The sequence below is a fragment of the Physella acuta genome, unplaced genomic scaffold (genome assembly GCF_028476545.2).
Source record: "Physella acuta isolate Inbredline_101_S28 unplaced genomic scaffold, ASM2847654v3 ptg000852l, whole genome shotgun sequence".
Taxonomy (NCBI): Eukaryota; Metazoa; Mollusca; class Gastropoda; family Physidae; genus Physella; species Physella acuta.
Window position 1 is genome coordinate 170,175 of NW_026732369.1, and position 71,360 is coordinate 241,534.

Genomic DNA, 71,360 nt, shown 5'->3' on the forward strand with positions numbered 1-71,360 from the left:
ACCTAGGAGCATGCAAAACATTAGCCAGATATACTGAGCTTAAGTACCCTAAAGTCTGCGTTGAAATGACCCTCTGTTTTTCCCATAAAATACAAAGATTATATAGGGAAATACAACTGGTCAGTTTTGACCGCTTTACGAAGTTTTCCCAGATATGCCGAGTTTTTTGTGACACCCCTAGGTGTTCTCCTACCACCTCACAAAATATCAAGGGGGGTCGTCGGAGGAAAATTTTTTTCGTAATAGAGCTCATATAAAGAGAATTTCACTCGCGGTCACTTTTTAGCCCTCGTCGAGGGCTTTGAGTAAGACCGACAGGTCTGCCCTACGGTCAAGCCATTTACCTATAAACATGCCAAAAATTAGCCAGATGTAAACAGGGTAAGTGCCCTAAAATCCGTTTTGAAATGACCCTCTGTTTTTCCCATAAAATACAAAGATTATATAGGGAAATACGACTGGTCAGTTTTGACCCATTTCCCGATTTTTCCCGGACATGGCGAGTTTTTTGTGACACCCCAAGGTGTTCTCCTACCACCTCACAAAATTTCAAGGGGGGTCGTCGGGGGAAATTTTTTTTCGTAATATAGCCCATATAAGGCGCCGGTCAGTCGAGGTCAGTTTTGACCCCTTCTCCGTAGACTTTTCGGCCAACCGTCACCGGCCTTCGTGTTCTATTGCCCGAAGGCACCATCGTGCCAAATTTGACGCGCCTGCGGCGCCGGGAAGTGCCCTATCGGGCACTTGACCACTTTGCTTTATATATATAGACTAGACATACTGCCTAGCTTCGCTTAGGTTTTTAAAAAACATTTGAGAGTTTGAATAGTTAATTATTTAGCGATGGATTGGGTGTGGAGTGCTTTAATAAGTTTAATTTAAACAGTAATGCTAATTTTAGAAAATAATGTTTTTGTTCGTCATTTACACTAAGCTCTAGAAGAATTTCTGGAAAGTACGCAATGTATAACTAAAATGGAATTAGAACTACACAGGTTTCATGAACAGTATATCTCATAGTTTATATTACACTGCCTTTTGAAATTAATTAATTTATTTAATTAGGTTACTTATCTTAATTAACAACTCAATTTTGTACTAAAACAAATGCTATACTTCGTCATTTTCTGTTTCTGTTTAAAATAGCATACAATTATTTGAAAAAAAATAATTTCAAAAACGTTACCTCCCTTGAAAACTGAACGTATGACGTATGTCATTGTTTACTTATATTGTTTGCTTATATAAGAAATTACGTTATATGAACATATTTAACGACTATAATGGCTGTTTCCGACGGGAATAAAGTTTTTTTGTTACCCTCCATGGTCGGTCTACGACGTCACATAATATTAAGGGGATCGTTCGTCAATTTATTTATATATATATATCTCATATAAGGAGAATTTCACTCAAGATCATCTTTTAGCCCTCGTCGAGGGCTTTGAGTCTGACCAACAGTTTTTCCATACGGCCTAGTCATCTATATTAGTGTATGCAAAAACTTAGCATGATGTACAGACATTAAGTAACCTAAAAATTGTGTTAAAATTTCCCTGTTTTTCCCATAAAATACATAGATTATATAGGGAAATACAACTGGTCAGTTTTGACCGCTTTACGAAGTTTTCCCAGATATGCCGAGTTTTTTGTGACACCCCTAGGTGTTCTTCTACCACCTCACAAAATATCAAGGGGGGTCGTCGGAGGAAATTTTTTTTCGTAATAGAGCTCATATAAAGAGAATTTCACTCGCGGTCACTTTTTAGCCCTCGTCGAGGGTTTTGAGTGTAACCGACAGTTTTCCCTAAAGGTCAAGCCATTGACCTAGGAGCATGCAAAAAATTAGCCAGATATACTGAGCTTAAGTACCCTTAAGTCTGCGTTGAAATGACCCTCTGTTTCTCCCATAAAATACAAAGATTATATAGGGAAATACAACTGGTCAGTTTTGACCGCTTCACGAAGTTTTCCCAGATATGCCGAGTTTTTTGTGACACCCCTAGGTGTTCTTCTACCACCTCACAAAATATCAAGGGGGGTCGTCGGAGGAAATTTTTTTTCGTAATAGAGCTCATATAAAGAGAATTTCACTCGCGGTCACTTTTTAGCCCTCGTCGAGGGCTTTGAGTGTAACCGACAGTTTTCCCTAAAGGTCAAGCCATTGACCTAGGAGCATGCAAAACATTAGCCAGATATACTGAGCTTAAGTACCCTAAAGTCTGCGTTGAAATGACCCTCTGTTTTTCCCATAAAATACAAAGATTATATAGGGAAATACAACTGGTCAGTTTTGACCGCTTTACGAAGTTTTCCCAGATATGCCGAGTTTTTTGTGACACCCCTAGGTGTTCTCCTACCACCTCACAAAATATCAAGGGGGGTCGTCGGAGGAAAATTTTTTTCGTAATAGAGCTCATATAAAGAGAATTTCACTCGCGGTCACTTTTTAGCCCTCGTCGAGGGCTTTGAGTAAGACCGACAGGTCTGCCCTACGGTCAAGCCATTTACCTATAAACATGCCAAAAATTAGCCAGATGTAAACAGGGTAAGTGCCCTAAAATCCGTTTTGAAATGACCCTCTGTTTTTCCCATAAAATACAAAGATTATATAGGGAAATACGACTGGTCAGTTTTGACCCATTTCCCGATTTTTCCCGGACATGGCGAGTTTTTTGTGACACCCCAAGGTGTTCTCCTACCACCTCACAAAATATCAAGGGGGGTCGTCGGAGGAAATTTTTTTTCGTAATAGAGCTCATATAAAGAGAATTTCACTCGCGGTCACTTTTTAGCCCTCGTCGAGGGCTTTGAGTGAGACCGACAGGTCTGCCCTACGGTCAAGCCATTTACCTATAAACATGCCAAAAATTAGCCAGATGTAAACAGGGTAAGTGCCCTAAAATCCGTTTTGAAATGACCCTCTGTTTTTCCCATAAAATACAAAGATTATATAGGGAAATACGACTGGTCAGTTTTGACCCATTTCCCGATTTTTCCCGGACATGGCGAGTTTTTTGTGACACCCCAAGGTGTTCTCCTACCACCTCACAAAATATCAAGGGGGGTCGTCGGAGGAAATTTTTTTTCGTAATAGAGCTCATATAAAGAGAATTTCACTCGCGGTCACTTTTTAGCCCTCGTCGAGGGCTTTGAGTGAGACCGACAGGTCTGCCCTACGGCCAAGCCATTTACCTATAAACATGCCAAAAAAAAGCCAGACGTAAAGAGGGTAAGTGCCCTAAAATCCGTTTTGAAATGACCCTCTGTTTTTCCCATAAAATACATAGATTATATAGGGAAATACGACTGGTCAGTTTTGACCCATTTCCCGATTTTTCCCGGACATGGCGAGTTTTTTCTAACACCCCAAGGCGTTCTCCTACCACCTCACAAAATTTCAAGGGGGGTCGTCGGAGGAAATTTTTTTTTCGTAATATAGCCCATATAAGGCGCCGGTCAGTCGAGGTCAGTTTTGCCCCCCTCTCTTTGGACTTTTCGGCAAACTGTCACCGGCTCTCGTGTTCTATTGCCCCAAGGCACCATCGTGCCAAATTTGACGCGCCTGCGGCGCCGGGAAGTGCCCTATCGGGCACCTGACCACTTTGCTTTATATATATAGATATATATATATATATATATATATATATTTGTGTATTTGTATATATGTTACTGTCAAAGTGCGGTCAAAGCCCGCATTTGCCGGCCACACGTTGAGTTATAAGATTTAAGTATTAAACTTTAGGTTATACGCTGTAAACATAAACGAAATAAAATCACAGAAAATATCCTTATACAAGCCTTGATTGAAGTGCATTTACTCAAGTTCTATACATTTTGCTATGATACGTCCCCCCCCCCCCCCCACTTCCCATTTCCCGCAGAATCCCACACCCCCCTTCCCCCCACCTTCTATATTGATTTAGTTCAAAATCCAAAGTCAATTTTTTGCAGCTTTTGTTGGGTCTATTTTAACAGTTTATTTCGTCACGGATAGTTTTGACGTTACGCCTTTGTTATTAGATTTTTTTCATTAAGATAGTATCTAAACTTTTTTTTAGATTTTCCCTCTCTTTATTTAAATTTTCAAATTGTTCTTCACCTCGTGGTGTGTTTATAATTATTGCATGTAATTTACTCAACTTCGTATTTATCGACTCTGCCATATCCATATCTATTTCACTAGGCCTGTTTCAAACAGTGCATTAAAACAGTTTCTAATATCAGTTCTAAGTAGGTAACTTTGCTAAATTTACCTATTGGCGTATCGTTTTCATACACATAAACATAACAAAGCAGTAAATCACACGAATTAATGCGTAATTATTGTCAAAATTATTTTATTTCAGGCATCGTTTGACAAAGTATTTTAGGGAAAAAAATATTGTATTTTTATACAACTAATCATGAGAAATGTCATTCAGCTCATTATACTCTTGATGGCTCCCATGTCAGTTGGTGTAACGCAGGCCCATACATTTCAACTTATTATAAAGTGAACCAATCGTATTAAAAATGTAATTGTAACAGTGCCACAAAAACTCCCAGCTAAAGTAACTGGGTATGTTGTTTATCTGCGAATTACACTCGCTTATGAACTGGTTGACTAGTTGAAGTATCTCCATCCATTTCTGTTTTTCATTAGGTGGTACACCAGCTGCCGCTTCATTTACATCCAGGGTATCTTTTAAATCAACAAATTCGAACTTCTCTTCTCCCCTCGTTTCACAGGGACTTTCAACAACGTTATCATTTTCATTAACAACAACGACATTATCTTTTACATTAACAACGACAATATCATCTTCGTTAACAGCATCGAAATTGTCATTTTCATTAACAATCACATTATCTTTTTCATTAGCAACGACATTACCTTTTTCATTAACAACGACATTATCATTTTTATTAACAACGACGAAATGATCTTCATTCAAATTCAATATTCCACAGAGAATCTCAACGACATCTTTTATCAATATTAAACATTCTCTAAGATCCGATAAATATGCCACCGTATTCTCCGGTTGGTTTTGCTCTGTTTGCGAAGCTATGTGTATGTCTATTTGTGTCTTAATGTCACTAACATATGACATAATTAACGCATGAATTGAATATTCGAAACATTCGCGTGTGTATGGGTCAGACTTTAAACAACTGAGCGCTTCTTTTAGGTGATCTAATTGAGCAGTTCTAACAACTTTATCATTTGCTTTGTTGTTGAACACAACACACCTTTCACCACATTCTTCAAACAACTTTTTTATGTCACCCACTTGTTGTTTTCTCCACCCATCAAACTTTTGCTGAATCGTGCCACTCGAACCCTCGTCGTCATGGTCCAGCTGAAAAGAGTCCCCATACGTCATAACAATGACGCCCCATTTCTTAAAAACATCACGACCAAATATTTCTCTGATGACGGCAATAGTGTCCTTCTCCTGTTTGGTGAACCTGACACCGTACTGTAACACAAGTACCACAGCATCGAACCCGTCAGGGCAAAGGTCAAAGGCCTTGAACCCCGAGACAGCTAGCTTTAGAGCCAGGTACTTGTCAGACAAATCTTTGTCCCTCACACTGATGCCGTCTACAACTGTGATGCCAGTCCAACGGGAGGAAACACCATCAACAGAATTCTCTTCATCGGGTAAGCTGTAGTTTTTGGCTTTAAAAAAAGGTGAACCAAGAATAGAGTTGCCAGTGGAGCTTTTGCCTAGACCTTCTCTTCCAAGCAAGAGGATAGACTTTCTTTTCTCAAGATTTCTGTAGAAATAATAATTAGTACAGTTCCTCGTTCAGACCTTACGATTCATGGGGCAGATATAGTTCATGTTCATGGACATCGGCATATAAAGGAATGGTGTGGTCAGCACTATGCCCAGCCACCTTTACTGCTGTGGTCAGCACTATGCCCAGCCACCTTTACTGGTGTGGTCAGCATTATGCCCAGCCACCATTACTTTCCTTATCGTGAGTCAGGTACCAGTAGCGTACGCAGGGGGGGAGCAGGGGGAGCGGCCGCTCCCCCTCTGGCCATTTTCAGCAAAGTGGCGCCTTTTTGAAACTTTTTAAACTCTAAGTTTTAAACAATGATATTTGTTAAAAAATATTTTTGGTCGGCACATTTATGTAAATCACAAGCTTTCTTTTCATGCAGCAATTAAGCATTTTTGTACTAGTCTAGTAGTGTCTACGTTTACAACACGTATTAACAGCTGCATCAGTTTGCCATTCTAAAAATAACCATTAGGATGCATTGCAATGTTTAAAAAACCTTTACGGGTAGTACCACTTGGCAAGAGGGGTGTTAAGTTTAAGGCAACTGTATAATGTATTTTCTTACGAATAATTGAATTAGAAAATGTTATACATAAAACTTCACGCATAATTACTTTGTATATAGGCCTACAGTTTGAATCGTGTGATCAATTAAAAAAAAATTACAATACAGAAACAAATGCAACTGATGTGGCACCTCTATTTAAATTTACTTATGAGCAAACTGCGGAGTGGTGGGGAAATTTTGACAAGGTCAAAAACGTCATCACGATGAAGTAGTAGTATTCTTACAGTTTGGACGATAGTGATTACGATTATAAATTATATGAAACAGTTACAACCCCCCTCCCTATTTCTGTAATATGTATTTGTGTAATATATATTTGTGTAATATATATGTATGTTTAGAACAGTCATCTACAAACTGACGCTATGTTCACTCTGAGTTGGTTATCTCGGATATCTCCCCCCCCCCGCACACACCTCACCACCACAATTGTGTAGAGCGACATTAATGTCACACCTAGGTATACACTGGGTTGGATAATTGACCTAAAGTGACCGGACAGTGGTGAATGAAGTTGTTCCCCCCCCCCCCCAACCCACCCTGAACTGATCTGTTAAGTACATGTAGAAAAACGCGTAATGATGTACCAAAGTAACATGCCGCCAGAAAATTAGCTTTGTAAACGTAAAACTCTGTAAATATTGTTTTTGTAATTACCAGTAAAAAGGTGTGTGATCAATACAGTGATCTAACCCATACCTATCACCATGTTAAAAATGATCTTTAAAGAACAAAAAGAAGCGATAGTTAGTTAAAAATATATGATCTGAACTAAAAGACAAATTATTAGTTAAATGTAAGCTGTTATTCCGACCGTTTGTTTACTACATCGAAAAGTGTGGTTTTTATACCAACTCTGATTTTAAAAACTTTCATTATGCTGTAATACTTTAGCATTTATGATGACAATATATTAAATTATGATTATAGACAAAAACATTTTGTAAACACGAATAGTGTTAAACAATTTTATTATATTCTAAAGTAATTATTTATTTGTTTTGACATTTATAATTAAATTTGTAGATATATACATATTTATATTAAGAGAGTGATTATTTCCCCTATTTCACTTGTCTTAAATAATTTCTCAGGAATTATTATGTAAGAATTTTTTTTACAAGAATTACAAAACAGATTGTGATACGTTCATTGTTTTTGGTTGTAGTGTGTGCATATTTTATTTTTTAGATTGATACAATTTTTGTTTGTCGCCCTTCATTGTGTGTTTTTTCTTATTTCTTCAGAGTGCTACTTTCAATTTATTTTACATCATAGCAAAGTAATAACATACAGCTAGTAATTATATATATATATATATATATATATATATATACATATATATATATATATATATATATATATATATATATATATATATATATATATATATATATATATATATATATATATATATATATATATATAATACACGTATATAGAACGTGTTAAAAATTCGGCGCCTTTTTTTGCTCTTTTCGCTCCCCCTACAACGAAAACCTGGATACGCCTCTGTCAGGTACCCATCAGAGCTCGATGAACTCACCTATGTCCTGCATTCTCGAGCTCGGATCTGTATACAAACTTGAGACCTCTGTGCTAGCAATCCATCACTCTACCACCCGACTACACCGTCCAGTAAGAACAATAATTACGGTGTTAATATGTGTGTGAAAGTTGTCAAAACTCGAATAAACATCAGTAAGAGCTGCTGTAGGTGTACGATACCGTGAACACACAAGCTGATAGATTTTATATGGGTTAACTGTTGGTTCACTTCCCGTGCTAGGGCTGTTAGTAAAATAATGGTTGATCTAGTGGACCAACCACACATATTTACCACCTGTATTTATTATTTGTATTTGCTCAACCCCGCCCCCCCCCAACCCACTCTCCACTCTCCACCCTCAACTCTCAACCCCCCCCCCCCCCCCTAACCCCCACTCTTCCACACAACATAAACAAAATACCTTGAGGTCAATTCAGCTGACATGGTAATCAGTATGGTTATGGAAGACAGGCTAGAGATCCTCTTCTGGAACCAAGATGGGCGACTACTCTTGTCAACTTCTGTTCAGTGTGAAGTTCTTATTGGCACTACAGTCAATAAGTAGGCAGAAAGTTTCATCATTGTTTCGATAAAACCTATTGGTTAAACTTTTTTTTTCACAGAAAGGTGTTTTACAAAAAAATCGATTTTAAAAACAGATGCTTTACGCAATTTCTTTCAGACTTCTCTTTGGAGGCAACATATTCCCCTTCCCCGAATCGCAATTAACACTACCCCGCACCCCGCCCCTTCGAAAGGTTAAAGTGTCCGCCCTCTAGCAAAAAAATATGTCTGAAAGAAACACTGATTACAAAGCGTTGAATGCCTAAAAAAGAAAACAAACGTAGATATCTAGTTCTAATTATACTTAATTATAGAGTAACATATTTTTTTATATTATGGATGGCTAGCTGTCATGGTTAGTTACATTTGATCATTTATTTCTTTAAACAAGCTTAATCATTACTAAATCATTAACATTACAAACTTTACAAACGTTGCTTAGTTAATTACTTACTGGCTTGTAACATCAGTAGATTTCTATACCTTACAACATAACGATTCACTGCAACACGCCAGGCTTGTTGTTGAAATAACTAGGTCAATGATCATGCGCAGCTCGGTTGAAAGCTTTCTTTCTCAGAAAATATAATCTAAAAATAGATACCAAAACACGTAATGGAAAATGATTCATCTGAACGAGAGCTGGTTAACAGAATGTTGATAAATAAAAAGTTGGAGAAGATACCTAAATTATAAGCTAAAAATTTATTTCGTTTAGGTTCTATGTAGCCTATCAGTCTGTTTAAACTTTTAAAATTGTGTGCTCAAAATAGTTTCTTTATAATTAGATAAGGACAAAAACAGACACGGATAGACCCAGAGTTTTTTTTCCAGGCATCTCTTCGGGGGGGGGGGGGGGGGGCGCTCGTCTGACCCCCCCCCCCCCCCCCCCCCAGAAAAATTCTACCGCCCCCCCCCCCCCCCCCCGAACGAAATGAAATTTATATAATTTATGTAGAAAATATATACTTTTAACAGTGTCCGCCCCCCCCCCCAAGAAAGTCTACCGCCCCCCCCCCCGAAAATTTCAAGTGCCCCCCCCCCCCCGGAGAAAATAGTCTAAAAGAAACACTGGATAGACATAACGACAGACAAACAGTGAGAGAAACCGATGATAGACAGAAATAATGTTAGACAGACAAGCATACAGATGGACAGACAAAACAAAATGATTAGCAAGATAACAATGAACACGTTTTGATCACAGTAAACCCCTACCTCAGAATATCTAGCTGTTTGTATCTATTAATAGCACGTACACATGCTGATAGGGTCTGACACACAGTGTCCCAGTTTGGCTAGGTCACATGATCGTTGCATCCAACGTTTAGGGGGGGGGGTAAACTGTAAAGGTTATAACCCCAACCCCTACATGTAAACAAACCATCAAAGATTAACCTCTGGTACAGCCAGCTGGTTGGATGGCCTTGACATTATATGACCTAGATATAAAGTCTACTGCTGTAGTCGTTTAGCTCGACATTTATAAATACAGCGATGCTGCATAAGATCATTCATTTACCGTTTCTACAGTTTAAATCAATTAAGTTAAATTGACTTGTGAGACAGAAGAACACATTAAATGTAACTTAGACAAATGTTAGCGACGTTGATGTTGGTGTGTTATGCAGTGGCGTCACTAGATCGGGTGACTATTTGTACAGTAACTGAAGATGTTACCTCTCCCTCTGCAACAATTTTTTTTTATCTGTTTGGTGTCACCCTTCCTGTCTTCCATTTTATTATTTGAACTGGAAAGAAAAGGTTTTTTTTTTCGTCGAAAAATGTGCCAACTTTTCGATTTGGTGTCACCCACAGTCGTCCTTAAATACCTAAACTCTACTTCCGCTGCTTAACTTACATACTAGACTTGTTCCTCTAATCTGCCCACTACCATTTCCCACCCAGTAATCCTCTGCCCACTACCATTTCCCACCCAGTAATCCTCTGCCCACTACCATTTCCCACCCAGTAATCCTCTGCCCACTACCATTTCCCACCCAGTAATCCTCTGCCCACTACCATTTCCCACCCAGTAATCCTCTGCCCACTACCATTTCCCACCCAGTAATCCTCTGCCCTCTACCAACGCCTACGTAGAGGTCGAAAACTCGGGATTAGGGAGGTAATTGTTAGCGATATTTGAGGTTTTACACACCTTTACAGAAGCTCACCGGATTTCTTAGCATTTTAAGGCTGGGAATTATTTGTAAGCGGAGCAAACCAAGTGGAAAATATCCTGATAGAGATCTGTCGAAAGGGATCAGAGGCAGAACTGATGTGGGCGTGGGTGAATACAATATCTACCAATCAAATCAGATATAATAGAATTTAAAAATCAAAGAGATTCGACATGATTCTTAAGTAGACTATAAGAATTTCATTTATTCATAACAAGGAAACAAACAATGTTGTTAAAATTGTAATTTTTTTAATTTAAAAGGAATTTAAAATGTAAACTTTGACAACACATGTGTAGATATGATTTTTTTTTAAATGATACTACGCCAGTTTATTAATGAAAAATAGAAAGGTTGAATCGAATTAAATCAACTTCTTATCCGCTATCATAAAACAAAGACATAACTTGAGATTTACATATACATCAATTGTAATTGTAAATAATTTATTGATAAAGATTGATGACGATTTTCTCTAAACAGTTCACGTGAACATCCCATATCAGTTGTTCTAGGTGTATATGGCTATTGATATGCTGATTGGTGAAAGTGTGTGAGATGGGGTGTGTGTGTGTGTATTTGTGAAGGTGTGTGTATGAGTGTAGGTGTATGAGTTGGCGTAGAGATACGTGTGTTTGTTTAGTATAATATGGGTGTACGTCTGTTAATTGGTTTAGGTGTGGGTTGATATACACAAGTTTATATGCGAAGGTGTGTGAGTTGGTTAAGTGTGTGTGTGTGTGTGTGTGTGTGTGTGTGAGAAGGCTTGTATATTTGTATGTGCATTTATGAGTGTATGTGTGTGAGTTTGGTGTCGGTGTGCGGATTGATGTAGCTGTGTTTATGTGTAGGTTTGTGAGTTCGTGTAGTGGTATATGTAAATACACAAGTGTGTATAACATGTACCAACGTAACATGTCAGTCCATGTACTCCATTCTTCTCTCAAAAAACTGCTTAACTTTGTGTATTCTCCAAACATCATCAGGCACAACCTTGATGGTACAGATGTAGACATGCTGCAGAAAGTTTGTTACTGGTTTTCTAATCACACTGGGGCCATAGGGGTAGAGTACTAGAATGACGTAAGTCATGGAGTCGAGGGGAATGATGAAGCAAGTAGCAATTAAACTGTATGCTCTAGACATTACGTTTAACACACGTCTGGGAACTTTAGGCATTATGTTCAATAGACTTCTGTATGCTCTACACAGTATGTTCAACACAAATATTATTACAACAAATACTAATCCCTCATCATTCAAAGCTTTAATTCTTTTTTGCAGGTGCCGAATGTCCATCAGCTCGCTGTACAGACTTCTTGACGAACCGAATTCATGAATGATTTTTTCTTCTGCTTCATTTAACTGCTTTACAAATGTCACCAGTTGATCTTTAGTCGTGTCATGACGATCCAACGACCGTTTAATGTCGTCAATCAACTTCCTGACTACAACTTTAAACTCATCAATCTGGACTGACCTAATCATTTCATCGCGGGCAGGACCAGCCCTCTTGAAGTCCTCCCCGCTGTACGGCCGACCAGCCGGTAACTGTTTGACAAAAGACATCAACTTCTCTCTCTGTTCCCGTCTCCTGACCTCGTCTCTTGTCTTGTTGTCAAACAACACACACCTGTACTTCATCTCCTCCAACAAATGTTGTATATCCCCACGCTGTTCCTTCAACCAACTCTCAAAACTCAAATCAGAATCCTCAGCATCTAACTGAAAGTTATCCCCATACGTCATCACCATGACGCCCCAGTTTCTCAACACGTCTTGACCAAAGACTTTTTTCACCCTCTCCACGGCGTCCTTCTCTTGTTTGGTGAACCTGACCCCGTACTTCAGCACCAATACAAACATGTTTATCTTGTCTCCACAACTCTCCAGCGCCATCTCCCCGGAATCTTCTGTGGCCTTTATCCCCACAGCCATGTCGTCACCCGTGTCACCCACACACCAACAGTTGACAACATTAACCCCACCCCTGGTGCCATCCACAGCCGCAGCATCATTCACCCCCAGGTTACTCCTAACGTTAAAGACATTCTCTCCCAGAATAGAATTACCCGTTGACCTCTTGCCGTTGCCAGTTCTTCCCAGTAGAACAAGATTCACCATTTCCGCAATTTTCTACTGAAATTTTTAAAAAATGCCATTGTTAGTCTACACCACCACTTAGATGTCTAAGACTGGTATTAAGAACACTAAGTGGACAATCCACTCGATACTATGATTTGTGAAAAGAAAATATCGAACCTTTTAAAACGGTAAATTATATCACTATATTAGCTGGCGTATAAGTCGACTAGGCATATAAAACAATACCAAATATTTAGTTAAAAATATGAAACACAAATTGTCGTATCTTTAGATTGATGGACGAGACCAGGTGTTTACGTGACCCTTATGACGACACCAGGTGTTTACGTGACCCTTATGACGACACCAGGTGTTTACGTGACCCTTATGACGACACCAGGTGTTTACGTGACCTTATGACGACACCAGGTGTTTACGTGACCCTTATGACGACACCAGGTGTTTACGTGACCCTTATGACGACACCAGGTGTTTACGTGACCCTTACAATTCGGAAGATTTTTGGGGTTCGGCGTGGTCGAGTCGGTAAAGCTCATGATTGCTAAACCGAAAAGTCTCGAGTTCGAACCCTCGGGCAGATGAGGCTCGTTAGCTGGGGACAGCCACTCTTCTAGGAGAGACAACTCCAAAATTAAACAACTGCTGCCTTGTAGTTTGTTCTTGGTTGGACAAAGGCTATGGAAGCAAATCCAAAAAAAGAAAAGCAGGCTGAAATCGGAGTCAATGGCCTCAATGGCGCATAACCAGTTGACACGTAACGCTTAATTGTGTTGGAGGCGTGGTCGAGTCGGCAAAAAGCTCATGGTTGATAAATTCGAACAAAGTCTCGAGTTCAAACCCACTGGCAGATAAATCTCGATCCCCTTCAACACTAATAATTAAGAACGAAGAAGAAGAAGAAGAAGGAAGATTTTTCTGGTTAGCAAGTCACCTTATACGCCGGAGAACACGATAAATGTAATTAATGGCTTTTTTAGATAATACACATACAGATACTTATATTTTAACTTTGTTGCGGAAGGGGGTGTTTAAAAAAGCACGCGGTCAAAACGTTAAAAATAATTTTTTTATAGTTTTGGAAACAGTACACCATCAATTTTACTTAGTTATATACATTGTACCCTAGTTCATTTTTCAAAATAATTAGTTGTGTGTATTGGGCTTTATTTACATCAAACAAATAATACTCTGTGAGTCCACATGCGGCCTACAGTTTGACTTGCAAACAAACACACGTTTAAAGATTGTATGCAGAGTTTCTTTCGGGCATCTCTTCGGATTTTTACCGCCCCCCCCCCCACCCCGAACGAAATGAAATGTATATAATTTATATAGAAATTATATACTTTTAACAGTGCCGCCCCCCCCCCCCCCCCGAAGAAAGTCTACCGCACCCCCCCCCCCCCGAAAAATTCAAGTGCCCACCCCCGGAGAAAAAAGTCTGGAAGAAACACTGATTGTATGTATAAATCCACAAATTTATCTAAATACAGGCACGCTTTTAAAACTTCGCAGGGATTAATGTACGGATCAGAAAAGAACTTACAGTAATATCTTTTAAAATATAGTTTCAAATTATTCTGTATACCTATATATCACAGCGTCGTCATACCGCACACAAATGTATTGAATACAGCGAGTGGACGAGGAATGCCGAAACCACACGTATAATCAATATCACATCCATAGATATAACAAAACCATCGCTTGGTATAACAAGCATACCACTAACATCAACGAATGGTCGCGTATGACCAACGAGCTGTTAAACTAGCACTCAAAATTTAGCATGAATAACCCCAGTTTAATTTCTAACGAAACAACAAACTGTAAACATAGAGCAATATATGTTAACGTATTTACCTACCGTAACAATGTAGTGAGGAGATATTCACGTACACAAAGCCGGCACAACTCTGAAAGGAGTGAAAGATGCAAGTTTTGTAAGTGAACTTTAACCCGCGTCTAACTGGGTCAGGTTTTCTAGGAAATCCCGATTTTACTTTTATTAGAATTAGATCCAGTTCTAGGTTGACGGAAGAAAGTTAGGTTAAAAATGTGTCCTTTTGTTTATTTCATTACGTGCGTATCAAAATAAAAACGATTTAAACATAATTGTTAGAATTTTATTGACAAAATATTAATAAACCCTACTTTTTACACAAAATATATTATCTGACAATAGAAATTTATAAAATATTTGAGAAAATAATTGAACCTTATAATGCACACAAACCTTTAAACGAAACAATTTTGCCTAAACTACCCCTTCCCCACCCATTATTTAACAGACCTAAACCCTCTTATGACTAACATACTTACCACCACCGCCTGCAATATTCTGTCCCCACCCACCCGTATTTTTCCCCAGCAAATACTGTTATCCCATCCTTATTTCCCAACCCACACTTTTTCTAATCAACAGGTTATCACCCTAATCTTTCTTTCTTTCTTTCCCCACCCCGACCCCACCTTTACTTCACTAAAGCCTCTGTAATCCCACCCTTATTCCCCAAACCCCACTTTTTCTTACCAACCCCTTATCACCCTCATCTTTCTTTCCTTATCATCCCACCCCACATTTATTTTACTATAACTCCTGTAAACCCACCTCTCTTTACCACCCCCACCTATATTTTACTAGAACTCCTGTAAAACCACCTCATTCCCCGCCACCCCACTGAAACCCCTGTAATCTCCCCTTAGCAACATTCTCCGCACTCCCCCGCTATGTTCCCTGTGTTAACTCTTCTGCTTTAAAAACCCCTGTACACACTTTGCTATCAGCAGTGTATTTGCTGATCGATTTTCTACCTCTAGATATGATACATTTCATTACACCAATCAGATTTGACTCTTGTTTTATTCAAATGCTTGTAGAAGAATAAATAATTACTTAACAATTAACACACACATTTATATTTAAAGGCTACATTAAAATTACCATTGCTTAGTTTTCTAGTAATTTATCAAAAAAAGTTTTTACTATAAGACCGAAACTCTTAAAAGTAGTAACATTTGATGCCATTTTTTCAGTAATTTGTTTTTCACGTAAACTGATGGCGTATAGTTGTTGTTGTATAAAATCACTGTCTTGATCTTCGCTCAAATATTGATCTCTGTAATCTGATAGTTCTTTCAAAAGTGTTTCAAACGTTTCTTGTACTACAGCTCTGCTTATATCTACATCCATTTTATCCAACATCTCTCGGGTCTGACGTTCCAGCTTTAATCTGTTTTCTCTCCCACAAAGCTCGTTCCTTCCACTTTCAGACTTTACAAAATCATTTTCGCAATATACGTTTGGTAACTTGGACAAAATATCCTTAAAGTGTTCAATAATATAAATCAATTTCGTGTTTTTCACTTCATTGATCTGATGTTTTCTCACTAAAGTATTGTCAACAAGAACAACCCTCTGGTTTATCTCTTCAAACAAAGCCTTGATGTTGCCAGTTTGCTTACCACACCAATCATCAAACGACAACTCCTCTTCCTCCTTATCAAAATTATCTCCACACGTCATGACAACCACACCAAAATCTCTCATCACATTATCACCAAACAAGCACTTCACCATCCGCACTGCGTCCTGTTCCTGTGTGGTAAACCTCACACCAAACTTCAACACCACAACAAACGCATCGATTCTGTTTTCACACGGTTTAAAAACATCGCTGGCGGAGTCCACGATCGTTTCGATTGGATAATTCAAATCTTGCACAGAATCTCCAATACACTCACATTCAACCAGAGTTACTTTTTCCTTGCCCAGTTCTCCTTCATAGACCAAAACATTGTTAGCACCGTTAGACCGTGTGTGTTTTATCTCTGTGTCACCCAGCAAAGTTCTGATCGTGGAAGTTTTGCCGTTTCCAGTCCGTCCTAGTACTACGATGTTCTTCTTGTCACCTGGAGAATAGCATATTTTGGGGGTCATCCATAAATGACGTCACACTCGTAGGGGGGAGGGGGTCCGTAATTTTGTGACGATGTGTGATGAGGGGAGGGGGAGGGGGGGGGGGGGGGGTCAGAAAATGCGACGTCACATTTTTGCATTATAAAAAAGCAATGTTAGAAAACGATTTTTAGACGTTATTTCGCGTTTTAGATAACTGTTTTAATAAATTGTAATAGTTTAGACAAGATTTTAGAAAAATATCGATGTTTTAAAAAAATTCAACTGCAATTTTGAGGGAGGTTGTAGGTTGAGGTGTGACGTCATTTTAGGGGGGGGGGTGGCTTTTTGTGACGACGTGTGACGGAGGGGAGGGGGGGGAGGTAAAAATCGTCAAAAAAAGCTTGACGTCATTTATGGATGACCCCTTAACTAAAAAGGTTCCAAGAAAAATGCGCACGCGGAATTTGCACGACAGAAAACTTCACTAACAGAAAAATGAGCATTACAAATTAATTATACTACTACAATTTTGTCGTATTTCATGAAAAAAAATGTTTTATTAAGCTACAATGTACATGTTTTCATTCTTTGCTAATGTTTATGAATTCTCTATTTTAGTAAACAAAAATGCCCTTGTGTTAAAGAGCTCAAATTTCCATTGCGCAGTTTTCGTTTCGTATTTTCCGGTCACCCCTTTTTTTACATACCTTTAATATGTGGACATTAAAATTACAATTCAATATTTCTAGAATTTTTGACACTTCATACAAAATTACTAGAATGACCAATAAATTTCCTTACTGTTCCCTCTTGAACGGTTGAATGACGTATATAAGGCTGATTTTATAGAATCTTACTAATGCACTTATGAACACAAGCAATGAACATGTTGAAGTGAATTTAAACTAGATCTAGTTATGTACCTATTTATTAAGGCTGGACTGAATCTAAAATGTTGCATTTAATACAGAAACATCAAAATGCAATTTGTCATATATATTGTGTCCTGTTATAATACTAACACATATTTGTCACCGTGACATCTCTTGCTATAATACACACACATGTATTTGTCACTATAACATTTCTCGTTATAACATATATTTGTCACTATAACATTTCTCGTTATAACATATATTTGTCACTATAACATTTCTCGTTATAATTTAATAAAACACATATTTTCCCCTTTGAATCTATCAGCTTACCTAAAGGTCTCTGTCCACTGGCGGCCATTTTGAAATACTTGGTCAATCTTGTTTATCTAACACATCAGTCGTATCTGTTAGATTAGGATATGTACATGTGAAGAGTAGGGGAAATAACTGTTCATATGCACTGGTTAACTTTACCTTTACTTTAAAATGCATTGGTTGAATATCTTTACTTTTCGTAACAGATAATATTTTAATTTTGGAAATTTCTTCAACTCCAATGGTAGAAATGTTATATTTGGTGGATCATTTTAATATTTAAGCTAGTTTTATATGCTACGGTTCAAGATCATTTTGTACAATTGTAACTGAATATTCAGAGGGTCTCTTACTTACTGGGGCAGTCCATTAATAAACACTTCTTCTTCTTCGATCTTAATTTTAGTGTAGAAAGGGATTCCCTCCAACACTATAAAATATACGTGTCAACTTGTTACGCGTCATATAGGCCGTTGACTCCGATTTCAGCCTTCTTTTCTTTTGGGATTTGCTTCCATAGCCTTTGTCCAACCAAGAACAAACTACAAGACAGCAGTTTTTTGTTTTGTTTTGGAGTTGTCTCTCCTAGAAGAGTGGCTGTCCCCAGCTATAGAGCATCATCTGCCCGAGGGTTCGATCTCGAGACTTTTCGGTTTAACAACCATGAACTTTACCGACTCGACCACACCGACCCCAAAACTAATTTTAGGTGAATTTTAGTTTTGAAATTTTATTTTAGGAAGGAGGTTATAAACAATTTGATTTAAATTTAGTCTAATGTTGTAATGCAGTCACCAATCTACACATCAACTCTCATTATATTGTGCATTTTGTTTCGTGTGCCAAAAGTTTGGATTTTTCATTCCTGTTAATTGAATCCTATTTCCAGATACTTAAACCTTATTAATTTTGTTCAACTATTCTAGCTTTATACTTTATTGTATCCACGGTATAAAGAAAATATTCTAACAGTGCTATAAAACTAAAAGAAATTTCAATAGTTTTCGCCGTTTTACACCTCCCTTATAAAGAATGCAATGTAATCGTGAAAGAATCTAAACACGTTACCTTCTACACACGTTACCATCTACACATGTGACCATATACACACGTTATCATCTACACATGTTACCATCTACACATGTTACCATCTACACACGTTACCATCTACACATGTTACCATCTACACATGTTACCATCTACACATGTCACCATCTATTCTACATACAAAAACATCTACATATGTCACCATCTACACATGTTACCATCTACACACGTTACCATCTACATACAAACACATCTACATACCAATATATGATTAATCTACATTAAGTCAAAGTTACACGTACAGTGGAGTGCTGCTTACCCATGACTTAACGTTAACGAAAGGATTAATGGATAGTTGCAGAAAATAAGGCCTTAATGATGCTCTACTCTATAACTGCCAGTTTACTTTTATTTTTTAAAGCCCTACCTTCATATAATTATCCAAATGCATCAGTTTAGGATATGGTCGCTAAACATAAATAATGTTATCGGGTTTTACGTGTGTAGAATTTTTCCAAGGGCCTACACGGCTTATCTCCCTCTACCTAGCCCCACATAGTCTAATGCTGGTTCACATCTCCTACGGTGAAGTCATTAAACGTTTTATCGAGGTTTCGCTTTTTACGCCATTTTAAACTATTTATAGTATATACACAATTCTGAAATCATCTAGTTTTTCCAATTGTGTTAATAGGACTTGGACAAAACAAATATGTCTTAACAAATTATATTTTAAAATTGATTTTAATATTTTTTTAATTAGTTAAAAAATTTTAAAATGGTTCTTTGATATATGAGTAGATAGACATCTATAAAGTACATTTTCCCTTTAAGTTATTTCAGGGGGGGAGGAGGTGCGTTCTTTAAAGCTGGCATATATTTGAATTTTCTCTGCCCACAGCTACACAATGAAAGGTGAATACGGGAATTTGTTTTTCAAAGTGAGGTGTAGTAACATAATTAAACACAAAGTTATGTGTAGTAACATAATTAAATAAACAGCTAGCTGGGATTAGAAGGCAATAAATAGACCATCCAATTTAAACAATTTACTTGCAGGTTCTAGTCTGATGTTCTTGGTTCACGAAATGACGCCATGAATACACACAAGTGGCGTAGGCAAGGGGGGGGGGTAATAACACTTCACATGGACTCACACCCTTATATATATATATATAATAATATATATATATATATATATATATATATATATATATATATATATATATATGACTTTGTACATATGGAGAAATATTTGAACCCCTCCCATGACCAATTCCTGGCTACGCCACTGAAACAAAAGATTTCTGATATTTCATGAGCACACATCTGCCCAAGTTTATGAGGAGTCAAAAATATTTCAATCTCAATGATTTTCAATACATCGTTAGGCTGAAGACAGCTGTTACTTGAAAATGTTGGTTTTCCATTTTCTTGGAAAAAATATCATGACGTAATGGTACATTCTTCATGAGTGTGAAAATAGAGAACGGTACATTAACCTTGGAAAAAAATCTTGAAAATCACATTGAGAACCCTGATTACCATGATCATGTTTTTGGAAGGCTAGGTGTGCCGTCATTTTAGGAGGTTGGGGTTCTAGTTTTTGGTGACGATGTGTGACGGAGAGGAGGTAAAGATCGTCAAAGAAAAAGCGGGTCGGCGTGGTCGAGTCGGTAAAGCTCATGGTTGCTAAACCGAAAACTCTCGAGTTCGAACCCTCGGGCAGATGAGGCTCGTTAGCTGGGGACAGCCACTCTTCTAGGAGAGACAACTCCAAAATTAAACAACTGCTGCCTTGTAGTTTGTTCTTGGTTGGACAAAGGCTATGGAAGCAAATCCAAAAAGAAAAGCAGGCTGAAATCGGAGTCAATGGCCTCAATGGCGCATAACCAGTTGACACGTAACGCTTAATTGTGTTGGAAGAGTGGTCGAGTCGGCAAACAGCTCATGGTTGAACAAAAGTCTCGAGTTCAAACCCACTGGCAGATAAATCTCGATCCCCTCCAACACTAATAATTAAGAACGAAGAAGAAGAAGAAGAAAAGAAAAAGCATGGTGACACCTTAATTATATTTTTTAAATTTACTTTCTTTTTGATCTGGGTGGAGCGTAGAAATGCCATCTATCCTACGAAGTATGGGCCATTAACTGCAGTTCTACATTGATCTGTTACTGCCTAGCCCAGCTGATTCCATATACAGCCTTCTTGTGATTCGCACTTTACACCAGAAACATTTTTTGACTTCCTCATTCTCGACTACCTTGAGGGTCCCATTCAGATCCTGCCTGAAGTTACTAGAAGATTTACACAGCGTCTGATCCAACAATCCAATCTTCGCATTTTTTGCTCAACCAAAAGTTGGAAGTTTGATCGGCTCCCTTCTGTAACTTTTTAAAAAATTTGCTACAAATAAACACAGAAAACTAAAATCTCACGCTAGTACAAATTGTTTATTCATCAACTTGCTTTTAACCCAACAAAAATAATCAACATGAGGGTGTTGAAAGATGATTAGGTATATTGTACTGTTAAAAATGTGAACACTTGCATTCTATAACGACAGTGTACTTGTATCATTCTACCAATCCCTATTGTATTCTGTAAAATATTTATTATGATAACAGTTGTAAAGTTTAAATCATTTGTTTTGTAAATAAAGAAATAGAAACATGAAAGTATATTTTTTTACAATCTCATTGTAATACACTATAGAGCTAAACTAACACCAAATATAATTTACAAACAACACATGCAGGGTTTTCGTTATCAATATAATGTAAGCTACTGTGAGCTGAGGTGACCTAATGGGATCTATGTGAGCTGAGGTGACCTACTGTGATCTATGTGAGCTGAGGTGACCTACTGTGATCTATGTGAGCTGAGGTGACCTAATGTGATCTATGTGAGCTGAGGTGACCTACTGTGATCTATGTGAGCTGAGGTGACCTACTGTGATCTATGTGAGCTGAGGTGACCTACTGTGATCTATGTGAGCTGAGGTGACCTAATGTGATCTATGTGAGCTGAGGTGACCTAATGTGATCTATGTGAGCTGGTGTGACCTACTGTAACCTAAGGTGACCTAATGGGATCTATGTGAGCTGAGGTGACCTACTGGGATCTATATGAGCTGAGGTGACCTATTTGCCTCTATTATGTGAGCTGAGGTGACCTATTTGCCTCTATTATGTGAGCTGAGGTAACCTATTTGCCTCTATTATGTGATAGCTCCAGATTAGTCTAGCTAGACGAAGAATCAAATATTCAGGCAAAGAAAGGAAAAATATAAAAATCTGTAGATTTAAAGTAGTATGAGCAAACAGAGGCAGCAACCCAGCCATAGATGAAACAAGCTGTTTTACTGGTGGCTAGAGATAGCAAGTAGTACAACCATGAATTTTGACTCAGTTTTTTCTTTAGTTTTTTCACTATCTGTAGTTTATATTCTTGAGAAGCTAATCCTAACTCTCTGATTTTATCTTCCACTTTTTCTAAAGCATTCAAAGCTTGTTTAACTTCAATGTCATCCATTCCTCTCTTGAAATTTTCTTCAATGGTTTCAATTTCAAAGTCAAATTTTGGAGCATTGGTATACATTACCAGATACTTGTTTAAAATTGTCCTCATATTCTCCAGATCTAGCAGCCTCAAATCTTCAGGGCTTGTGATTCTTTTTGTAACAACTTCTATCTGTTCCAAATTTGTATTTTTAACTTCAAAAGCCAATTTATCTAACTTTAGAGGCATATTATTAACTTCAAAATCCAAATTTTGGATCATGAAAGATATGACTAGTTCATTTCTCACATGTTTGGCGTCAATAAAATCTGACTCAGTATAAGGCACTTTAATCTGTTTTACAAAATTCATTAACACATTTACTTGATTGCTTTTCTTGTGAGCATCTTTTGTCCTGTTATCAAACAAAACAATGCGGTATTTGCAATCTTCAAACAGTTTTTTTATGTCCCCTGACTGCTCCATGCTCCAAGTTTTAAAAGCTGTCTCAACACCATCACCAATGGGAGTAAAATTATCCCCATAGGTCATGACAACGACACCACACTTTTTGAACACATCCTCCCCAAAAAATGATTTAATGATCTCCACTGCATCTTTCTCCTGTTTGGTGAACCTGACGCCATACTTCAAGACAACAACGATGGCTGAATAAAACTTTACTGATTCAAAAGTCTGGCTAATTTGTTGTTCTAGGTCCAGCATGTTCCCTGTGAAGTCAGCGACATTGTCCCCCAGTCCAGACACTTTGACAACAGTTAGCTTCACATTATCTGGAGTCTCCACTGTCTCGACATGGGTTAGTACTGTCAATGCATCGCAAGAGTCAACCTCAAATGAACTGTTACCAAGAATTGAATTGCCTGTTGAGCTCTTGCCATTTCCAGTTCTACCAACTAACAATATATTGACTTCCTTGCTTGACATTCTCCTGAGTGGGGAAAATTCAAAATTGATTGTTATATATATGTAATGTCTACTCATAAAATAGGAGTAACATGAGAATTACTGATAACAATAATGCTTCACCAATTAAAGTAGCCTGCCAAACTTGATGGTCCATGGAGCAAGTGAATTAGAGTTCACCTATTTAAGTGCCCTCTACATATGAAAGGATAGTATGGTCAGCACCATGCCCAGCCACCTTTACTTTCCTAAGGTGAGTCATGTACCCATCAGGGCTGGGTGGACTCAGGGACGTTCTATGAACTAACTAACTAGTAGAAAAACAAAAACAAGAGCAGTACAGTCTAATTAGTACAGTACTAATTGCTAGAGACCAGTAAAAGTGGAAATAGCTTTCTGTGGCAACCCCATGTGTCCTCTGCACAAAAGGAAAAAGATGCTGAAAACAATATGTATTAGTTTATATAGTAATTACAACCTCATTTTTTACTCACCACAAATAACCATGTATTGTGACACACCAATAGCACCAAAAACATTGTAACTATAGGCTTACCATGAAATATTCAATTAAATATTTTGAATTGTGTAGGCACTCTCTGCCTTCTGCTGCCGTGCAGGCAACTTTCACGAGATTATTTTGAATTTTTGATGAATATTTTTTAACAATCCTCGATGTACTGAGGCCGTGGTGTTACTCACCTTCATAAGTTTGTCCTACAACCTGAATTCGCTCAACCTGTTGAAGTATGACGTGCCAAAACCAGACTTGTTATAATCTGCAAATACTGCAGAAGAAAACTTTTTTTAATGAAATGCCACACAATCTATAAACAACTACCCGTTACACAAGAATTATAGGCCATATCTTTTTAATGTTATTCATGTTTGAGAAAAATATTTTATAAAATAGTTATTGGTCAAAACGCAATGTGCTTTACTACACGTTGAACAATATTAGTGACAAAGCAAAGAAATAACTAAATAGCTAAAAATCTGACACATTTAAAATAATAGGCTACCAACACCTATTAGAAAAATTAAAACCAAATTATATACATTATTAGTTGACAGAACACCATATAAATTACACACACTGATTAAGAGACTTAAATGATTCTATTAAAAACCCAACTATTCATTGGTCATTATGTTTATTAAAGTAATTTGTATTAGTTTGACCGAGAAAATTGTATACATTTCATAGCGTACATCTTGATATGTACATTTATAGAAACCAGATCTTAATCAAATCTTTATAATCTAAAAATGGAAGATGACACCATTAGTGTTGTGTTCTTTTGTGGTTTAAACATGCAGCATGTGATGTCATTATATATTGCGTTCTCATCATAAACATAAACACTTTTCCAGTTGACTAATTAAAAATGTGTTTCTACATGCCTTTACTTTTATTTTTCTTCTTTAAATTAAATTTAGTTTATACATTTAAAACATCAAACATATTATTTTCAACAAAAGTCTGTATCAAGTTATCCAAATATAGCTCAAGATACTGATATCATAGCCTCTGAAAATATTTTGCGGACAGAAAGAGTGAGAGAGAGAGAGAAGTGTGCACATGGGCTTTTGTATATTAGGATTATAAATCATTAAATCAATGAAACACAGCTCAGTCTGTCAATAAAATGACCTCTTTGAAAGATCACTTTATAGAAAGTAGAACTATATTTTATATAGTCATCTGGGGGTGGGGGGGGGGGGGGGGGGGGGGGAAGATAGTTCAATGACTGATGAGGGGGCTCAGAAAGTGTGACAGGATGAATTTGCCTTTTTAACCCATTCAGGACCACAAAGATTTCAAATATCTATGCATACATTTAATGTAAAATGACAAGTAGATTTTTAAAATGTTAACATTTTTCCAATATCTTTGATAGTTTTTGAGATACTGCAAGGTCCGGAAGGGAAAATTATCCAAAATAGGTTGAGTTGTGAGTTATAGTATATCAATATGTTTATTCCAAAATTGATTGAACGTCTGTTTGATGTTCTAGTACATTAAAAATTGAAAATATCAGTAATGAGAACATATTTATGTCCTTTATAAGTGTATGAATGAAACTTTTGGAAACAGTTACAGGATGTTATGTAACATACGCAAACATGGCAGACATCACACATATTGTCCATTCTGTTCTCAATTATTTCTCTGCGTTTTTCTTCTTTTGAGTTATCAACTTGTGTACAGATTGTGGGTTGAAGTGAACTTCTTGCCTCTACAACCAGGTCTTGAAGTGATTTCTTTCATTTAATCCATAAATGAGAGCTCTCGCTAACATTCGCCTATATTCAAACTTGGTTTTGCATTGTAGCCAGGACTGAATTCTTGTCACGTGTTCGTATAAATGCCTTTTTGACACATTATCAATGTATGAAACATGGAGATCAGGTTCAGTGTACCAGTAGTTGAAAAATGTACAGATTGCTTGCAAATGAGTTTGGTAAAGGAATCCCAAGCACTCAAAATAAGAAGGGTATTCTATGATGCGGGTTCCAGTCAGTGAAACATCCCTAACTCAAGTAACGTGAAGTTAGAGATGATAAAGCCAGCTGGGCATGGTTATAGTGCTGATCACATCATCCCTCCATATTCCATATGCAGAGGTCAAGATACATCCAGTCATATGAACTGCATCTGCCCAATGGATTGCTAGATCTGAACAGGAATCTTTATTTTTTTTATTTTTTTTAAGTAGATCTAGATCTAGAACTAGATCTAGCTGATTCTAGCAGCTAGCTACTGCTAGAGATCTTCTTCAAACTTCTTGGCCTAAATTTATTAAGTTATGGTATAGGCCTAAAAATGTTAATTAGGGTAATCTATCACTTTAGGTGCGTAAAATCGGCCGCGGCTAGTAATGTATGAAAACATTACCTCATTGTCAAGGCTTTAATAGAAGTATATTGTGAAATATTTGTGTCAAATATTAGGCCTATAGATAACTGAATAAGAAACCAAAATCAATGGCTAAAAATATCAATATAGGCCAGAAATTTTAAACAGCAGTGTTTGCGAGCAAGATTTGCTATATTAGTATGTAAACAGCCATTTGTAAATGAATCACCCGCTATACGTTTAACAAAATAAAAAAAACAAGATGGCGGTAAAACTCCAATTTAGCGTATTTTATTTCTCCGCTGCTTGTTTACCTCCAGTTGAGCGTATTTTATTATAACAACCGAAACACACCAAAACATTAGGAAAACACGATTCATTTATTTGTATTGTATTTTTGTTTTAACAAATTAATAGAAATGAATAAAAAAACAAAGAGACTGACTTTGTTTTAGATTTTGATAATTTAGTTTTGTTAAAACTTGAGAAAAATCAAAATTGAGAATATTGAATGTGCAATGTTCGTGTGTCAGAATTTTCATGGCAATGGGTGAGAAGTACGTAAACGTAACTCACAATTGCAAGGCGGTTAAGTTTGTATTGTTACAAGTATCTCCCAGGCATGATACTATAAATAAACATTAATGAACTTACAATGACCCCAAAACTGAGGCCAACACAATTTCAAACAGCTATTGCACGAGCTATGACGTATGCTGGTAATTAAAGTCAATGTGAACTCACAGTGAACCCGCGACCATGTAAGGATTTTTCTCCCGCTGACGATCACACGATATTTAATAATTTTTAATTGGAACAGTTCTAATGCTTTTTTATGTTTTTTTACCTTTTCTAATAAAAAAAAATTGCATTCATAAAAAAAAAATAAGTAGATCGGTGTTTTCCTAACGTTTTTGTGTGTTTTGGTTGTGTTTATAATAAAATACGCTGAACTGGAGGTGAACGTCAAGCGGGGAATAAAATACGCTAAAATGGAGTTTTACCCAAGATGGCTACTATAGTACACTATAGTCTATAGTAAATGAGCATGGTCATGGTTGCATCTGATGAAAACATCGCTAGTCTTCATTTATTACTGAAAAGTTTTAATTCAATTGTTTAAAAATAGGTACACAAATGAAACAAGGACACATTTTTGTATTTTTCAAAACATTAATTCTCATCAAAATGTGAAATAATTATTAAATTTATGGAGTCACCTGTTTTTCACATTACTAGTCGCTGGCTATTTTACGTACCTAAAACGATAGATTTAAAATTAGGATTAGGCCTACCTGATCGTTTGTAGTTTAAAAATTCGAAAGATAGAAAGAGTCATGGACTAGTCTAGATCTAAATCTAGATACATCTAGAAGTCTAGATACATCTAAAAAGACTTTTAGAAGGCACTCAAACTAAGTGAGTAGTAAGAAGGGCTTTAAGGTCCAGTAAATCTACATTTATCTTCACTATGTACTGACAGTGACAGTTCGTAGAATAATTTCCTCGGAAATTTTCTATTACAAAAGTAGGTCATCTATTTTTAGAATAGACTCAATTTACACATTTGTTTTATTATATTTATATCTTTGTATATCTTTGATGCTATTGTAAAGCGGTTTCTTTATGCAGCAAAAGGCTAAAACTAAGAAAATTATTTAGATCTAGATCTATAGTAGCATAGAGTATATTAGTATAAACTTTACAAATCCTTGATCTAGACTTCTAGTGTTATTTTATTGTGCATCTTTTTAAATTTTATGTTTGGGGGTAGTCCATAAATGACGTCACACACGTAGGGGGAGGGGGGTTCGTAATTTTGTGACGATGTGTGGTGAGGGGTGGGAGTGGGAATTCAGGTGGTGTGACGTCGCACTTTTGCATTATAAAAAGCTATGTTAGAAAACGAATTTTAATTTTAGCCGTTATTTCGCGTTTTAGAAAACTATTTTTAAAAAATTTTGTAATATGAATTGATGAGTCTTTGTTGACAGAGTTCAGTCAAGATTTTGGAAAAATATAGTTGTATTAAGAAAAATTCAACTGCAACTTTGAGGGGCGTCATAGGCTTTTTGTGACTTCATTTTTTTTTTGGGGGGGGGGGGGGGGTCTAGTTTTTGTGACGATTTGTGACAGAGGGGAGGGAGATCGTCAAAAAAGGCGTGACATTTATGGATGACCCCTTAGTCCAAGATCTAAATACTAACTTTGAACCACAGGATTTAAGGACCTAGACACTGCTACACCTAGATTCTAGATCTGTTTGTTTGCCTGTAGAGCTGAAAGCTGCAAACAGCATCTATTGTTATTAGACCTTTTTTTTTTCCTTCTTTTGGCCCGATGTAATACATACAAGGGCTAAAGTTTATGGTTACATTTTTTAAATAGGGTCTAATCTGTAGGCCACTAGTCTATATTGGAATAGTATAGCTATCATTTAGTCTGCCTTTACACCCCCTTACCCCGGGAGATAAAATCTGAAAGAAACACTGCATAGGTAATGTCATTGTAAGCATCCAGAAGACAAAAGTCAGTTATCAGGTCATATTAAAACAACACACACTTCAGCTTATCAACGTGTAGCATTAGAGCACATGAAATAGATTCAGCCTTGATAAAATTTTAGACAAACTGATATACCGATAATAAACTCAAAAGAAACGAAAAACAAGTTAGTTTTGATGAATATGATATGTAATATTTAAGTAGGCCTGCCATAAATAATATAAATGTGTACAAATTATGAAAGCACAGTTAATAAAAATCAGTTAATGACTTGTATTTTCTTGACTTTCAAAATCCAGATTCTCTTTCAGTGTTGTCAATTTTCTTGGCTTGATAATTCATAGTCAATTCTTCGCACTTCAATGTCAGTCAGTATTTACTATTAAGCTCCACTAACTCCAATGGATTAATATTTTTATGCACATCTCATAGTCAGCATTCTCTTTCAGTCCTATCAGTTCCCCTGACTTTTAAAAGCCAGTTTGTGCACAGCTCATAGTCAGCATTCTCTTTCAGTCCTATCAATTCCCCTGACTTTTAAAAGCCAGTTTGTGCACAGCTCATAGTCAGCATTCTCTTTCAGTCCTATCAATTCCCCTGACTTTTAAAAGCCAGTTTGTGCACAGCTCATAGTCAGGATTCTCCCTGAGCCTAACTGTTCTACCACAAAGTTTTTCTCTTAGCTCAACATATTGTTCTTTGGCTGCAATCAAAATATTTTCTCTACTCCATTGCTGAAATTAAAACAAACAGGTTCATTCACTTTACATTATACATCAATTTCCCAAAATATTATACTGATAATCTAAATTAGTAGTAGGCTACAATTTACTCTATATTTTCCACACTATGTATTAGGACCACAAAATGATTTAAATTTAATTTTTTATATTTACTGAGAGTTATTTTTTAGACAATAATTGAAGAGAAAAATGTTGTACACACTCCTTCATCTTGAGTCCTGACGTTCATAATAAATTCTCTGGTATCCCCTTCTAGCCTGACAGGGGGTACCTGGCCAGTCATCATGTACTGAAGACTGTGTAACTTGTGAAAAATCTGGCAATTACAACAATATATTTAAATTATGTTTTTCAAATATGTTTAGAGTGGTTTTCAGCAACAGTTTGAAGTCGGGGTATATGAAAATAAAATTGTTAGTAATGTAGCAGCAATGCACACCCAAATATCAGGTTAGAACTAAAGGGCAAAAAAAAATTGTTGTATTTAGATAAACTGCATAATGTTAGTCCTAGAGCACACTCAATAAATAAAGGAAAATGTTGATACATGATAAATGCCTATACAAAAAATGCCATTACCTGGTAAAAGAGTTTTCTGTCCCGGCTAGGGGACCCAGAATGTTTCCTTCTCTCTATCAACTTGAAGTTGTTTTTAACCAGCCCCAAATACTGCAGTATGGCTTTCTCTGTCACAAAACAGGATTTGTGCTGCGCTAGTTCCTAAAGTAACACGACACAATTTATTTTTTTTTAAAACCAGTTCAATACAAACATGAGAATATTTATGAAAAGTAAAGATAATGATGCAGAAAATATTGAAAGCCAATACTAAAAATTGATGAGGATGGAGTTAACGACTGCTAACTCGTAAGTCTCAAGTTGGGATCTCAGTCTCTAGTCTGTATAATGTCCCTGAGTTCACCAAGCTAAGATTGGCATCTGAATCAACTGAGGCAGGTGAACATAGTGCTGACCACAGCCGACGTCATTGAAAGAGATGAACTCTTCTTCATCTTCCCATGTGTTCATAGATAATTTTATTATGTTATTCTGTTTTAAAAATTTATTTTATTTTAAAGATAAAAAACTTACCTCCCACATTGGACTTGTGTATTTGTGTCCAGTTGAAAACAGTAACTAATATGAAGAGAAACAGTTATATGATTACATATAGGCTTACACATATAAAAGCACATTTTTTTCAACAACAGATGTTAAAAAGATTTTCTTATAAAATTCAATAACTAGTTATTTAACATACACTTACAATAACAAACTATTAATGTAAACACTTAAGCTTAAATTTATATCTTTAATATGAGATGTCTTGTTTTATTACACATATATACCTAGTCTATACCTCTAATATCACCACACTGCATTTTAAAACCATTTCGCAGAACGTCCTGACTTCATAAGCGCCATATTCTATTGTTTTGTCGACCCCACGACTTTCATGTGTCTCAGCTAATTTCTTGGTGGCTGACAACAGCAGCTGTAGAAAAACACAATGAGCAGGTAATAGAATCTCTAGACACACAAACTAATTAATGCCCTTGTATTAAGATACCATTCAATGGTTTTAATAAATTTATGACAGTCATAAGTAATAAACTAAAACAAAAAAAAATCATAGGCAGATGAGGCCCTATAGCTGGGGACAGCCTCTCATCTAGGAGAGACAACTCCAAAATCAAAACAAAAAACTTGTAGTTTGATCTTGGTTGGACACAGGCTATGGAAGCAAATCCAAAAAGAAAAGTAGGCTGAAATTGGAGGCGACAGCCTATAAAGCGCATAACATGTTGATACATGTAATACTTAATTGTGTTGTAGGGAATCTCTTCCAATACTAGAATTAAGAACGAAGAAGAAGAAAACAAAAAAATTTTCAAAATAGATGAAGGAACCTAAAGACAAGCCCATGTATTTTAGAGAAAGTTACTGTATATTTTAATTGCTATTTACTGGGCTATCATATTCAACATTTTTTAATATTTACAAGGAATAAACCCAACACCACAATAGCTCTAAAACAATTATAATATCATTAAACATAACACTTAACATTTTAAATAAACATTTTCTTGGAGTACTTCGGATGTAAAAAAAACCCACATCTTTATCTGCGTGAAAAAATAACTGCTGCAAAACAAGAATTAAAAAGTCGAATTGATTTAAAGGATGGAATAATAGAATCAGGACAGTATTTCCACGACTCTACCCTATAATTGATTTGCTTTTCTTATTAAAGTACACTCTGCACATTTCTAGCTTGCTTTGTCCATGGGTATCCACTTTTTCCTTAACTACAGTTTTAACCTTATTGCTATCTATAAGAAACTGCTAAGGCTAAGAAGAAAATGAAAGTAAAGAAAGTGGACTTCTATGTCTTTCCCAAGTTCAGCACAAGCAGTACTTTGAAAATTTTGGCTTTTCCAAATTTATTTCATACGTGTAACTTTATCTGTAAGTGTTTAGTTTATTTTTTGCAATAAACACTTTAAAACAGACACCAGAAGACTCATAACAATAGCCAGAATAGATGTTGACCATTGATGTTAAAAAGATCCTGTTAGCAAGGTATTGTACGCAGCTAAATAATCAACAGTAGAGTTTGGCGTACTAAGGTTGTACAGTTTAACTCACCTCAGTTGGGTGAGAGTACACAATTAGGTAATCCACATCAGATGTTGGCGTACTAAGGTTCTACACAATTTAACTCACCTCAGTTGGGTGAGCGTACACAACCAAGTAATCCACATCAGAGGTTGGCGTACTCAGGTTGTACATTGCGCTCCCAGCCACAGCCACCAACAAGATTTGTTCCGGCCTCATCCTGGCCACAGGTCCGCCCACTTCCTTCATTAGCTGTACAAGACTGCTGTGACTGTCACTCAATGCTAGCCAATAAATAAACTCTGGGTGTAAATATTAAATGAACAAATTTATCTAAAAATATTATAATTTTTGTATTAAATACTAAAATTGATAAAAATATTAAAAAGCAATGTATTTTAAGGACATGGGCCGGTTATGACTCAAAGAGTTAAGTCTAATTATAAAAATAAATGGCTGAAAATTTTATGCCATTGCCATGGTGACCGTCTTGGGTTTTATTTAGAAATAAGCATTTTGGTTACTTAGGTTTTTATCACCTGCCCATGCCCTTAAAACTGAAATTAACTAGAATGAAATTTTCGTTGTCTATTGAATACTCAAATTTTTATTGACCAAATTTTACTATAGGCAAACTAAGACAAAAATTTTCTTTTTCAAAAATTTTACCTGGTAATGGCATAAGTTTTCTCCCCTGTAATCTAGTCCTCATGAGCCATTCACCTATGACCTTTTCTAGTTCTGTCTCCTGGTTTTTCTCTGCAACACTTTTCTTCACAGTTATTGACTTCTGTAACACAAGATGGAAACAAAATAGTTACTACAAATTATGTAATCAGCTTTACTGAAGAAATAGTAACATTGTTACATTTATTTACACAATTTCATCTAACACTCAAATAGTTCTAAATGTTGATTTTTTTTTTACCTTAATTTCATCAGCCCAATTCATAAGTAGATCAAAAAGTTCATATTTAAATTTGACAGGTTCTTCATGTTCATAGAATAACTTGATTTTCTCCTTAGCTTGGCTAGAGAAGTGAGATAAGCCATCTTTTTCTTCAGTGGAAGTGGCCAAATTCAAGGCATTTTCTGCATGCTCTAATAACCTGGGATCATAAAAAATGTGTATTGTTGTTTGTTAATCATCCTGTTTTCTGTTAAATTAACTTTTAAAGGTGAATAAAATTTGGATATAACAACAAAAAAGTGTTTATACAGGTGATATTTAAAAAATAAAAAACCTGAATGATTCACAAAGCTCAAATAGTGTAGCACCTTCCCTCAGTTTAAACACCCCATTTTTTTTCTTCTTCCCCACCCCTCCAAGAGCTTGACCAACTGACGCCATCAAAAAACTGTGAGTGCCTAATTGATAAACAATGAAAACTGGGCACTTAAGAAAACAAACAAAACATGCTTTCCAAAAGCTTAAATCTTGCCAAACCAAGTATTATATTCCATAAATATAAAAAAAAAACACACTATTTTCACCTACTTATAAAATTTCTATAGGTCAAGTTCTGACGTAATTCCTTCCAACAACTTGTTTCCCAGATGAGTGCTCCATCTCGGCTATGTACTGTCTCTAAATATCTTGTGCGTCCTTTAGCTAGAGCATGACCAAAGTGGGACAACTCTACAGCACACAACCAGCCCTACATCAAGAGCACATACATCTATAATCAACTGTATATGTACTACTTACATACATCTATAGTCAATTGTATAGGCCCTACTTACATAAATCTTTAGCATTTACATAATTATATTACATAAATATTAATTCCATATATCTTAGATACAGAATTATGTGCTTTGTAGTCAGTGGCGTAGCGAGGTCGGGTGTCACCCAGTGCGGCACTTAATGGTGTCACCCCCCCAGAGGCATAGAGACCCTTCCCAGGGACAAACTTTCAAATTTTCGATTTGCACCCCCCCTCAAACTTTCGATTTGCACCCCCCCCTCAAGTTTTCGATTTGCACCCCCCCCCCCCTCAAACTTTCGATTTGCACCCCCCCTCGAGTTTTTCTCTATATATTTTGCTATTTTTTGCCATGGTGTCACCCCCCTAAATGGTGTCACCCGGTGCGGTCCGCACCCCCCGCCCCCCCCCTTGCTACGCCCCTGTTTGTAGTTCTTCATAACAAACAAATTGACAAATTCTTTATATTCCTAACATTTAACTAAATAAAATCTGAATTAGACAACTTACAAGGTCAAGGATACAAGCCTGCTCCCTTATTTGGGGATTGACTGGAGAAAAAAACTGCTCATCCAGAGAAGAGAAGACAACCAGGAGAATGTTGTGTTTGGCCTGCTCTCCCCTTTCTCTCTGTGAGATCTCATACCAGGGGCATGTCAGTAGTGTGATGGAAACTAATGACTTACACTCATCTAAAGATGGACATACACATGTCAGTAGTGTGATGGAAACAACTGACTTACATTCATCTAAAGATGGACATACACATGTCAGTAGTGTGATGGAAACTACTAACTTACACTCATCTAAAGATGGACATACACATGTCAGTAATGTGATGGAAACTACTGACTTACACTCATCTAAAGATGGACATACACATGTCAGTAATGTGATGAAAACTACTGACTTACACTCATCTAAAGATGGACATACACATGTCAGTAATGTGATGAAAACTACTGACTTACACCCATCTAAAGATGGACATACACAAGTCAGTAATGTGATGGAAACTACTGACTTGCACTCATCTAAAGATGGACATACACACATCAATAAAATACTACCTTTAATAATTTACAGCAATTAGATCTACATGATATACCAAATTATGAAAAATACATAATTAATTTTAAAATGCAAGCCTATTATCAATCTATAAATAGATATTTAAAAAAAAACACTTCAAAATACTGATACAGAGTAATTGTGTCATGGAAAAAAAAACTGAACCAAAATTTAAGTAGGCCCACAACTGCCAAGTGGTAAAAAATTATTTCTTTTCAAATATTTAAATGCGGTTTATATAAAATGCAGAAGTATCAAAAATAGTGTTTCTAGACTGAAATTAGTCTCTAAAAGCTCAGCCAAAATGTATAACAGGAGAATAAAAAATACCTTACTGTCTAATGCTTGGTCCACTAGAATTTTAAATTTGTCGCGTACATCATCAGTTAATGATGAAGGTATGTGCATTAAGGTTAATTGCTTAAGCTCAACCAAACCATGCTCATTAAGCTTAGGTAGTTTAAAATCTAGGTCACTGCCCTCTAGAGTTGCTTTTTGTTCCCTCAGAGTATTTAGACAATCATGAATTTTATTTTTCACTGAAAAATAATAAAAACAGGATTTAAGAATAAAATTGTTAATACTCTAAACCAAAAAAATATAAAGACAAAAAAAAACTGATAGGCCTTCTATTAACCTACTATTTTATTTAGGCCTATAAAAAGTATAACAAACTATTAAGTCAATTTTGCAAGTTTATTAAATTATATTTTTCTAGATCTACTTTTCTAGAAAGTGGGATAATTTAAGTTATTATTTTATTTCAGAACTTAGAACTGTAGACTAGAATTTCTATTTCTTTATAGATTCTACTTTATGACCATAAAGTTTTAATTTATTCACTTACACGAAGTGCAGCTATTCACATCAGTTTGTCCAACCTTCCAGCTTAAAGTTTCCTGAGCCTGAAGAGCAGCTGTTGCTTGACTTAACAGCTCTGATGAGGGCATTCTTTATCTATAGTATAAGACATAGGAAATATGCCAGAATAGTTTTGAGGTGAAAAAATATTTGAACTTAGTTAAGTATATTATATGAGAGCAAAACTCATTTTGAGAGGTGAGAGACTGTAGGAGATCCGACGGAGTAGTGACTGAGTACTGAGTAGTAGTGACTATAGTATATATAGTATACTTGACTATACTATTTAGTATTTATTAGTATTAGCTATTACTTAGTAAATAATAATAGTATTAGACATTAGAGATAAACGATCTAGATCCTAGCCTAGACATAGTCTAGATTTTACACAAAATCTACCTTTATTTTAATTTTCTTTCTTTGACAATGAACAATCACAATGAATCAATTCAACACCGACCATCCACTCATTCATTGTTATTTGTTATTGTGGTTCATCATACACATTACACATTTTACATGCCATCGTCATTGACACAACAAATGTCTAGTCAGTCTAGTCTAGTCTCTAGATCTAGTCTAGATTTTATTTTTTAGTTTAAAATAGTAAAATGTATGTAGAGATCTATTTGCAATGTATCCAACTTGCAAGAACGATGCAATAACATTTTAAAACAAGCTGGGCCCTTCTCTGGATGACTAAGATATCTAAATGTAGAATCTAGATTTAGGTCTAGATCACTAGTCTTTGTTTACTAGGTTACACCCATATACGCTGCGCAGGGGACACTACTCTGAAAATATTTTCCCACTTAAAGCAACACAAATTTGGGTCCACTTAGGCTGAGGTACAAAATTGTAAACAAAATCATAATCATATTATAAAAGTTTATAGCTTGCACACCTCCACTCTAACATAATAAAGTTTTACTAGTTTAATATTCTTGCTGAACAGTAGAACAGTTCAAACTATAAATATCTAAACCCAAATAGTTGGAAACGCATGAGTTTCCATAATACCCCCCCCCACACACACACATTAAAAGTAAAGTGTAAGGTTCCCTTTTCAAACATGACGGTTTATAGGGCAAGTGAAGTAGAGTTCACTTGTGACCTCGGCATATGAAGAGATAGTGTTGTCAGCATTATGCCGCCTTTACTTTCCTTAACGTGAGTTGGGTACCCATCAGAGCTGGGTGGACTCAGTCTACTGATTTGAGCCCGGATTCGGACTCGAGACTTACGGGTAAGCAGTCCAGCTCTCTACCGCTAGACCACTCCGTACCCCCCCCCCCCCCCACATAGTAGCCTAATTAGTAAAAATTAGTAAAAATTAACCCTTCAAACGAAATAGAGGAGGAAGGGGGTGGGTTGAGGCCTACCTTCCAAAATGAAAGTCCACCCCCCCCCCCCCTTGATAAGTAATAGATGAAGTGCGCTCGTGTCACTTTATGTTTATAATTTCAACATTTTGAATGTCGTAGAAAAAAACAACTTAAACTTGATTATAACCAGACATTGGCAGTGGCGGAACTAGAAAAAATGGGCCACCCCGCAAAAATTTTTTTTGGGCCCCCCATATATGTGTATATATATATATATATATATATATATATATATATATATATATATATATATATATATATATATATATATATATATATATATATATATATATATATATATATAAACACACAATACGAACATAGGATACTCATTTCTAACCTGATCGGCTTTTGAAAAAAAAATTCAATTAAATCTAATCACAACAACATGTCATGTGTATCAGTGGCGGAACTAGAAAAAAAGCCCCCCACCCCGAAGAATTTTTTCGGGCCCCTATATATATATATATATATATATATATATATATATATATATATATATATATATATATATAAAACAAGGTTCGCTCTCAATTTTAAAAAAAATTCCATCTGGTACACGAATAAATCAGATGTTTTCCAACACACGAGCTGGCCCCTTTCTAAATCTAGTCCAACACACTAAACTGAGGCTTTCATCAAAACGTTACTAACCGTGTGCCCTGTTTTCCAGAAGTTGAATTATATGTTAACAATGTCGGCAGTTCATTTCTTGGATCTTAGGGCGCGGGTTTGTCCACACTACCAACTAGACACGCCAAGGCATGCTGTAAATCCCTCGGCGACGGCCCAGGTGTCAGGGGAGTCACGGGGCTCTTGGAGCTACCGGTTACATTACTGCACGGGTGATGGGTGTGACACATTGTTTTTTCCGGCAGAGCTCCCCCCCTCCCCTCCCCCGAAAACAGTCTACCCTGGAAGAAACATTGGTGCGACACCTAATTAGATTTAGTCATCGAGTGTAGTAGCGAGATTTATTCCTAGTGTTGTGGGAACTTTTAAACGACTGTCTGTGGGGGCCAACTTGCTCATATGTGATGTGCTCAGCATGACACTGACGCCAGTTGTATTCAAGTAGTAACCTCATCCGCTTATGCAGAATCACGGGGCGCTAAATCACATATTTCCGTTAGGAGTCCCCACTCAAATATGTACAAATGTTAGGCCTATGACAGAAACCTTTGCGGGGCTGTACTCAACAGCTTCCCAAGTTTTCATGGCGATTGGGTGAATGATGCAGTAATGCATAATAATAATAGAGAGAAAAATGTTTTTCACATGTACAACTGTATGTGGCCAGGTCACGCGTTGGATAACCTTCTGATTTAGGGGAGGGGGGGATTAACAAAAAGCCAGACCCTCACACACCCCCACCTCAATGACTATTAATAATGTTCAATTAATTCTAAACGTTCTAATTAATTTCTAAATAATTATATAAAAAATAATCTTACCTGCCCTGTTTTGTGAATTAGATGTGCCTAATACTATGAAAGTAAATTAATATGTGTTGACTAGATCTAGTGCTGTCTAGTGTCTGACAAAATGTGCTGAAGTGGTGAATCGTACGGTTAGGAAGTAGTTCATAAACGATACATTTATCTCCTCGATACTTGTGAGGTTGAGAAAGAGGGATGGGATAGGGGTCGGCTCGGGAAAAAACTTGAAAGCGACAACAAACGCCTTGATCTATGTACGTCAGCATCGCCCATTGTAAAACTTACTCAGGGGAGATAATTTGAAGTATAGGCCTTAAAAGTTTACTATATTTCTTGTAAAATCAAAAACAAGTAAACGATACAAGATAGTACAGGATAAAAATTCAACCACTATCACAAACACATATTAACATTGAAAAATGTACAATGGATTTCGGGTCCCCTACCAATGCCGCAAATAAGAACCGCACATCATGAAAGTATTGCAAGCCCACTTCATATGTAGCGGCTTTTCGTGCTATGGACTTTGTTGTTTTTTTAAAAACAATTTTGCCGGCGACGGCGTGTGTTTGATTGTAGGGAAATAGAACTCGGCCTTGACGATGGTTAAAAAATACAACTATAAATAACTGTTTTAAATATGTAAAGAATTTGTCGACAATTTTTTAACCCCCTTTTTGGTCCCCATCCCCTGCCCCATCCGCCACAGTATACTTTGGAGGATCGGTCAAACAGTTACGTGTCCTCTATTTAGCTATCAAAGGGAGGGGGGGGGGGGGGGGCAACGAGTCAAAGAAGTCATTCAAAATTTGAAGAGTTGCCTATATTTTACACTGTAGTTTGTGTAATGGATTTTATCTTTTGCGGAAGAGCGTGGTATAATGACTGTAAAATAAAGATAATCGTACCGCAGCTACAGTGTTTTTCTTTTACAAACCAAATATTAAGGCAAAAATTAAATTCAAAATTTAAAAAAATAAATTTGGTCAGCCGTGGGCCCCTAAACGGCCCCCCCCCCCCGCGCATTGCGGGGTCTGGCGGGACTGTAGTTCCGCCCCTGTTCATCAGGTAAATGAACAACTACTGACTAGTGTCTTTAACAAAATGTGCAGAAGTGGTCAGTTTACAGTTCATAGACGGTTCGTTAATCTATGCATTACATCTTATTGTAAGAGTAAGGGTGTGGTAAGGGGTAGAAGTGAGGGGGAGGGGGGGAGGGGGAGGGGGGGAGAGAATTGGGAAGGGAAGGGGACAAGAAAGCGCCGATAAACATCTACATCAATAGTGCCGACTTTTTCCGATCGTCTAGAAGACCAGGATAGTCGCCTCGCCGCAACATTTCCCCAGCCCGATTTCAAAGCGTACCGGCACAGTCAAATTTCAGATGCTTCATCTTTGAAGTTGTCTATATGTCTGGCGGTCTCTCGAGCTATAGTCAGTGCATTTTTCTCAAAGACGTTTGCCGACTATCGTGTTTGTTTTTAACTGTAGAAGAAAGATAACTCGACCTCCACCTAATTTTTTTTTTTTTTAAAATAATTTAGCCAGGATTTTTGGGCCCCCAATTGGTCTGGGCCCCCCCCCCCCCCCCGCATTGCGGGGTCTGGCGGCACTGTAGTTCCGCCCCTGGACATTGGCCTTTTTATTATGTATAAATTTAATCCCCCACCTTATACCGATACACTAGTGACTAGTGCCTGTGGTAAACATCCTATATGTGTGTAACAGAATGTAGGTTACACGAACCCATAGTTTACTCAAACTGTTAAAATTATGTATTAGCGGCATCTACATTTTCATAAGGCTGCCACAGCAAATGGCAGCTCGCGTACTTTCGACAAACGTTTATCAAAGTTTTGATGAAAGTAGCCTATTTTCAGTGCATTCAAACGTGTATTAATATTATACCTTGAGTCAACCTGTTCCACCTACCGTACACCATATCTCAACACACACACAAACACACACCATAAATAATTCATAAAATGTGAAACGTCTCACTTTTACCAGACTAGAGTTCATTAACAACAACGAAAACGAGACTCCGAAACAAATCGAGATCAACACAGTTCACCGAATGCTGTGCTGGATTCACAATCTTTAGTACAAGACATTGTTGAACTTTGACCCCATTTGACTACTACTGTAGAACTACTGTGTAGCTTTGTTTTAATATCGCAGCTGTGGCGTGTTAGCGTGTAGTTGTTTTTTCCACCAACACCTGACAGACATAGACGAGCAGATAAAATGAAAGTATCGCGTCTGTTGCTTCAGCTGAGTTCACGGATCATCTACAGACATGCACACAACCCGACGACACGGAAGTTTTCCTGCAGTGCCGGAGTTGACCGGAAGTTCAACTCGCCACTTGGAGGAAATGTGATGCCCAGGTGTGGGGGTATCGCCTCCATGATGAGGCTGCCGGTACAGGAGACGACAGAAGGTAATGTTATTGTAAGGTAGCGGACGACAGAAGGTAATGTTATTGTAAGGTAGCGGACGACAGAAGGTAATGTTATTGTAAGGTAGCGGACGACAGAAGTTAATGTTATTGTAAGGTAGGGATGCGCGTACATTTCCGTTATCGTGTACCAGTGTATCACATTGTGACTATTCATCAATAGGATTAGTCTTTAAGCTGTCTTAATGCAGACTTTCAGTTTCTTTCAGGCATCTCTTCGGGGAGGCGCAACGTCCCCCGCCCACACTCACCCTCCCCACCGAAGCATTTCTACTTCCCCCATCCCTCGAAAGTTTCAAGTGCGTTTCCCCCTGAGAAAAATATCTGAAAGAAACACTGCTTATGATACTTAATTATAGTTTACAATAAACGTGTGGAACTGGTTAACTGAATACTGTTTTTGTCTCACCTCCAGTAGACCTCATTATCTCTAAACTCTAAACCCTACTCTCACCTCTAGAAGGCCTCGTTATCTCTAAACTCTAAACCCTACTCTCACCTCTAGAAGGCCTCGTTATCTCTAAACTCTAAACCCTACTCTCACCTCTAGAAGGCCTCGTTATCTCTAAACTCTAAACCCTACTCTCACCTCCAGTAGGCCTCGTTATCTCTAAACTCTACTCTCACCTCTAGTAGGCCTCGTTATCTCTAAACTCTACTCTCTCTTCAAGTCTGCCTCGTTATCTCTAAAATCTAAACCCTACTCTCATCTCTAGTAGGCCTCGTTATCTCTAAACTCTACTCTCTCTTCAAGTCTGCCTCGTTATCTCTAAACTCTAAACCCTACTCTCATCTCTAGTAGGCCTCGTTATCTCTAAACTCTACTCTCTCTTCAAGTCTGCCTCGTTATCTCTAAACTCTAAACCCTACTCTCACCTCCAGTAGGCCTCGTTATCTCTAAACTCTAAACCCTACTCTCACCTCTAGAAGGCCTCGTTATCTCTAAACTCTAAACCCTACTCTCACCTCCAGTAGGCCTCGTTATCTCTAAACTCTAAACCCTACTCTCACCTCTAGTAGGCCTCGTTATCTCTAAACTCTACTCTCTCTTCAAGTCTGCCTCGTTATCTCTAAACTCTAAACCCTACTCTCATCTCTAGTAGGCCTCGTTATCTCTAAACTGTACTCTCTCTTCAAGTCTGCCTCGTTATCTCTAAACTCTAAACCCTACTCTCATCTCTAGTAGGCCTCGTTATCTCTAAACTCTACTCTCTCTTCAAGTCTGCCTCGTTATCTCTAAACTCTAAACCCTACTCTGACCTCCAGTCTGCCTCGTTATCTCTAAACTCTAAACCCTACTCTCATCTCTAGTAGGCCTCGTTATCTCTAAACCCTAAACCCTACTCTCATCTCCAGTAGGCCTCGTTATCTGTAAACTCTAAACTCTACTCTCACCTGCAGGCCTAGACGTCTGCTTTGTTGGAGTTCCGCTGGACGCCGGAACCTCTTTTAGAACAGGAACCAGGATGGGACCGCGGCAGATACGGACAGAATCTGTTTTTCTCAGACCCTTCAACCCCACTACAGGTAAGTGTACACACAGTTACACTGTATTCACCTACTTATAGAGAGCCTCAGTGGTTTAGCTAAGGCAGGTGTACGGCGAGGTACCATATAACGTTAATACATGACCGGGATAACTATATTCACATTTGGATTTCCTTAAGGCAGATTTAAAATCATTGCATTTTTTAAAATATATTTCCGGTTGCTAAATATTGTAATGTTTGAAAATTAAAAGCATTTTTCCTTTTTCAAAATTCTTTTTTTAATTTTTATTTTTAAAACGAATACAATTTTTGTAAGTTTCTTTCTCTTCTTTTTGGCGAGATCTACACCTGCATTGATGTACACATTTAAATTGTTACGTTATTAGATATGTTTAAAATGTCCATTATTATAAGTTAATGTCAAAATTACCGTACGGCTATATTTATTAAGGAGCCGCCCCCTTCGAGTCCCTACAAGTGGCAGATATTGGTGACATTGCCTTCAACATTTACTCTCTACCCGAGGCCGTCAAAGAAATAAGGCAGGCATACACCAAGATAATCAAAGACGGTTGCGTCCCATTAACGTTAGGCGGAGACCACACCCTGTCATACCCCATCCTACAGGCAATGAAAGTAAGTCTCAACATGATCGTACAACATTACAATAGCAGTATCGGTAGGAAGAACAATACGACATGTCATTCTATTTTTTAAAATACGCCATTGAAATTATTCGTATTAGATACAAAAATGGAAAATAATGTTATCCTTTTCAAGTCTGGCTGATGAAATAGAGTTACATTTTATGTCCAGCCAGAGGCGTAGCGAGCCTTCCCGTCGCCCGGGGACAGACTTTCAATTTGGCGCCCCCCCCCCCCATATATATATATATATATATATATATATATATATATATATATATATATATATATATATATATATATATATATATATATATATATATATATATATATATATATATATATATATAATATTTATAATGCAAAACTGCAGCTAAAATGAGCTTTAAATTTTTCCACAACCCATTTTGGCGCCCTGGGACATATGTACCCCCGCCCCCTCTCCCCTCGCTACGCCCCTGTGTCTAGCAGCCATCGCCCTACTTTCCCTAAATGGAGTATAAGTAACAATTAGGTGGCTGGACTAAGGGACGTCCTACAGATTGAAGCAAGGGATCCGAACTCGAGACTTCAGATTGGCAATCGTAAGCTCTGCTATCCGATCACATCGTCCCTTTACTATAATGATAGTAGATCTAATAAGTATGTTAGCTATTGTACTGAGTAGTTTAACTGAGTCCATATCATGAGTTTACACGCTGGTGGACGAGCTGGTCAGTTTGGTCAAGATACACATGATTTATCATAACTATACGTGAAACTGACCTAATCCCCGCCCCATCTTTACAAGACAGGTACGGACCCGTGTGTCTGGTGCATGTTGATACTCACTCTGACCCTTACCCCCCTCCCCCCCTCCCCCTTCTATACAGGACACGTACGGACCCGTGTGTCTGGTGCATGTTGATGCTCACTCTGACCCTTCCCCCCTCCCCCCACTCTCTATACAGGACAAGTACGGACCCGTGTGTCTGGTGCATGTTGATACTCACTCTGACCCTTACCCCCCTCCCCCCCTCCCCCTTCTATACAGGACACGTACGGACCCGTGTGTCTGGTGCATGTTGATACTCACTCTGACCCTTACCCCCCCCCCCCCTCCCTTTATACATGACAAGTACGGACCCGTGTGTCTGGTGCATGTAGATACTCACTCTGACCCTTCCCCCCTCCCCCCCCCCCCCCTTTATACATGACAAGTACGGACCCGTGTGTCTGGTGCATGTTGATACTCACTCTGACCCTCCCCCCCCCCTCTATACAGGACAACTACGGACCCGTGTGTCTGGTGCATGTTGATACTCACTCTGACCCTTACCCCTCCCCCTCCCTACCCCCCTTTTATCCAGGACAAGTACGGACCCGTGTGTCTGGTGCATGTTGATACTCACTCTGACCCTTCCCCCACCCCAACCCCCACCCCCCTCTATACAGGACAAGTACGGACCCGTGTGTCTGGTGCATGTTGATACTCACTCTGACCCTTCCCCCTCCCCACCCCCCCCCTCTCTATACAGGACAAGTACGGACCCGTGTGTCTGGTGCATGTTGATACTCACTCTGACCCTTCCCCTTCCCCACCCCCCCCCCCCTCTCTATACAGAACAAGTACGGACCCGTGTGTCTGGTGCATGTTGATGCTCACTCTGACCCTTCCCCCCCCCTCTCTATACAGAAGTACGGACCCGTGTGTCTGGTGCATGTAGATACTCACTCTGACCCTCCCCACCCACCCCCCTATATACAGGACAAGTACGGACCCGTGTGTCTTGTGCATGTTGATACTCACTCTGACCCTTACCCCCTCCCCACTCCTATCTCCTCTATACAGAACAAGTACGGACCCGTGTGTCTGGTGCATGTTGATGCTCACTCTTACCCTTCCCCCTCCCCACCCCCCTCTATACAGGACAAGTACGGACCCGTGTGTCTGGTGCATGTTGATGCTCACTCTGACCCTTCCCCCTCCCCACCCCCCTCTATACAGGACAAGTACGGACCCGTGTGTCTGGTGCATGTTGATACTCACTCTGACCCTTCCCCCTCCCCCACCCACCCCTCTATACAGGACAAGTACGGACCCGTGTGTCTGGTGCATGTTGATACTCACTCTGACCCTTCCCCCTCCCCCACCCACCCCTCTATACAGGACAAGTACGGACCCGTGTGTCTGGTGCATGTAGATGCTCACTCCGACACCAGCGACACGATGTTTGGGGCAAAGATTGCTCACGGTAAGCCAGTTGCTCTCTTCACATCTTCTATACACGTACTTTTTAGTAAGTTGTAAGTTAAGTTCCCTTTTCAAACCTAACGGTTTATGGGGCTAAAGAAGTAGAGTTAATCTGTTTCTGTAACCTCTTAATATGAAGGGATAGTGTTTTCAGCACTAACCACAGTAGCCTTTACTTACCCTAACGTGAGTTAGGTACCCATGAGAGCTGGGTGGACTCAGGGACTGACTTGAACCCTGATTCAAACTCGAGACTTTTGGGTTAGAACTCCAACTTTTAAAATGACTTTATATTTAAACAAATTTAAGTTTAAATAAGTCTAAGCAAAGCTCCAAATCCAATCTAATTTTGATTTTTTACTATAGTTTTAATAGCGAATTTAAACAATAACGTTATGAAAATTCGATATTTTAATATTTCAGTCCCTCCTGCTGTCTCCAATCCCTCCTGCTGTCTAAAATCCCTCCTGTTGTCTTCAATCCCTGCTGTCTCCAATCCCATCATATCCGCCTCGCTTATAGCCTTTGTATCTACCCAGGCACCCCATTCAGACGAGCTATAGAGGAGGGCTGTATTGACTGTAAGAGTTCCATACAGATCGGCCTGAGGGGGACGGGCTACTCTGTGGATGACTACAAGTGGGTGGCTGACCAGGTAGATATGACTCTAATGACGGGTATACTGGACATCAGCGCTAGTTGCTTAGTTGTTGTTGTGACAGAAATCTAGCTAGGAAATACAGTTATATTGGTCAGTAGCAGGAAGAAGCAGGAACTACATTTCGTCACAACTAAAGTTAAGTAAATGGCTCCATAGTTTGATAGACTATTGGATGATTGCGATTTGGAAATCCAATCTCAAAGGCACATATGTTTTCCATGTATCATATCCCACCCTCTTCCCCTCGCCACACAGCTGATATACCCAAGGGAGAGGCATCCCCTATACAATCTAGATGCAGTTGTGTCAATGAAAACCAAAGTCTCCTCTTAAGGACTCCCTCGTCTTTGACTTCGAAGTATTCTCTCCTAGATGGCTTACTGTCCCAAACTAACGAGCTTCATGTCCATGGTGGTTCGAGCAAATGACCTTACAGGCAAGCATCAATACACTTCCCCGCCGGACCACGCCGATTAGCTATCAATACTAACGGCAAGGATCACAAATCTCCATTTCAGTGCCGGCACACGACCTCTAACCTCCCATGTCTATCCCCAGGGTGTACGTATGGTGCCGGCACATAACCTCTAACCTCCCATGTTATAGCCGGCACATAACCTCTAACCTCCCATGTCTATCCCCAGGGTGTACGTATGGTGCCGGCACATAACCTCTAACCTCCCATGTTATAGCCGGCACATAACCTCTAACCTCCCATGTCTATCCCCAGGGTGTACGTGTGGTGCCGGCACATGACCTCTAACCTCCCATGTTATAGCCGGCACATAACCTCTAACCTCCCATGTCTATCCCCAGGGTGTACGTGTGGTGCCGGCACATGACCTCTAACCTCCCATATTTAACCCCAGGGTGTACGTGTGGTGCCGGCACATGACCTCTAACCTCCCATGTTATAGCCGGCACATAACCTCTGACCTCCCATGTTTAACCCCAGGGTGTACGTGTGGTGCCGGCACATGACCTCTAACCTCCCATGTTATAGCCGGCACATAACCTCTGACCTCCCATGTTTAACCCCAGGGTGTACGTGTGGTGCCGGCACATGACCTCTAACCGCCCATGTTATAGCCGGCACATGACCTCTGACCTCCCATGTTATAGCCGGCACATGACCTCTGACCTCCCATGTATAACCCCAGGGTGTACGTGTGGTGCCGGCGTGTGAGTGCTGGAACAAATCCCTGGTGCCGCTGATGGAGGAAGTCAGGAAAAACGCGGGAAACAAACCTGTTTATATAACGTTTGACATCGACGGCCTTGACCCATCTTTTGCACCTGGCACAGGTAATTTACATCTTTGTGTTGTCTTGGATTTTGTTTTTCACCTTGTATTTCGATCAAGTTTTAAAACTTAGTTACCATGTCAGTTAGGTCACGATAAAGCATCGTGTGGGTCAGGTCACATTTAGGTATCTTGCAAATATAGTAACGTTCAGAGTTTTTTCCAGGCAAATCTCTTGGGGGTTGGGGGGGGGGGTGCGAAGAAAATCCACCGCTCCCCCCCCCCCCCCCCCCCACCCCCGAATGATATGGAATTTATATATAAAATAATGACTTTTACTAGTATCCGCCGCAACCTTTTCCGGAAAATGTTGTCCGCCCCCCCCCCCGAAAACATCAACTGCCCCCCCCCCCACCCTAGGAGAAAAAAGTCAGGAAGAAACACTGGTCACTTTTGGCGTGGGATCTGTTTTATGTATAATATACGGCACCCGCCTTCTTTACCCTGGGGACAGTACAGTTACAGAATACACTTTTTTTTTACACCGTCAACTTTAGGCACACCGGAAATTGCCGGTTTAACCGTCATCCAGGGACTGGAGGTCATCCAGGGCTGTAGAGGTCTGAATGTCAAGGGCGCTGATCTGGTAGAGGTAAGATAAACTGTTCGAACCCAGGCATCTTGTTTATGACCGTCCAAGAGTTCACCCAGCTCTGATGGGTACCTGACTTAACGTTAGAGACAATAATGTCGAATGGATACAGTGCTTTAATATGCCGAGATCACTAAAATCTGTGAACTCTACTTCACTTGCCCCAATGACAGACACCTTCGAAAAGGATACTTTTACTGAAACAGGTGAACTCATCTTAATCTACCCCATGTCCGAAAGCTTCCTTCCTTTCAATTTTTAAAGCCGTAAATCAGATGTCAATAGCTACAACACGATGTCACCTTGTTATATTTTCCCCAGGTGTCGCCACCCTACGACCCGTCAGGTAACACAGCTTTACTGGCGGCAAACTTGTTGTTTGAACTGTTGTGTGTCGTACCTGGTGTCAAGTTTTATCGACAGTAACACGCGTCAGCTATCAACATTAGCGAGTGGCAGTTATCAACATTAGCGAGTGGCAGTAATCAACATTAGCGAGTGTCAGCTATCAACATTAGCGAGTGGCAGTTATCAACTTAAAAATATGAACGTGTCTGCTTTCAAGATTAAAATGTGTCAGTTATGAACATTAAAACATGTCAGTAATCATCATTAAAACCTGCAAGTTATCAAGATTTAATACGTGTCTGCTTTCAAAATTAGCAAGTGTCAGCTATCAACATTAAAACGTGTTGGCAGAGGCGTAGCGACCCTTCCCGACGCCCGGGGACAATCTTTTCGATTTGCATCCCCACCCCCCCCTTTCAAGATTTCGATTTGCACCCCCCCCCCCCACAAACTTTTAATTTGCGCCCCCTTAACCTTTCAATTTATTTTTCCAACCCATTTTGGCGCCCCCTAAGATCGGCGCCCGGGGACTTATGTTCCCCCCCCCCCCCCCGCCACCCCCCCCCCCCTCGATTCGCTACTGCGTGTTGGATATCAACATTAAAACGTGTCAGCTATCAACATTAACAATTGTTGGATATCAACATTAGCAAGGTTAATGCCATTAGTGTCAAGTACCAACAATAACAGGTGTTAGTTTTGAACATTAGCAGTTTTCCTGTCACCTATCATCGCTACCTTTGTCACACATTATCAACATACTCAACACTTGGTGTCATCTATCAACACCAACAAGCATCGGCAGTTACCCATGTACAGAACTGGTGTCAACTGTATCAACGTACACAACTCCGTGTGTCACTTATAAACAGAACTACTTCACTCATAAAATATTGGTTGCTTTCAACAAGCTCTTCGATCTTGTTTGTTTAATTACTAATTACATCTAAATACTTTATTCAATGATCCACCCCAACTATTTCACCTCTCTAGATACACTGACCCTATGTACTATAAATTAAGTGTTGAGTCCCTATCCTTTAAAAACGGAAAAAGGTCTCAAGAAAAAAAAAACAGAAAAAAAATCACACCAAGATAGTTATTAAAGTATCTGGTAAAACGCTTTGTTAGAGTACTTCCAGTATCTAACTCACGTCATCATCATTTTATTCAGCTTTCACTGACGGGACTTGTGTGACTCAATATATAGTTGAAGTTTGTGTTGACTCAATATATAGTTGAAGTTTGTGTTGACTCAATATATAGTTGAAGTTTGTGTTGACTCAATATATAGTTGAAGTTTGTGTAATTTTGAAGTGTTCAATAGTCCGCATTGGTCTCTTGTTTTCGTTTTGAAAAAAGCACTTTACTAAAATAGCATTTTACTAAAATAGCATTTTACTAAAATAGAATTTTACTAAAATAGCATTTTACTAAAAAAAAAAGCACTTTACTAAAATAGCATTTTACTAAAATAGAATTTTACTAAAATAGCATTTTACTAAAATAGCATTTTACTAAAATAGCATTTTACTAAAAAAGCACTTTACTAAAATAGCATTTTACAAAAATAGCATGTTACTAAAAAAAAGCACTTTACTAAAATAGCATTTTACTGTAATAGCATTTCGCTTGTAACGTTTTGAGTTTTAGCTAGTGACTACTTTAAATACCACAGTTAAAATATCCATCATAATATGCACACACACAACACGAAGAACATCTGTCATGAAGTTCACAATTGTTAAGTTTGATTTCACCTATTTTGCAGATTTTCTAACATACTTTTACAGAATATATCAATACCCGACACCACAGATTTAAAAAAATTATTTAACATGTTTCAGAGTGTTTAACAAATATGTATGTTAATAATTTTTAACCTAAAGCCTAAATAGTATATAGCTGCCATGGGTGCCATGGAAACTCAAAAAGGTGTGAAAACTAACACGGCGATTTTAACTTTCAATTTTGCATTTTTACCCAAAATTCCGAGAACTTGAAAAGAAAGTTGGAAAATTAGATTTTACGGTTCCTCTTACAGAAAAAAGGTCTTGTTTTATGTAGAAGGACCGTTTGACAAAATACATGTTGATTTCTGTTGTAAATTTCAGATAGTTTTTTATATAAGTAGAAAGTATGTATTCAAGAGTGAATGCGTTAATGACTTTGATGATGAATAAACTTTATGTAACTCATAGAATAATACTTGATGAATATGATAGTTAATATATAATTATTATATATTATCATATTCATCAAGTAATATTCTATGAGCAACTACTAACTGAGCAGATTAAGTTGTTTGTTAGCCGGTCTTCTCACATCAAATTTTTAACTAACACAAGTTGATTCATCATCATTTCCCATCAGTGCCCAAGACACATGGGGCAGATGAAGTAGAGTTAATCTGCTTGAGAGACATTTGCATATGAAGGAATAGTGTGGTCAGCACTATCCCCATCCGCTTATGTAATCCTAACATAAGTTACTCATCTGAGTTGGGTGGACTCACGGACGTTCCACTGATTTGACCTGGATTTGAACTCTAGACTCCGTCCCATACACAAGTTTATGGACTCCTGTTAATAGCCCCCCCCCCCCCACCTTTACTCCTCCCTCCCGCATGCTGGTGCTGATGCGTGAAGGGTCCGATGAGAAATTTAGAAAGATCGACGGTAAAGAAAAACTTATTGTACCACTTACAGAAGACAATGGTGCTATTTTGTACTACGTGCACTTAGAAGAGTTATTCGACTTAATCTATGAAACTCACTTGAAAATTGGACATGGAGGTCGCACACGGATGGAAAAAGAGCTGAAGAAAAAGTACAAAAATATCATTAAGAAAATAATTGCTTTGGTTAGGCAAACCTTGTCCGACAAAATTGTCTAATCCTAATACATATCTGGTTTCCAAACCTTTGATATTTAAAGAATTCAACTCAAGATCCCAAGTGGATCTTATTGATATGCAAAGTAACCCAGGTGGCAAATACAAGTTTAAAGTCAGTTACCAGAATCATTTAACCAAGTTCATATTGTTGCGAGCTTTGGAAGCCAAAAGAGCAGAAGAAGTTGCTTACCAGCTGCTGGATATCTTCACGACTATTGGTGCCCCAAGTGTGCTTCAATCCGATAATGGAAGAGAATGTGTTAACTAAGTTATTTCTGAACTAAAAAACATGTGGCCTGAACTTAAACTACTTCACGGACAACCAAGGCATAGCCAAAGGCCGAGATCAAGATAAGTTTCTGACTTTGGCCGGTCTATGGGAGGTGCATTGGCCGATGCGCGCCTTGGCCGGCCAATTTATGCTTTGGCCGACTTCGGACGTAACACACACACACACATTTGTAAAAGTCTGAAAGATAAATTGTATGGCGATGGGGCACTCAAATATGCAGGCCTAGTTTATATAGCTTTGTCGCTAAATATACCGATAGACGGTGTTTTATGTAAGCTACACAAAAGACATTGTTGTGTGGTTTTCCTTTTTGTGATTGAAAACGTTCTAACTTCTAAATAATTTACTTCTTTATTAACCAGTTAGACATTTTAGCGCCAACATAAAGCTACTGAAGTATCTAGTAACACGCTTTGGTAGAGTACTTCCGTTCTCTAACTCACGTGATCTAATTCATTGTATTCAGCTTTCACAATTGGTGCTGGTTTGACGCAATTAACTTTAATTAAAGTTTGCGTAATTTTGAAGTGTTCAACAGTCCTAATTGGTCTCGTGTTTCCGTTTCGAAAACATCACTTCACTAATATAACACTTCACTAATATAACACTTCACTAATATAACACTTCACTAATATAACACTTCACTAATATAACTATTCGTTATATATATATATATATATATATATATATATATATATATATATATATATATATATATATATATATATATATATATATATATATTATACTGCGGGGCACAAGTTTAACATTTAACCTACTTTTCGAGACCTATCTTAAAACCCAAAGATCACATGTCTCGCATATAAAAGATGTATAGCTGAATTAAGTCTGACAACTCAAGCAAAGGCTGCGCTTGTGAATTAATACAGATTTGTGGGTGCTTGACTTTCCATATCTAGCAGGAATAACACAACAATTAACATAACAGCGTTACACTAGCCTGACATGTGACGAAGAACTTTACTCATGATTTGTGCTGAGCTAGACGCCGAGAAGTAAGCCAAGACCTATATATGCGATGAGTCTTGAAAATTTCTGATATTTTACATGCAAGTTTTAAATTCGTTGTTTCTGTTAGGTGGGTTTGTTAGCTGTTTTTTTTTTTAAAAAAGCTTGTAAATTTAATTTAAATAATCTAAAAAAAAGGCGCCACTATGCTTAAAATGGTCGTAGGTCGTTTTCTAATCAACCTAAGCATCAGTTAAACGTGTATGAAAAATTGCGCAAATTAAAGCGTCCACTTACGTCAAGAGCTTTTGTCAATTTACGGGGAAAACAGCTTTGATTAGATTATAAAACAACTAATGGTTAACGGAGCTTTTAAAACAACTGGATGTTAGATCTTGTACGGACGACTAGGAAGAGCTGAGCTGAGCTTTTGTTTACAAAGGTTGGATTGGGGCACGCTTGCGCAGGGGCGGACTGGCTGTTTCCATTTAGGAATTGTGGTAGAAGCGTCTGTGTTGGTTTTTGAGGTATGTCTAAGTTTCTATTTTCTGGAAATACAGTGGTACCTCGTCACACAAGTGCCCCGATATAAGAGATTTTGAGATAAGAGTTGTCGAGCGAGCAACAATTCGACTTGACAAACGAGCAAAATTTGACTTGACCAACGAGCAAAATTTGACTTGACCAACGAGCAAAATTTGCTATACGAGTAAACGGATTAAACAGTTCGCAGGAAAGAAAAACCCCTAAAAAGTTGGAACTGATTGTTCATCAGAGCTATTTAATTACAATTACTAACTCATTCCCAAACCATTCTGAAAGGTAGGAAAAAGCAAACCTCCCTGGATATGTTTATTTTAACGGTCTGTGTGGAAAAGTGAGAAAATTTACGAAATCATGGCAACAATAGCAAAGATTTGCGAAGAGAAAAGCAGTAACGCAAATTAAGTTAAAGTAACAAAACATTATAAAGTAACATTTAGTTTTAATTATGTTCGGTGAGTTTTAAGTTAAGTTTAGGGATACGGTGTAGCGTTGAGCGTGTAACGAGTACATGAATTAAAGTGACCGAAAGAGCTTAACACTAACAGTGAGTAAATAAACTCCACTCTACACTGGGCCTTCGCCTCCTCCAACCTTTTACGTAATCTCAAGTTGTCTGATTTTCAAAGGAAATACACTTTAAAAAAAACAGTTTATTTCTTTGCATTGCCTTTATTATGTTATTAAAACAATATTTATCATGTATAAATACACTTTTATTATCAAATTAAAAAAACACTGGTTTGGCATTTTCGGGGCCGGAGCGGAATAGCGGCAATTCAATTAATTTCAATAGAGAAAATGCTTTGAGATACGATCAATTTGACATACGAGCAATGTGACGGAACGAATTAATCTCAAATCCCTAGGTACCTCTAAACTTTCATAAACCGCAAAGTTAAATGTGAGCATAACTTTAATACTAGTCTCAGAGGCTACAAGAAAAACCATAAGTATTTTTTCTATTTTTCACTGGAATCCATTGCCTTTCTCTACTCTACCAACTGGATATGGCCAGATTTATTATCTAACTAGCGTGCCCGTCCCAATGCGTTGCCGCGGGAATTGAAGTCCGAGGATAGCCCGGGGCAAATCGCAACCTACCGGAGAGTCGGCGGGCGCGCGTGATTCAGTTCAGTAAACTACTTTAATGTCCCATTGTATCCATAGTCTATCGTACTGTTTAAAACGAACGCAGGAGACATAGCGCTCACAGGATAACACGGGGCGCTGAGGCGCCACCCTTTAGAAATTGATTTTTTTCGGAAAATCCTCCCCAGGGATATTGTGAAAGGTGTAGTAGTGCGTAAAATTAAATAAAATCTGACGAAATATATTAGAAGGGCTTCATCAATGCTTTACCAATCCTATATTGTTAGACTCGTAGCCTTGTTTTCTAAATCTGAGTTATTTAATGTAAACAATGCCTGCGCTCGTACCATATTTATCGATTTTACCATTGTTGGATTTTTTAAAATTATCGGCGAATTGCAGATTTGATTGATCTATATATCACTGTTAACACTCATTTTTGCCACACCGTTGCATTATAAAACTTAAAGTGTTTGTGCACAATTTCTGGCTAAATTCAGTTAAACGCCAAATTGTTTTCAATTTTTAAAATATTTGTATAGGCCATATATGCGACCGCATTTCCACGATTGTGGTTGCATTAGTTTGCAATCGTACTTACATTTTGCATGCGTTTTTGTTTTCGTTTTGTGTGTGACATGTGTTTGTGTTTCTATTTGCGTTTTTTGTGTGTTTGTGTTTGTGTTGGTTTTGGTTGTAGTTCTGGTTTGTTTGTAACACTGCCTCAAAGGTGATGTTATTACCCACTGAGGTGTTGTGTTTAAAAGGGCTGAGCCTGAGAGATAACAATCGACGAAACGACGCTGTTGTTGTTAGATACTGGCTTTATTGACATCAACATCCAAGCCATAAACGGCTATGTAGGTAGAACAGTAGACAAGTTAAAAAATACTGTAGCAACATGTAGAAAAATATATTGTAACAACCTGTAAAAAAATCCGTAGCCCTAAAACAAATGTAAACAGCAATAGATTACATCACTGAAGATACGACCACGTGTACACTACATAATTACACGGCTGTCATAAAATAGGTTATGGCCAGTACACACTACTGCCAACAAGTACCAACAAGTCATACAATAATAAAATCTTAACCCAACTAGCCCGCAACATGCAGCACTAGTAGGAGTAATACACACAAGTAATCTAAATACTTCACATACCTAGTCTGCAACATGCAGCACTAGTATGATAAAGCAATAATAATCTAAAACATAATGTACATTACCTTCATTAGGTCTACATGACTGAGGTAATATAGGCAACGACATCGTCCGTGTCAAAACCCGTGGTTTTGAATGAATAACTGTGAATCTATGACAACCTACTTTTGTTCGTCTAAATTTCAGCAGAACCCCGATCTACCGATTCGATCACTTTTTAAACCTACTTTTGTTTTTTCTTTCCTAAATGCCAGAAAAAAATGGACACTAGTGGCCTGGCCAGGGTAGCGATTGTCCTTGTTTATCTGCTCTCTGTTGGCACAGGTATGTCGGGAAGATACAATATACATGTTATTTTGGAAAATATATTCTACTGCTTTACTTTTAATAACTTGTTTATTAATTGTCAAGCGTAAAAAAGGTTTTTTTCGTCTTTTTTCGTCAACTATAAGATCTTATGACATTTAGATATTTTACATATTTTAGGGAGAAAAGAAAGCATATTCGTTTTATTTTCTTATTTTCAGTGCATTTAAAAGCTAGTTATTATGAAGTTGTTTTTTTTACATCTGTTTTATATTTTACTTTTTAGTGAAGTCGATACGATTGAAAATTTAGCTTTAAAACTAAAAAAATAAAAGGAATAAACATTCATCTGATATATATTCTAAGCTTTTTTTTTTTAGATTTCCGTCCGTGACCATAGTCTCCAGTGTGATTTTGGGATAATAATTGTTTATTTATTCATGATGTAATTTCATGATGTTAAAAACAGTTGACTTAAAAGTATTTAAATTGTCTTTGAAAAGTAGCAGATAGTAAATTCAGCATTTCTATGAATCACATTTTGGATAAAAAAACTTTCATTACTCAGATAGTATTACTTAGGTTCCTAACTGCTCTATGAAATTAAAATAATGCAGAGTTTAAAATGGTGTTAAACTGTCAGAAAACAAAGTCAGCCTTTCATGCATGTCAACTCTAACTTTACATGATTTACTAAATGAAAGGGAATTAACGTTTTAAAAAACAATTTGAATTTCTGCTTTATAAATGTCAATTGCTTTGAATCATTTTAGTTATATATTTTTTCAGCACATTAGTTTTTATTTAGCATCACTGATTTTTTGCATAGTTATTTTGTAATGTTTTAGGTCCACACAATGTACTATTTAATATTGTTTGGGCCAGTTTATGGATTGATTGAACTAGGTTATTTAATTTGTATCTGATATTTTTTCAGAACCTGAAAAATCAAAAACAATTTATTTATTATATAAAAATAAATTATATAAAGAATCTACACATAATTTGAATTTTATTTAATTTATAATAGTTTTTAAAATATTTGTTATAAAATACACAAAAATATCTATATATCTAATTCTCTTCTTGGAGACGCTATAAAACACCAAGCTGTAAGCGCGCTCTCTACCACCCCACCCCTACATGGTCTGGTGAGCTGTGGCTCACGCTAAATGTTTACAATCGTAGAGCCGGGTTTAGTGACGGCTATTTGGGGGCAGATTATTTAATTTGAAACGATTTTAAACTTAGGGGAGGTAACTAAGAGGAGGCTGCTTTCACGGGAGGGGGGGGGGTGTAGGGTAGGGGTTGGGGGAAAGGAGGGTGGGTGTAGTATCGTCCTTAACGACCTACTGATAGTGTTTTAAAGCAAATATTTTCAGTGGCAGCATTGATATTGTCGGCTCGTAGTATATAATATACTAAATTTAACAATAATATAATATGGATGATTTTTGCGTAGTACTCAAGAATATAATAAGGATTTCTCTAATGTTGATGATACCTAATTGTATACTGGACTAATCTAGATAACGGTTGATTTCAGAAGTAGTTAATGGCAAGTTTGATCTAAGAGGTGAGTTGTTTATTATTATAGTTTTTTTTTAGTTATGATGTTTTTGTTTTAATAGTTTAGTTATAGCTGCTTGTTATTTTTACTTTTTTTAAAAATTATGATGCCATCAAATCACTTTAAACAATGGAATTATTTCAGTGTTACTAACATGGGAAAAAAACATTTTTTTTCAATAACATCAAAGAAGCCTAATGCCTGAAATAATTTTATTTTTTTTGAGACTGCATTTCTGTTTACACATTTAAAGTTGTAATGTGTCTTTAAGCTTCATGAAAATGTCTAATTTTACAACTTAAATTGGCCACTGAATCAAGACCACAGCTGTTTGAGTGCTTTACTCTTCTCATAAATTTAATTGTGCCTTTTGAAAAAGATTAATGTTTAAAAGCTTCAGGCTTTTCTATATTCTAATGGAAATTGCATTTTAATAACATTGCAAATAATTCTTAAAGTTTTTCAAACCCTCTTTGAATGTCCAAATGGTTTGATGCAATCAAACAACCAATGTCAGCATCGTTAATCTCTAGCTGCTATTATTTTACCAAAATTTTGCTTGTTTTTGTTTTCTTAGAAAAGTTGAATTGACAGAGGTATCTGTTATTTATATATATATTGAAGATATGTTAAAAATATAGTAGCCCACCCTTTGAGATTTGGTTATCAATAGAAAAAAATGTAATAGAGTTAATGGTTACACAATTTGGGAATCGTCTTATGGGCCTTCATTAATTTTTTAGAACAAAGTGCTGTTGATATTGTGTTCATCGTCCATTTTAATCCTCAACGAACCGACAATGAATTTAAACAACTGATTGATTATATACAGTCAATGTTGAACACTGCTGATATTGATGGAGGAAAAGTTAGGGCATCTGTAGTTTTGTCTCCAACTTACAAAGTTTATGATTTACAAGGGTTGTATAAAAATGAAAGTTTAGCATACAATTATGTTACATTAGTAAAATAACAAACTTTGTACTTATGCTCTTGCAATATGCGGTAAAAATACTTAATTTAGTGTGTACATATTTTGAAATGATAACTTCTATTGTGCTGCATTTATAATTTAGAGTTAAATGTGTTTTTACAGACGAAGTTCTAATGAAGGTGCCGTTGGGGCTCTGGATGGCATTTCAAAGAATTTCATGAGAAGTCCAAGGTTTAATCTCTTATCTTCATTGAGATTGCTAGAAAATGATATTTTAAAAGAAGAAAACGGTGACAGGAAGAATGTTCCAAATGCTGTTGTCATCATTACTGATACAAACTCTCAGCAAAAGATGTCAGAAGTGAGTTATTTTATCTAATAATATATTTATAGTTTTAAAATACTTTCTTGTTTTATAATTATCATAACATTTTATGTTTTAAATATTGCACTATTATTAAGATTATTTCAATTATTCTTTTGTAATTGTTTATAATGCCATGCACTTTTTAAGTCTTGTTAAAACATAATTGTAGCAAAAAATATAAAAGTTTATAATCAAATCTTTCTATGTAGTAAGATCTTTGTGTAGTTTTAAATTTTTACCTATTTCAAAATGTTTTGCTGAATTAATTTAAAAAAAAGTTTTTTCTTGTACAGCTTAGGTCTAATCATTGTTTAAAAGTTATTTTACATAATTTATTAATAGTGAAAGGTAAAATAAAAATATTTTACAGATTGAAACTTTGACAAAATCAATTGAAAGTAAGAATGGAGTTTTATATACAATTGGAATTGGTCTGGTTGATAAAAAAGAAATGGAAAGCGTGGCATCATCCACTGAAAATGTGTTTACCTTTTCTGATTATGGAGAACTGGAACGATATGGAGCAATACTGAGAAAGCAAATAAGTGCATGTAGGTGTTAATATTTTTGTAGCATATGAAATTGTTTCTCTTTTTAAATTAAATATTTTAACAATCACAGATAAACTAAATAATGTTAATGGTAACTATTAAAATGTTTAAGGCCTGTATTCAAGTTATGTAATTTGTGTATGATTGTTAAGTCGTATCTTTTCAAATCAATATTTGCTGATTTTTAACGAATTTATATATTTTTAAAATTTTAACAGTGGCCACAAGAAAACGTAAGCATGGATTTTATGTTAAATTTAATAAAGCCAATTAAAATATAACATGTTTTATTTTAAGAGCATCTTTTAGTTATTTTATTTATAAAAATCCAATAAATACTAATTTTAACTACATTTCAAATTCTACCAGTAAGTTAAAATTGCATGTTAAGTAACGACTATTATTTAAACATTTTTTATCTATATTTCAAAATTAGATAGTTATTCAGTTTTACGCTAATTTTATTTTAAACCAATATATTTCTATCAATAATATAATTTTGTAAGAAACATATAAATTACTAGATTGTTTAAAAAAATTAAAAAGTTAATCTCCAATTGCTAATTTTATGCTGTTAGTAAACAATGATTTTGTTTTACTGAAAATTTTATTGCATAAGAATTTTTTAATGTTTATCTCCCTGATGAACTAGTAATAAAACAGATAGTGTTAGTTATCTCACAAGTTAAAGACAATTACAAATATACTGTTTCTAATTCACAGCTTCTCTTGATTGCATTTTGATCGCATCATTTTGTTGTTATAACTTATATATTTTAAAAAAAGAAATATCAAGAAAACATTTTCACAGCAATAACTACATGTTGGGAGTTAAAAAAAACAGAATGTTATGTTAACTAACATAATATAACAAAGAATGACAATACAACATAACCTGTAAATATTACTAAAATTCAGTTATGGCTGTACTGATACATGGTTAGATATTGTGATTGTTTTTGATGCCTCAATTAATCTAAAAACACCAATCAGCAAGGTAATTATGTAAAAGATTTTAAAACGTAGATGGAGGTAGATGGAATGAGAGAAATTAGAAAAAAAAACTTTTTTTTACCTACACACTATTTTCCACGAAAATGATTAACACTGACAACATCCCTCAAGACACTGTTCCTTTTGCATTAGATTCCATTTTATTCGACTTTTACTTTTCTACGCGCCATTTGTTACTCAGCGAGCATCGGGCCTACCAACACCATAACCAGTGACTAGTAAGTCATATTTTAAACCTATACATTACAGTGGTGTGTTTTATTAATTGTGAGTACGATGCGTTATTTCCAGCAAAGTCTCATTATCTTTGCAAAGATGACCGGAGCTTTATGTTCTGGTTTCCAGTTCACCACTAGATTTTATAAGGATTGGAATGGTTTTAGTTTTGGAAATTAATTTTGACACATTGTCATACAAACTGAAATAGAAATGGTACATATAATTGGTTTTGTAATGTACGTTTATTTTTAAAATCATAATCATTATTCCAGTGAACCCCTTGTGGAACATAGGGACGCAATCACACCTATCAATCGTACGTGTTATCATGCTAAAATGGAAATCAAGATTTTCACAAATCTCGACGTTTTACACCTCCCTGAGTCTGTTGGTCTGTGTGGTTCTGTGTGTATGTATGTCTGTCTGTCTGTCCGTGAACACGATTACTTGAGTACAGTTACAGTTAGGTTGATGAAATATCAAATATAACTATTATATCAAATGTGTATTTTTGTATCTATTTTTCCGGTACTTATGGAACTTATTCTACTTTCGGTTTTTTAAAAGCCTATCATTTGAGTACTGCTTCTGAAAATAGAAGAAATTTCATATGAAAGTAAAAGATCTAATTCTCTGTTTTCTATCAAATGTTAAGTAAATTCCGTTGAACGAAAGTAGAACTTTACACTATTTCCGATTTCTCAAAAAAAAAAAACGCATATGAATTTATAAATACAAAGATTCCGCATTATTATACAAACATTGTTTGCTGTTCACTTGGTACGTAATTTTTTTTTCCTACGAGATTCCATCCAATGTTTAAAAGTTTAAGTATGTAAAAATTGATTGAAAATCATGTCTATATCCCGAGTTGCCATCCTCCGTATTGGTATAAAAGAATATTCGAAAAGGTTTTGGGGTGATTGCTCCCTCTTTATTTAAGGGGATATGCTATGTTTTTTTTCTATTTTTTACAATTTAAGATCGAAAGCCTTTTGAATACTATTATCATGTTTGGCACATGAAAGTAAGTATTAAACAGCAAAAAAAGGGTTTGAAAACAATTTTGGTTGTCATGAAAACCCCAAAAAACCTCAACCATTTTGAATTTTTCGGCACTATTAAAAATGCTAAGGCTTATTTATTTATGCACCTATAGCAATCAAATTTAAACTGCATATATTTCAATATATTTTAAAACTTTTGTCGCGACAACTCTTTGAAATAGCTACTAGTAAAACGTTTACAAGGTCTAAATATCGTGCCCTTTTTAGTATCCAACATTTTTAATTTTTGCATATTAATTACCAAATACTTTTTTCCTATGAAAGCCATCACGATTCCCTCGTGACAAAAAAAATATTTTGGCATAAAGAACATTTAAGGAAAATATGGTTGGTATTGTTCAATAAATTAAAAAAGTAGTAGGGTTTTTGGTGTTAAAAAACCTGCAAACTGATATAAACAGCAAAAAAAAAAAAAAAAAAAAAAAAAAAAAAAAAAAAAAAAAAAAAAAGGTCACAAAAATACCATATCTGTGTAAACTACAAAGCGGTTTATAAGCTTTGGGTGTTTCCGAGATGATGGAAATTAGGATTATGAAACACATAAGAAGTCCAGCTTTACAATTATGTCAAATACAATATGATGACGGATATAAAACATTTGTTAGAGTGCTTATTAGAATTGAAAAACTTAATTATTTTTTTAATTAATAGGGTCATAAAAATGGTAATTTAAACACATAAATAATTTTTTTTTCTCATTAGAGTAATTAATTTCTTAATACAAAAATGGACAAAGTATCCGAAAATGCAAGAAACCCATCATGCCGTAAAACAAGAAATTTTGTGATTTTTTGCTTAGCATATCCCCTTAAGCTGGTATAGTAATCAAAGTATTACACTGCAAAGCTGTTAAAATTCATGATATTTATAGTTGACCCTTACATTCATACACAAAGATTGTTAACAAACGTGTTAAATTCGTGTTAATGCGTATTAATTTTCGATAAAACCTTGTAACATTTTTATTTGTGGGCTCTTTCTTTAATTAAGAGTAGGTTTACGCCTATAATATGTTATCAAAACTAATAAAATATCAGTTTTTATGTACAATTGTGTAAGCTTTGCATGACCGACAATGTGTAAACACCGACACTCGTGTTAGATGTGTCAGTAATGTAGCTGTTTACCACCTGCTTAAGAAATTTTTTTTAACAAGCGGGAGGGGATGGGGCAGTGACCGTGGGTATTTTTTAAATCAATTCATGGTATTTCAAGTTTATTTTTAAACATTTCATACAACTGTAACTGAATCTTAGTAGGTCTACATCATTATTTTGTGTCAAAGCCTAAGATGATGTAGATCTACACATTATTTTCAAAAAACTCAAAACAACCACGTTACAATTTCGATATTTAAATATCAGCTCGTGTATAATGTGCTCGCTTTGTCAGGTGTGTAGGGCTACCGTCAGCGCGACCACAAAAATGGGGGAGAGGCGTTTTTTCAGCATAAAGTTGAGTAAAAGTAATATAATGACGTAACGTTGATTAGCCGAATTTACTCGTACACATATAGTCGTTGATAGCTAAACAGCCACAAATGACAGTAAAAAGTTCGTTTTACAACATCTTCAAATAAAAAAAAAGACGCATGACTGACTGCAATCTCTGACTCTTTATAACAAACAGTGGAAAAAAAAGCCTTTAAAATCGAGAGGCAGGGTATACAGCGTCCACGCGCGATTAACTCTTTCAATAAAGAACAATTTTAGATAGTCTTAGCACATTCACAGGGTAAATTAACACGCCGTAGACTTACGGACATCTTAGAAAAGTTTAACTCCTAATTATTACTTAGGCCAAGTAATAGATGTTACCGAAAATATTTAATCCCTACATTACGTTATTAGTTAATGTACACATTGCATGTAAATGGAATGGTAATTACTGAAAAGGATTACAAGTTTATACTGTTGTACCAAGATCATCTCACCAACTTTGTGGTTCTCTGGCCTCTCAAAACAAAGCCAGCGGAAGAAGTCGCTTACAGCTTTTATAGGCACATTAATCTTGTTTGGTGCACAATTGAATTTACAGTCCGACAATGGTCGGGAATTTTCAATGATATACTGTGTCACTTTGAAGAGTGTACATGAGAAGCCCTGCCACCCGCAAAGATAAGGAAGTTTTGAAAAGAGTTAACAAAGACATCTACGTGGATGCAAGATGAAAAAAAAATACCGCTTGAGCAGGGAAAACGATTTGTGCAACTTATGAAAAACAGGACCTTTCATTGTGGGATTTAAAGAAGCTTATTTTAGTTGTAAAGCTAAAGTGGGTCTCGCATCTAAGCTATCCCAAGCTGTACAGACAACTGAAGAACTGGATAATATTATAGAAAGTGTACAAGCAATACATCTGGTAGTAACATAGCACCATGAACAAGATTCTGAGGCTACCGCTGAAAATACTGGCGAGATTACAATCCACGATGAAGGAAACCAAAGTAACAGGGAAGACGTTGAGGGTGAAGAATTACTTTTTTTCTGTCACGTGTTGTGTGTGCCTTAAGGAAAGCAGTGACGCCCACGAGGGCAGAAAGTGCGGACAAAACTTCATGCTGTATGTTGACATGCTCATAAAGATGTTGACGATAAAGAAATGGAAGTTTATGGGGGTCAATATTTGGTGAACTATTTACTTCAACATTGAGAGTGAACTAGAAAATAAGAGACAATCGAAAAGAAATCTGCATCATTGGGGGACATTATGCGGGTTTCTGTTTCTGCCGTAAACAAGAACGCGGTGATGCACGACATCGGCTAGCAGTTGTAGGGGATGGCATTATTACAATTAAGTGTTTGTCCACACTGCTTGTTCAAGAATGCAGATGTTCTTGACCACGAAATACCTCTTCAATCTGCTACTACTGCTCAGTCCACATGAACTAGCTTAAGATTGTTGATGTGTATTTGCAAGTGAAAGCGTTTAAATAACAAATTCCTATGCATAAAAAAGAAAATTAAGTGCAATTTAATATTTCATTCTAGTTTCCATGCAGCAACAAATAGTAAGCAAAAATACCCCTGATTCCTTTGTACTCCGCGTAAAGATTTCTTGTTGTTCATTTTTTTCTATCTTAAGTTTTTAACTGATGCTTAAGACTTTTGGAATTTGGGCATTTCACTCTTTGCTTGAGCATTTCATGTCAATCTTAGGCAGTTTAGATACTATTTTCATAATGTGTTAAACCTCTATTAACCAGAACATTTGAGAGATATATTAACAAAACGTTTACGTCGTGATTTTGTGTTTTGTACTCGGTTGTCGGTGTTACATTTTGAACATTTTTTAAAAGTAAAATTATTTTAATAAAATTTGTTTACTACTGACAAAAACACGTTTGATGTTTTCTATTTAATTTTATAGGTTGTGCTGATGCTAGATTTGATCTTGTGTTTGTTCTTGATGCTTCAACCAGTGTAACAGCACCAAACTTTGAGTTGATGAAAGACTTTATGAAAGATTTCCTTTTTGAGGCTGATATTGACAACGGCAATGTTAGGGTAGGTGTTGTCATCTACAGCACAGGGGATTATGTCCAGTTCCAGCTGAAAGATTTTTCAAAGAAAGAAGATGTATACAATGCTATTGATATTATTCCGTATCGCTATGGCAACACCAACACTGCAGATGCTTTGAAAACAATGAGGACAGTAATGTTTACTGCAGAGAATGGAGATCGTCCAGGCGTTGACAACATTGCTATTGTGGTGACTGATGGTATATCAAACATAAACAACCTGAGAACCATTCCAGAGGCTGATAAAGCACGTGCGCAAGGGATCCATATCTATCCTAATGGTATTAACCTGACAGACACTAAAGAGTTGGATGGCATTGCCAATAAACCATTAAGTCAGAACAGGTTTTCTGTACAGAAATTCACAGAATTGTCTCCCCTAAGATACCGGGTGTTTTCTGCGCTTTGTGGGGGTAAGTATGCATGTGTAAGATAATAAACAAAACTTCTTTATGTTTAGTTTAGTTAGCTGTCCTTGCTCCCATATTTGTTGTGTAGTGTCTGAATCTCCGTGACACAAAACTACATTTAATGAAGTAAAAAAGGCACACGAGGTTCACAAAGTATCATCCTATGTTACATTGTTGTTTTTTAATTTATTTGGAACATGATTATGCACAAATTGTAAAAAAAATTAACTGCAGCATGGGTTATTTAAAAACTGTATTGACCTACTAAAATTAAAAGATTGTAATAGGGTTTAATTTATTTTCACTTATATTGTGTCAGCCTACTCTATTTTAAACCAGATGTCAGTGCAACTCTGTCTAAGCCCAGAGTGGTTAAATTAAACTAATTTTTTTAATAAAAACATAAGATTATCAAATAATCATAACTTTATTAAATGTAAAACAAAAAAAAATTAACCAATGCAATCTTTAACTAAACAAAATAGCATACTCACTATTCTAAAATAAACACCATTACTCTAAACTAAACAACACTACTCTTAACTAAACAACACTACTGTAATCTAAACAACACTACTCTAAGCTAAACACTACTCTAAACTAAACAACACTACTCTAAACTAAAACTAAATGTAAGCCCTGCTGAGGGGGATCACTAAAATCTATCTATCCTTCCCTAGGCTTCTATATAACTGTCCGGGTCAGTGCAACCGTGGTGAAACCCACGGTGGTTAAATCTTATCCTTAGTCTAATTAAAAAACTACTAAAAATAAAACAAAAACTTTAAGAATATAATAAAATTTATTTAACAAAAATATGGAACCAAAACTTACATAAAAAAACTAGAATCTAGATCTAGATAAAACAAAACACTCAAGACATACAAAACAGAAACAGAACTCAACGAAACAAAACACTCAATTTCGGACCACCGTCCATTTTAAAATCCTAATCATATCAGCGCGGACTACTTAGCTAGAAAAAACAAAAATCCTCAGAGGAACACAAAAAGACATTCACCTTTTTGTAATAAAATAATTAAATAACTCCCCAGCCCCTTACATAAACAACACCACTCTAAATGAAACAACTCTTTAACTAAACTACACTACTCTAAACTAAATACAACTACTCTAAACTAAACGACACTACTCTAACTTAACAACATTATTCTAACTAAACTCAACAAAACATTTCTAAAAACAGCAAATTATAACACCCAGTCAATTACTACAAGTAAACTACACAGCATCAAGTGCCCCCTCATAAAAATCCTCTCCTAGTCGCCCACATTTAAAAAAAAATTAATCCTACCACTTTTACAACCTAGGTATACCCTTCATTTCACACTACACCAAAATACACTACAGACCAAAAAATGCAAACAGAAATTACCTTAATATTTGTAATAGTAAAAAATAGAATGCATAAAACATTATATTTAGCTTAATGTATAGGCCCTCTAGTGTAGTCATAGATGCACCGACATTTTAAAGATTGTTCTTGCTGTTTTAGCCACTTATTAACTCGTTCTTTAATATTCTTAATTTCCCCAACAGAACCAGAGCCAATAACTTCCAGAGCAGGTAATTAATATTTTTTTAAGATTAAATGTGTAAATAATCAGTGGAAAAATTACTGAAGCTTTTATCATTGAGATTCTTTAATAAATGTATGGTAGACTGTGTAGATCAGTGGTTCCCAACCTTTTTCGAGTGTTAACGCCAACCTATGTCATTTGTAATTATCTTAATTTTGTTTTTAATCGAAGAATAGTGTTGAAAATATATTCTCGAAAAGTCAATCAATTTTACGTTTGGGTATGAATGGTTAAATACTACACCAAAATTGTGTCTGCAGTTTTTCATCTTACTCGGAATCATTCTGCAAATCAAAGAATTCATCTTGTAATTCATCGGAAATGCTGGCAACATCAAGGGAAGAAGAGAATGGGTAATGCGTCAATACAGATTCTTCTTTTTTCAGCTCAGAGAAATAGCAATGCAGTTCGTTTTCAAGAGATTCAAGATGCCCAGAAATCGCTTCTTTCAAACTTTTAATTATCTCACAATCAGATTCATCTACCACACCGCAGAGTTTCTCAAATTTACAATATTTCCAAGATTTATTTTCTTTACAGATTTTGCAGCTTTGGGAAAAATGCCCCGAGATTATCATGTAAAGTTATAATATTCGTTCATTTTCCCTGAAGCTTCAGGTTAAGCTTATCTTGATGTTAGGTACGCTACTCTCTCCAACCACTCTATGTCGTTTTAAGTATTCCAAAAAGGTCTTGTTTCTTTTGCACCTCCAAGAACAATTTGTTTTCAGATTTCAATTCAAAAACACAATCTACAACATTTCGTTTGACAGGCAGCGTACTGTAGTGTAGAAGAGCAAAACCTCGTGATCTATATTAATGCTTTTGCTCAGTTCTTTGAAGCTCCAGAGTTTATATAATTTACGACTTATACTAGCAATGGACTCTTGATGTCGATTGGTTAGGGCAGTGGTTAGGGAGCTAAATCTTTTCTGTTTTCTGAAAGCCCGATTTTGAGCTAAACATAGATGGCGCACCATCCGTACAAACCCCCACAGCCGTTTTAACCCATTTTAATCATCCAGTTACAAAAAAAAGGTATTTATTTTCTCCCTGCTATCTTCACAAAACAGCAACTCTTCTTTGCTATCATCCGCATGAATATAGACACAGACCATCAACTGCGAGCACGAATTCACGTCTGTTGATTTATCAACTTGAAAAGCAAATAATGGTGAAAGCTTAATTTTGATAAAAATGTGTTATTTAACATTTACGTACATGCAGCGTTTGATGAGATTTTCTCCTATTGTTTTTTTTTTCTTGGCATTTTCTATCGCGACATCATTTGATGCTTGCACTAATTCTGGTGAAAACTTCCTGTTCGATCAAGTCTCTGGCGTTTGCAACTAGCTTCTTACCGACGAATGAACTCCATATATTTTTTGGTGTGTTCCGAATGACTCGTCTCAAATGGCGTTTTAGTTTTGAAGATTTCATAGATTCGTGACTGAGAACAACTTTGTACAGTGCGCTTTGATTCTTCTCTATTACATCTCCAGTGATGTTAATGAAGCCGAATTTAAAAAATTCTTCTAAATATTTATGTTTTGTTTCAAATTACTAAGGTTTAGTATACCAGTTGGCGACCCCCCAGAAAGACCTTTGCGACCCCCAGGGGGGTCGCGACCCCCAGGTTGGGAACCCGTGGTGTAGATCATACTATGCTAAATTTAGCCAATGGTATACACAGCTAGTGTAAAACCCCACATTAAGGTGGAAACTATATCAGATATACTTATATGTACTCTTTTTTGGTTTTTATTTTTAGTAAAAATCTAAAATTTATGTTTATTTGTCACAGAACCATTCATTCTGCCACTACCTAAATCAGGTAATCATTTTATTTTGGTACCTCATGAGCAATGTGAAGATGATAAATGCTTTTGCATATGTATGAATAATTTGAATAGGACCGTAAACTGTAAAGAAAAATGATTTTATATGTGTAATAAAAAGATAAATACAAAGCACTAAGGATTTTAGGATATTAACATCAGTACACAACTGCGCTTAATCTAATTAATTGTAATCAGGGTATATAGCTTCAGAAATTCATAAATAACTTTTACTTGCACGTTATGTAAAAGATAAGACATTTTAAAAGGTTTTTTTTTCTTCTTGTATAGTAGTTTGTCTAATGTAAAATGTAATTCTAATTATCAAGATTGTGCACTGGGCAGGGCTGATCTTGTTATTGTTGTTGATTCATCCACAAGTGTTTCTAAAGTGAACTTTAAGAAGGTTTGTATCTTTCTTTCCATGGTTTTGCTGTTAGTACTAGTCAAAGCAATTTGCATGCAGCATTGTACACATTGTTAGATAGGTCATACCTTTATTATTTTATTTTGTGTTTATTCAATTTCCAGATTATAAGTTTTCTCAAAGACTTTGTTTCCAAGGCTGATATTGATTCTGGAAATGTTCGTGTGGGTCTGATAATGTACAGCACTGAAGTCTATCCAATATTTGACCTGAATACCTACACCAAAGTAGCAGATATTATTCAAAAATTGGATACAGTTGACTATAACTTTGGATCAACAAATATAGCAGAGGCACTGGAAGTGATGAGGACAGATTTGTTTACTCCAGACAAAGGAGACAGGGCTGAAATCCCCAACATTGCTCTAGTTCTCATTGGTAGGTCTTTACAAGGGTCCTGGTCTCACATTGCTACTAGATCTATTAAAAGATATATGTATTCTTTAAAAAAAACATTTCCAGGCTACCTTTCCAAACCCAAAATTATCTAGCTGTTTCCTCTATACGTACCATAAATTAAAAAGTTTTTAACTACTTTTTATCTTTTTTTTTCATTTTTTATTGGGAATTCAGAGGGCCATACTAAAACAAACAACAGTCTTATGCTTGGAAATATTAAATTACACTTAATATAGAAGCAATAGCAATTAAAATTTAATTTAAAGGTTACTGTATACAAAAACAGAATATTTTTAAATTTCTAAAGCGTCGTTAGTTTTAACTATTATTATTAACAAATATTGTAGATGACAAGGTCTTAATACATGAGCAAATTATTATATTTTCAATGTATCAATTATTGCAACGACCTACACTTTTACTATTATATCTAAAGAAAGAAAATTAATTTTTGTATGTGACACAAATCATAGTGCCAAGGGGCAATAATCAGAATCTGATTTGATTGCTGGCCTTGTGGGTACATTTTTTTTCTTTTTTGAGTGATTTTTACAAGTTATTTCCATGTCATGTGACCTCTGGGGGATTTGGATTTGACTGTAGTGATGCTAGCAAAACCAGGCCTTGAGTGATCACAGTGCTGACTTAGTTGTTGTCAGTGAAATAGTATAGAGCTAATGAATGTATGGTTACATTATATTTTTGTACTTGTGCCGCATGCTGCAGACTAGATCTTTTAAGTATATGTTAATTATAGTCGTAGAATGTCTATTTTTGGGCAGTATTTTGTCATACTGGCCTGTAATTGTAAATATATTTTATTCTATTGAGTAGTGCCTTATCTAGATGATTAGACTGCTTGTTTTGGTAAGCCCTGGAACAAGTTTTTATAGAAAAGTGTGTAGCCTACTTTTATTTACACTATTTTAGGGTTAAATGGCATACTATTTGGCATTATGTTTGGCATTATAATTAATATCCTATACAGTATCATTGTTGACATCCTTTTTTAAACACCAGTCTATTGTAGGCTGCAGCTAGCCATTATTGTGTCTAGGCCATTGTGTCCTCTACAATTTAGTAATTGTTTGCCTCAGCTTATGCAACGCTAATATGTGGATACGCTTGGCTGAGACAAATAAAGTTTGGCCTGTTACACGACAAGTGTGTGTGTGTGTGTGTGTGTGTGTGTGTGTGTGTGTGTGTGTGTGTGTTTTGTCTCTCATGGGGCAGCATTAAAGCACTAAACCTCAGTGGGTGACCATCACATCCTATCTTCACTAAGGCAGTGTTACATGAACTTTTAGAACATTTAAAAGCTTATAATAATGTTTATTATTTTTGCAGATGGTTTGTCTACAGTAAATCCAGAGCAAACTGTACCCAATGCTAGACTAGCCCAGAATGATGGAATTCACATCTACACTGTTGGTATTGGCCTTTCTGACTATCGTGAATTAGACGGCATTGCAAGCCCTCCTGCAAAAGAGAACAGTTTTAAAGTTGCTTCCTTTGATGATCTTGTGCATGTTGATGACATGATTTTTGCTGCTGCATGTCCAGGTAAGAAATTTATACATTAGGTTATATAAACCTTCTTGAAATACAATTATTTATATAATTTTAGTACATAATACACAACTGACCTAACAATAGGAACTTCATTCTGGCTATATGTTGGTGTGAAATTTCCTAAAATTTCTTATTACAAAGTAAGAAAGCTTACATAATTAATTGAACTTTAATTGCTTTGCTTACAGAGGAGTTTACCTTCACAAAACCAAGTAAGAAATTTAAATGTTAAGCATGTCAGTTGCCTTTACCATAAAAAGGCTAATTTTACCTTTCTCACTGTAGGCATGCCGTTTTACTGTTCTTTATTAAATGAAAGGAGAAAAAGCTACGTTGTGTCTTTCTGCACCAACACTCCCTCCCTCC

General features: G+C 36.6%; 7 protein-coding genes across 12 annotated transcripts in view; 2 read left to right on the plus strand and 5 right to left on the minus strand.

Moving 5' to 3' along the window:
• Window positions 1–4,322: 4,322 nt before the first annotated feature.
• Window positions 4,323–9,052, minus strand: LOC131952106 (uncharacterized). The gene is made up of 3 exons (XM_059314625.1): window positions 8,917–9,052; window positions 8,320–8,446; window positions 4,323–5,766 (listed from the first exon to the last, which is right to left on the minus strand). The coding sequence occupies exons 2-3, from the start codon at window positions 8,340–8,342 to the stop codon at window positions 4,452–4,454; spliced, it is 1,338 nt and encodes a 445-aa protein (XP_059170608.1). The 5' UTR covers window positions 8,343–8,446; window positions 8,917–9,052; the 3' UTR covers window positions 4,323–4,451.
• A 1,884-nt stretch (window positions 9,053–10,936) lies between these two features.
• LOC131952111 (uncharacterized) lies at window positions 10,937–14,715 on the minus strand. Of its 2 annotated transcripts, none has more exons than XM_059314630.1 (2): window positions 14,616–14,715; window positions 10,937–12,781 (listed from the first exon to the last, which is right to left on the minus strand). In XM_059314630.1, the coding sequence occupies exon 2, from the start codon at window positions 12,764–12,766 to the stop codon at window positions 11,561–11,563; it is 1,206 nt and encodes a 401-aa protein (XP_059170613.1). In that variant the 5' UTR covers window positions 12,767–12,781; window positions 14,616–14,715; the 3' UTR covers window positions 10,937–11,560. The 2 variants fall into 2 exon arrangements, with proteins under 2 accessions (XP_059170613.1, XP_059170614.1); XM_059314631.1 differs by lacking the exon at window positions 14,616–14,715 and adding an exon at window positions 14,337–14,484.
• A 708-nt stretch (window positions 14,716–15,423) lies between these two features.
• LOC131952093 (uncharacterized) lies at window positions 15,424–19,433 on the minus strand. The gene is made up of 3 exons (XM_059314608.1): window positions 19,317–19,433; window positions 17,858–17,931; window positions 15,424–16,660 (listed from the first exon to the last, which is right to left on the minus strand). The coding sequence occupies exons 2-3, from the start codon at window positions 17,883–17,885 to the stop codon at window positions 15,699–15,701; spliced, it is 990 nt and encodes a 329-aa protein (XP_059170591.1). The 5' UTR covers window positions 17,886–17,931; window positions 19,317–19,433; the 3' UTR covers window positions 15,424–15,698.
• A 1,891-nt stretch (window positions 19,434–21,324) lies between these two features.
• LOC131952109 (uncharacterized) lies at window positions 21,325–27,660 on the minus strand. Of its 2 annotated transcripts, none has more exons than XM_059314628.1 (3): window positions 27,474–27,660; window positions 24,021–24,106; window positions 21,325–23,343 (listed from the first exon to the last, which is right to left on the minus strand). In XM_059314628.1, exon 3 carries the CDS (start codon window positions 23,337–23,339, stop codon window positions 22,158–22,160), a length of 1,182 nt encoding a protein of 393 aa, XP_059170611.1. In that variant the 5' UTR covers window positions 23,340–23,343; window positions 24,021–24,106; window positions 27,474–27,660; the 3' UTR covers window positions 21,325–22,157. The 2 variants fall into 2 exon arrangements, with proteins under 2 accessions (XP_059170611.1, XP_059170612.1); XM_059314629.1 differs by lacking the exon at window positions 27,474–27,660 and adding an exon at window positions 26,218–26,280.
• A 1,186-nt stretch (window positions 27,661–28,846) lies between these two features.
• On the minus strand, window positions 28,847–40,587 carry LOC131952104 (uncharacterized). 4 transcript variants are annotated; one of them, XM_059314623.1, is made up of 14 exons: window positions 40,509–40,587; window positions 35,670–35,779; window positions 35,158–35,361; window positions 34,262–34,443; window positions 33,544–33,703; window positions 33,290–33,413; window positions 32,974–33,154; window positions 32,715–32,835; window positions 32,154–32,329; window positions 30,787–30,921; window positions 30,519–30,563; window positions 30,006–30,146; window positions 29,629–29,742; window positions 28,847–29,417 (listed from the first exon to the last, which is right to left on the minus strand). In XM_059314623.1, exons 2-14 carry the CDS (start codon window positions 35,770–35,772, stop codon window positions 29,250–29,252), a joined length of 1,854 nt encoding a protein of 617 aa, XP_059170606.1. In that variant the 5' UTR covers window positions 35,773–35,779; window positions 40,509–40,587; the 3' UTR covers window positions 28,847–29,249. The 4 variants fall into 4 exon arrangements, with proteins under 4 accessions (XP_059170606.1, XP_059170605.1, XP_059170604.1 ...); XM_059314622.1 differs by lacking the exon at window positions 40,509–40,587 and adding an exon at window positions 40,440–40,465; XM_059314621.1 differs by lacking the exon at window positions 40,509–40,587 and adding an exon at window positions 40,416–40,465.
• Window positions 40,588–40,675: 88 nt separating this feature from the next.
• On the plus strand, window positions 40,676–48,531 carry LOC131952105 (guanidinobutyrase-like). Its single transcript, XM_059314624.1, has 8 exons — window positions 40,676–40,950; window positions 42,370–42,495; window positions 42,910–43,094; window positions 45,252–45,336; window positions 45,875–45,990; window positions 47,157–47,301; window positions 47,797–47,891; window positions 48,213–48,531. Exons 1-8 carry the CDS (start codon window positions 40,755–40,757, stop codon window positions 48,315–48,317), a joined length of 1,053 nt encoding a protein of 350 aa, XP_059170607.1. The 5' UTR covers window positions 40,676–40,754; the 3' UTR covers window positions 48,318–48,531.
• Window positions 48,532–58,072: 9,541 nt separating this feature from the next.
• The window catches only part of LOC131952099 (collagen alpha-4(VI) chain), a 60,950-nt gene continuing 47,662 nt past the window's right edge, over window positions 58,073–71,360 (plus strand). Inside the window, exons 1-11 of the mRNA XM_059314614.1 lie at window positions 58,073–58,077; window positions 58,169–58,367; window positions 58,744–58,924; window positions 64,594–65,174; window positions 66,382–66,394; window positions 66,718–66,744; window positions 68,563–68,592; window positions 68,926–69,002; window positions 69,128–69,401; window positions 70,770–70,985; window positions 71,183–71,206. Coding sequence (XP_059170597.1) covers window positions 58,073–58,077; window positions 58,169–58,367; window positions 58,744–58,924; window positions 64,594–65,174; window positions 66,382–66,394; window positions 66,718–66,744; window positions 68,563–68,592; window positions 68,926–69,002; window positions 69,128–69,401; window positions 70,770–70,985; window positions 71,183–71,206 — 1,627 coding nt within the window. The remainder of the gene's footprint in view (window positions 58,078–58,168; window positions 58,368–58,743; window positions 58,925–64,593; window positions 65,175–66,381; window positions 66,395–66,717; window positions 66,745–68,562; window positions 68,593–68,925; window positions 69,003–69,127; window positions 69,402–70,769; window positions 70,986–71,182; window positions 71,207–71,360) is intronic.

Excerpts from the sequence above, each read along its gene's own strand:
- LOC131952106 (XM_059314625.1), bottom strand. The coding sequence starts at position 8,342 with ATGTCAGCTGAATTGACCTCAAG. Across the intron at positions 5,767-8,319 it reads TCAGCTGAATTGACCTCAAG|AAATCTTGAGAAAAGAAAGT; the intron begins GTATTTTGTTTA and ends TTATTTCTACAG.
- LOC131952111 (XM_059314630.1), bottom strand. The coding sequence starts at position 12,766 with ATGGTGAATCTTGTTCTACTGGGAAGAACTGGCAACGGCAAGAGGTCA.
- LOC131952093 (XM_059314608.1), bottom strand. The coding sequence starts at position 17,885 with ATGGCCGCCAGTGGACAGAGACCTTTAG. Across the intron at positions 16,661-17,857 it reads CAGTGGACAGAGACCTTTAG|GTGACAAGAAGAACATCGTA; the intron begins GTAAGCTGATAG and ends GCTATTCTCCAG.
- LOC131952109 (XM_059314628.1), bottom strand. The coding sequence starts at position 23,339 with ATGTCAAGCAAGGAAGTCAATATATTGTTAGTTGGTAGAACTGGAAAT.
- LOC131952104 (XM_059314623.1), bottom strand. The coding sequence starts at position 35,772 with ATGCCCTCATCAGAGCTGTTAAGTCAAGCAACAGCTGCTCTTCAGGCT. Across the intron at positions 29,743-30,005 it reads ACAGAAAACTCTTTTACCAG|ATTTTTCACAAGTTACACAG; the intron begins GTAATGGCATTT and ends TGTAATTGCCAG. Across the intron at positions 29,418-29,628 it reads TCAGGACTCAAGATGAAGGA|CAATGGAGTAGAGAAAATAT; the intron begins GTGTGTACAACA and ends TTTTAATTTCAG.
- LOC131952105 (XM_059314624.1), top strand. The coding sequence starts at position 40,755 with ATGAAAGTATCGCGTCTGTTGCTTCAGCTGAGTTCACGGATCATCTAC. Across the intron at positions 45,337-45,874 it reads TGGGGCAAAGATTGCTCACG|GCACCCCATTCAGACGAGCT; the intron begins GTAAGCCAGTTG and ends GTATCTACCCAG. Across the intron at positions 47,892-48,212 it reads AGGGCGCTGATCTGGTAGAG|GTGTCGCCACCCTACGACCC; the intron begins GTAAGATAAACT and ends TATTTTCCCCAG.